This window comes from Dasypus novemcinctus (assembly GCF_030445035.2).
Source record: "Dasypus novemcinctus isolate mDasNov1 chromosome 8 unlocalized genomic scaffold, mDasNov1.1.hap2 SUPER_8_unloc_2, whole genome shotgun sequence".
Lineage (NCBI taxonomy): Eukaryota > Metazoa > Chordata > Mammalia > Cingulata > Dasypodidae > Dasypus > Dasypus novemcinctus.
The window spans coordinates 619,722-691,810 of NW_026688124.1; the positions used below are offsets into that span (position 1 = coordinate 619,722).

At 41.8% G+C, this 72,089-nt stretch overlaps 1 long non-coding RNA gene across 1 annotated transcript; it reads right to left on the reverse strand.

Annotated features, from left to right (window-relative positions):
* Positions 1-14,311: 14,311 nt before the first annotated feature.
* Positions 14,312-58,973, reverse strand: LOC111763636 (uncharacterized). Its single transcript, XR_009184529.2, has 4 exons — positions 58,809-58,973; positions 57,823-58,029; positions 52,090-52,222; positions 14,312-14,430 (listed from the first exon to the last, which is right to left on the reverse strand). It is a non-coding gene; the product is annotated as an uncharacterized lncRNA (long non-coding RNA).
* Between the last annotated feature and the right edge of the window lie 13,116 nt (positions 58,974-72,089).

Sequence of the window (72,089 nt, forward strand, 5' to 3'; positions counted from 1 at the left end):
GCTGGTAGTCAATGATGGGTAAGACTCTCAGAGGAGAGCAATCTAAGACAGGCACAGTCACCTCGACTAAAACAAAAAGGGGGAGATGTTGGAAACTGAGGCACAGTGGCCTCTCAAGGAGAGATGTGCTGTCTCCAAGCTAGTGCTGTCTCCATGGCTATGCTTGCAACCTAAGGAATGTAGTAATTAAGAGTCCTGGCAAATGGGATGAAGCTGTTAAAGGTTGAAAGAAAAGATGAGCACATACATTTTGTAGTGAATGGAACATTTAGACTTTGTACCCTGAGATAAGATTTTTTAAAATTCCTTAGACTATGGGTAATGCTGATAGTTAATATGTGTTGCTCCTTAATGTCACATATGCTATGTTTGTGCTTATTGGCATGTAGGCTACCTTTGCCTGCTTCTTGGCACATACACTGGGGTATATAAAGAGCCCCTTGTAGCTAAAGAGACCCATGGGAGTTATGGTCATGGCCGATGGGGTTAACTACCAGGTCAGATGGCCCCTCTTTGGAAATGGTGTTTATGTGTGATGAATCTGGACTCAGATGGGATCTCTCTTCATAAGACTTTCATGCTAATGTGCTGGAGGTGCAGTTAGTGTTGGGGTTTAAGATATATTTGGGGATTTGAATCTCTGGACTGACAATGTGATAGCCAGGTCCTGAGCCTCAACAGACTCCAGCACCTATAGTCTGATTTACTGGACTTACCACACTCAGCTAAGATGGAGTTGAAGAAGGACAACCACCACACCATGGAGCCTAGAGTGATTACAACTGAAAGTGGGAGGATTGCATCCAGCATCCATGTGGAATCTGAGCTTCCTCTTGACAGAGAGGTGCAATGGACACAACCAATCCAATATCCACATAGAAGAGGTGGCATTGGATTGGGAAAAGTGGACATGGTAGCTGATGGGTATGGGGAAAGGCAGGAAGAGATGAGAGGTGAGGTGTCTTTGGGACATGGAGCTACCCTGGATGGTGCTTCAGGGGCAATCACCAGACATTGTAAATCCTCACAGGGCCCACTGGATGGAATGGGGGAGAGTATGGGCCATGATGTGGACCATTGACCATGAGGTGCAGAGGTGCCCAAAGATGTACTTACCAAATGCAATGGATGTGTCATGATGATGGGAACGAGTGTTGCTGGGGGGGGGGAGAGGTGGGGTGGGGGGGTGGGGTTGAATGGGACCTCATATATATATTTTTAATGTAATATTATTACAAAGTCAATAAAAAAAGTTAACTAAAAAAAAAAAGAGCCCCTTGTAAACAATAAAGTTGTCTGATGAGCTTGCGGTTTCAATGCTCTCAGATCCCCTGATCCCAATCTCTCTTTGTCTTTCATTCCTAGTAGTCTTCGGGTCAGCAACTCTGACAATTTAGATTATGAAGTCCCCAGGTTCAAGTAAAGGTAACAAAAATGAAAATTGTATAGAGGCCTGTATTAGTCAGATTCTCTAGGGAAACAAAACCAACAGAGGATATCTGTAAATAGTTTGAGGTTTTATAAAATTGCCTCATGCAACCATGGCAATGCATAAGTCCAAATTCTTCAGGGCAGGCAGCAAACCAGGGGTTCCAGTGAAGGTCTTTGATGAACTCCCAGGAGATGTTAAAATAGAGATAGGACATGTCTTAAACCAGTAACACTTCCTTATATTTTCTAAAGAGTTTTCTCAACATAGTTTCAACCACATACCCGACAATCTCCTGTGTTCACATGATACCCCTTAATCCTTCCCGCAATTCCATGGATCATCTGACCCATCTTCCCAACCCTAGCCCCCCTGAAGCCTGCAAAGCCCAACTCAGTAGTATCCCTATGCCCCTGTCTTATTCCTTCATTGCACAACTATGTACCTCCACTTTATCATAGATTTTGCCTGTGTGGGCATTGGCTCACAACCTTTCTCTTCCCCCATATTTTCTGTAAGCCTATCTTCCAGTCTCTAGCTCTCTGAGACAGCTTGATTTGCTTAATTCTTATCAGGGACATCATGTAGTATTTGTCCTTCAGTGCCTGGCTTGCTTCACTTAACATAAGGTCCTCAGGGTTCATCCATGTTATCCCATGTGTTAGTACTGTATTCCTCCTTACAGCTAAGTAGTATTCCATTGTATGTATATACCACATTTTGTTTATCCATTCATGTGTTAATGGGCATTTGGGTTGATTCAAACTTTTTGCAAATAGTGAATAATGCCACTATGAACACTGGTGTGCATGCATCAGTTCGTGTCCTTGTTTTCAGTTCTAGGTATATACCCAGCAGTGGAATTACTGGGTCATATGGCAAATCTATAGCTGGTTTTTTGAGTAACTACCAAACTGTCCTCCAGAATGGCTGGATCCTTCTACATTCCTACCAGCAGTGGATGAGGATTTCCATTCCTCCACATCCTCTCCAACACTTATAGTCTTCTGTTTTTTAACAGCTGCCGGTCTAATGAGTGCAAGATGGTATCTCATTGTACTTTTGATTTGCATTTCCCTAACAGCTAGTGATGTTGAGCACCTTTTCATTTGCTTTTTAGCCATTTGTATTTCTTCTTTGGAGAAGTGTCTGTTCAAATCTCTTGCCCATTTTTAAAATGGGTTGTCTTTTTATTTTCAAGATACAGGATTTCTTTTTATATGCTTGATAGGGGCAACTGGCACAGGGTTCACCTGGGGCAGGCTTCTAGGGAGTATGTGAGTGCTTATTTTGCCATACTGTGTTATATCAGTGGGTGGAGACCAGTACAATGAGTGAGAAGGTGTTATACCCCCATCCTGGGTAGGCCTGACATTCTCAAACAGAGGGGAGGGTATCTCTTGAGAGCATGGGTGGCTCCCAATGGGGGAGGACAGACTAGTGTGTCAAGCTCTCAGCATTGGTGCAAGTATCTATGAATCTTGTCTTTCAAGCAGTGAAGCTTGGTTGTCACTGTGGGCCCCAGTGGAAAGGGAGAGAGAAATAGAATGGATGGAAGAGGGGTTAACTGGTGGCTATGGATGTGTTCTGCATGATCCTGCAATGATGGATACAGGCCATGTTAAATTTCACCAAAAATTTATAAAAATGTGTAGTTTAAAATGTAAACCATAATGAAGCCATGGTTAGCAGCTATGTATCAATATTTGTACATCAGTTGCAGCAAATGTGAAATCCATGTGTAAAAAGATCAGTGCTAAGGAAGGAGAAAAAGGGGTTTGATATTGTGTATATGGGAGTCCTATATATTCTAAATGTGACTTTATTGTGATCTAAAACTTTTTTGAAAACATCATTTTTAAAAAGGATGCAGGGAAACGGACTTTGGCCCAGTGGTTAGGGTGTCCGTCTACCATATGGGAGGTCCGCGGTTCAAACCCGGGGCCTCCTCGGCCCGTGTGGAGCTGGCCATGCGCAGTGCTGATGCACACAAGGAGTGCCGTGCCACGCAAGGGTGTACCCCGCGTGGGGGAGCCCCCACGCGCAAGGAGTGCGCCCGTGAGGAAAGCCGCCCAGCGTGAAAAGAAAGCACAGCCTGCCCAGGAATGGCACCGCCCACACTTCCTGTGCTGCTGACGACAACAGAAGCGGACAAAGAAACAAAGGCAGACAAAGAAACAAGACGCAACAAATAGACACCAAGAACAGACAACCAGGGGAGGGGGGGAAATTAAATAAATAAATAAATCTTTAAAAAAAAAAAAAGGATGCAGACACAGGAATAAATGGAAAAGACTGCCTTGCCACTGTACATACAGGGCAACACCTAATATAGTGATGAAAGGTAAAAAGTAAAAAAAAGTTTTGAATCACAGAGGAGTTCAACTATGGCAGAGGAGGAGCACTGATGTAGGATGCCATTTAAGGAGGATGCATGGGTGGGAGGGAGTTTTCCAGGGCATGCATATAAGTTATAAAGATACGTTTGGATGTTTGTTGGGTATTGACATAGTGGGTAGAGTTTCACATGATATCTGAGGGAGTGCTGCCCATTTTAATTGTTCTAAAGTGACCCTGCTGCTGCATACTACTGGTATACAAGATATCAAAAAGTACAAGAATGAAATGAAACCACTGTCTATGATCTGAGCTTCCTGCCACTCTGAAGTAGGTCCATATAGTTTTCTTTTTTATTTCTGTAGGTTAAAATAATATAATTTGCATGATTTCAATCACTTATAATTTTTGAAATTTGTCTTATGACTCAGAATATACTCTTTTCAAATATTTCATACACACATGCAGACATTTTATTCTGCAGTTCTTTGGTAGAGTGTTTTATAAATATCTTTTGGTTCTGCTGTTGATTAGGTAGGTTGAGTCTTCTCTATATTTTTAATGACTTTCTGCTTACATTCTATTATTTTGTAGAGTGGGTTTTGAAATAGCCAAATAAAATTGTTGACTTTTCTGTTTTTCCATTCATTAGTAGCAACAGTTTTTGTCGTTTGAATTAAACAATATATAGTCTTGATGAACTGAACTTTTATATTGAAATGTTGCTCTTTATCCCTTGTAATTTTCTTTGCTCCAAAATATGATTTTTCTAATGTTAACACAGTCATTCCAAATTTCTGCTTTTAGATCTTTACATGATAACCTGTGTTTATAAATATAAAGTGGGTTTCTTATGGAAATAATATAATTGGTTCTGCTCTTGAAAATAAAATCAACCTCTTCCTTTTACCTGAATTTTACCACAAACCAATAAATTCCTCTAACAAAGTCCATAATAATTGTGCTGTCCCATTATACTTTGAAGGGACCACCTGCAATTTCCCCTTTCAGAGTCCTGGATGAAGTTCTACCCTCCCCCACTTCAAGCCCACCTGCCCTCTGCCCCTCCCCCCTGTAGAATGTCTGAGTGCTCCATTCTAGTCCTGTTGAGATTCAAACTTCTCTACCCTTTCCGTGGATTCCTGAGAATCTGTTGACAGCGGTTCACTCTAAGGGCGTAGAATTGAATCTTTGCTAGAGGTTGTCAGATAGCGGTGGTCAGTGTCCAAGTGTACCGAGGTGACTTCAAAAGGTAAGCACTTAGGATAAGGTGGTGTGTTATCAGGGTCCCTGATATCCTTCAAATCCATAGAAATTCAAATTTGGCCCATCTTCTTGGAACAAGATTTGAGATGAATCTTGAGGAAGGAGAAATCACTGGACTCCACCAAGAACCTCTCACCTGGAAACTGGTGGGGTAGGTTGGAAAGCCAAGACTTAGAGTTGAGGAAGGGGTCTCCTTAGATATGTGAGAGGGCTACAATAGGTATGAGAAAGTTTGGATGCAGAAAGAGTTTCTAGAAAAAAGCCACATAACAAGTGTATTAAATGGTAGCAGGTTTACATTGTGTGGTAGTGTAGAGAGGCTTGTCTCCACCCTTTGTCATTACTTCAGGCACCTGGGAACTTATGATTTTACTGGAAGATTATGACCTGGAGTAAATGAGATCCTATGGGGACAGTTAGAATCAATGGTCTAACGTAAAAAAACTTTTTGGTAGAGTTTATCGTGGCGAAGTCAGCAGGGAAATATCCTGTCTGTGAGGCAGCCTGGAAGTTACTCTAACGGTCCCAGCCCAGAGCCTCTAAGCTCCTACCAGCCCAGAGGCCTTTTGCTTTCACTCCTGGTGAATGTTTTCTTTCATTCAGTGTTTCCAGGGCACTTGTGGTAACTTCAGTTAGTTTTAGAGATTGGGTTTACCTGGATTTTATGACTTTTTCTTCAACTGTGTAAACTCAGGTGTTCAACCAATTCATCTTCTCTAATTCCTCATGGTGAAACCTCAGCTCTTCATTTTAAAGTTGAGATGAAGATGTTGCTCATAGTCCATGAATACGTCACATTCATGGAATAGATCCTGGCTGCTATTTGTTTTCAGTAAAACCCTCAATGACGGGTGGTTTCTTTCTGAAGAGGGGAAGAAGAGATACAATTAGGTATATGTTACTCTATCACTAATAGTACTAGAAGTAATAGTAGTATTGGTAACAGTCTGAAGAGACTATGCAGAACATAATCTTAAGAATTTTCCACCTTTATAACTCCCTTGTGCTGCCTAGAACTTACCCAAAAGAACATCCCTTATCTGCTCGTAAGCATGCTGAGGGGTATTTTTTCCAAAGAATTCCTTGACACCAGCTCTTTGGTCAAGAGACTGACTGAATGCCTTCACCAAATATTGAGTTTGGCTGAATTTCTGGTAGCAATTTCCTCAGAGAGGGGCTGTCCTGATAGCACGTGCTTCTTTCTCCTTAGCACTCAGAGGTCTGGGAGCCTCACTGAATGGTAGCAAGTTCTCTTATGGGAAAATCCTGATCTGGAGTTCTAGAAACTAAAATCACTAGAGGGACAGGAGCTATTTCCTCCACCTATGTCCCTGCTCATGTTTTGAAATTCATAGCTCTGATTCTCTTGATGTATGCATGGCCATTCCAACAGAACGGCATGCCTGTTCCAGCACCACAAAGGAGAAACACGTCTCTCAGTGAGAAGGTGATTTATTGCAAATGCACAAGCAAGGAACTGGGAGAATCTTCCCCAAACCAGTTCAAAGTGAGAATGGGAACTTGAATTTGTATAGGGAAAAAACTAGGGGAGAGATGAAAAGAAAAGCAAGTCAAAAACAAGAAACAAGTGATGACTTTAGACCTTCCAGGGGTCTTGTGAGGAGGGTACCTGCAATTTTCCAGTCCTGTGTCATCTCAAGCATGTTAAACTCATAATCACTCAGTTTTAGTGATTTATCAGTGACAGTTTAGATTCAGATATTGGTGCTTTTGATGCTATTCTCTGGTTTTGCCTTCAGTTGATATTTCATTCTTCTTGTTCCTGTAACCAGAACTGGGAAGGTCTAGTTGATGTCCTCTTGGGAGCTAAGAAGAAAGAGTAACTATTAAGATTGGATTAAGAGAAAACTATCTTAGTTATGCCTGGGCAGATCCAGAGCTGTGTAGGTGAAGAAATTTTTAATAAGCACTTTTTCGAGCTCTCAATTTTCTAATGAGTAAAGGACAGCTCCTAAGAGCCTCAAGAGTGTTGCCTTTGTGACCTCTAAATTCACCCATTTCCTTATCTCTACAGCATCTCCACTGCTGGGACCAGACAAGACCATGAACTCTTGAGTCTCCCTGTATCCTGGCACTGCCCTGCCAATCCCTTCCCCCATTCCTGGCCCACCACCCCCACCTCCCTGGGGGCAGCACCTACCCCCATCTTTCCTTCCTGGCAGCTCTCTGCTGCTGCCTGCTTTCCCCAGACCACAGCTGGTGACAGGAAAGGGGGGCCTTGTCCCCACTGGGACTAGAGGTGAGAAGATCATTGTTCAAATCAGAAAACTAGAGGGACCAGCAGAGCCCCCTCCTATTCAGCCCTTTGTCCTTCCTCTGATGCCCCACATTTCAAGTGACCCAAGGATCCTCTGTGGGGGTGCTCAGCATGCCCCTCCTGGGATCTTGAGGGCCACTGCTCTGGAGCCCTTGATCCCAGCCTCAGCTATGAGGTGCACCCAGTCTGCTGAGGGAGGCTGGATCCCAGGCTTTCCTCCTCAAGCTCCACCACGAGCTGCCCAGTTGGCCCCCAGTATTCCTCCAGGGAATGCTTCCTTCAGGCCACAGGGGGCCTCCATGGACAGAGGTCCTCCCTCCACCCAGTCCAAGGATGACTCCTGTAAGCCCAAGAGAGTTTACCAGAACTTTTGATGTTGGCAGTGCTTCAAGTCCCTGGCCTGGAGGCACATTCGCCTAAGCCCTGATGCTGAAGCTCTTTCCTGCTTTCTCCTGTGAGTGGCTTCCTCTTGGAGACACATTTGACTGTTTTGCACCATTCAGATACAGAGGACTAGGGGATGAATACCCCAGGTTAATGCCTCCAGAATTTCTTGACAGTAGGTCATGAGGACAGAAGATCTATTTTTGGCTTATGACTGAGTTTCAGGTGTCTTATCTCAATTGATACCTCCCTCTATTGGGGGTCCAGCTATTCTCTACTTTGGTATCATTATCCTAGTAACCATTTATATAAAAACTAACAATCCGAGATCTGTTCTGTGATCGAGTGAGGAGCCATGATTTGAATTGAGGTGTGACTACAAACACCACACTCTTCCCCTTGCACTCTACCTTCCAGCACAAGATTTGAGCGTGTGTTGTCCCGAGAAAGCAAAATCCACAGAGATCAGGCAAATAACTCTAGTTTTGCCCCCATACACATTGTTCTGGAGAATTCCAGTTAGAACTGGGAGGTGGTAAAAACTGTAGAGTTGTGAAGTACTTGGCTCCAACTCGATTTGTAATTCTGGAGGTTACCTCACTTGGTAACCTTACCTGTAAGGGTTTATTCCATTTATTTCAGAGTATTGCTGAGACGCTTACATGAGCTAATCGACAAAGTACTTCATAGACACAATTTCTCATGCTTTCCTACATTACATGATAACTAATTTTTTCCTTTTTATTGTAATTCTTACTTCTTAAAATTTTTATATTATCATTTTAAGATTGTGAAAGGACAAGAAGAGCAAAAGAGCTCACAAAAGGCAAAATTATCCTAACTAAAGAGTGTGAATGATTAGCAATGTGACCCAAGACCATGGGCTGTTGTGACTGAGACAGAAATGGTGATGATAATATTTTCCTCTTTTCACACCCTGAACTGCCATCTATCTCTGCTCTGCACTGCCCCCAGTAAAATTATGTGTCAACCGCAATAGAGCCTATATCAAATAACAAGACACTTAATTTTTATTTACACAATGCTTTTCAATTTTTGACCTCCCAAAAATATCTCCTGCCCCAGGGAAGAATTCAAGGAAGTCCCCCAAATTTCCAACTTAAGAGTCTTAATGATTCTCCCACATTCTTGAACACTCTTGGAGCAAACTCTCAAATGCAGGCAGCAGCATGATCTTTTGTATCTTGAGGCAGCCCGTGGCTGTCCATGGGCATGGGCTTTAGCAACCCTTGGCTTTGCATATTAACTCCTCTTCATATTCTGATGCTCTGTTTTCCAAAGCACTAATCACCTAATAGTCCCCTGGGAAGTTATTTACTTAGCTTTGGACCCCTGGGAATAGGCCCGGAATTTCCTTGTAAAAGTGCTCTCCCAGTTCATTCACTACACAGTGCCATTGAAGATAAAAAGGGAAGTCAGAGATTCCAAAACAATCATTTCATTGAGCTGGACTTTCAGAAATGAATCCTTGTATTGATATTCACTATTCAGTCAGGGATCGTACAAGGCAGATGCACTTAAAATCACAGGGTACACATAGAAAGGAGATCATGAAGGGGCAGATGGTGGATAGATGGGATGGGGTTCAGGTGATGTTGACTGGGGTAATATCAGGAAGGGGTAGAAGGTGCATGTAGAATATTACTGACACGGGGAATTTTAGACCAGTGCTTCGATCACTGGCCCATCAGAAGCCTACCATGACCCTGGACGAGGGACCGCAGAGGGCCATGCAGGAGTGGCGGCACACAAGCAACTTTGATCAGATGATCTACTACGAGATGGCAGCAAAGTGAGTCCAAGGATCCTTATTAATTTGCGAGTTTTTGTGCCTGCATGTGATTGGGGAGGATGAAGCCAGGCAGGAGTCTTGCTTTGCTGCTGGTCAATAGAAGGGATACTTAGAGAGGGGGTGTCAACTAGGTCACTATTCCCTGGATATTGAAGGACCAACTCCTCTGTGCAGTCACTTTCACCTTTAGTAGTGGACAGTTTTTCACCTTTCTTTCATAGGATGCTCAACCCTTCTCTGACACTGGGTCTGCAGATGTCATGAAATTGAAGGTCTTGGGATGGGGTTGAGGATAATTCCTACAGATCCTGATGGCATTAAACCTCTAGGTTGTAGGTACTTTGCAGGGGTGACATGCTTTACAAGGCATGTTTCTGCCGGTCTGGGTGTCTGGGCAGCTGGAGCCTATTGGCATAGAACTTTGGGCCCACCTCTCCTCATGAGATAATGTCCAAATGGCTCCCTGTCATTCCAGATGAGTTAGAGTTGGATGAGGTTGGTTAGGGGAAGCCAGGATCTCAGATATCCTGTGAACAATTTGTTCAACTGCATGTTAAACTCTTGACGAAAACACAAAGCAATGAAAAAATAAAATAAAATAAAAAATACAGCATTGGAAATTGAATCACCCCCATAATGTTTCCTTCTACTTTTTTTCCAAGCATTTCTTCACCCCATGTCTTCATTCAGTTTACTGCTCCAAGGCTCTCGCATTCTTAGATATGGTCACTGATCCCTCCTTTATTTATAATATTAACATCCCAGATCCCAGCATGTGATTACTGTCAGCTCATTGGCATAGTTTTTGCTATGATATCCTTGACTTGGGGATGATGGCCACCTTTGTGATCCTGTCATGTACCATACTGACAAATTTAACTCAAGAACCTATATCAAGATTGTTGAAGCCCACTCAATCCTAGTTAAAAGAGTATATAGTCAAGCAATTACAACTTGTAGACCCAATTTTGAAAATCTGCCAAGTATCAAATTGATTAATTTTTTAAATATTCCCCTTAAGTGATGATGAGTTTTGCAGTAGGTGAATGGATGATGTGGGGACCTCATGAAGTACCCCCAAACCGTGGTTGTACTGCAAGGAGTAAAATCCCTCTTGGAAAAGCACTTATCCAAGACCCTGATATCCCTCCCAAGACACTTAGTTTCCCCTATTGTTGGTGCTGATCTCTTTTTGTAGGCATCACAGTGGGCCAGGCCATCTTGTCAACACTGCCTGTGCCTTCCTCCCATGCTAGGTTCAAGGAGTTTGAAATTGAAGAAGAGAGGCGGATTCAGATGTTGGAGGAGAGGAATGGTTTCCAGTGCCCTCCACCTCCAGCCCCTCCAAATCTTCATCCACAGGTGCCCCCAGGCACTATGGAAGGCCAGAAGCCAGGTATGGCTCATCACATTCCAACAGAAGACTAGGTGCAAAGGGGACTGAGAGAAGGCAATAGTACTCATGAACTACATTCCTTTCAAGATTTGCCTTCTGTATTTCCAAAGGAGAAACCCATCGAGAACCTAGTTTCTCAGTTACCCTTTGTCATGGGCTAGGTCAATTTTGTCAGCTGTCATAACTGCACTCCCATCTTGATTGTCAAAAGGGACATATTTATATAATATTCCTGATGATGAGGGGATGGATGAAGGGATAGCTTTGAATATCACAAGTTCCTCTTTTTCTTGAAGAGAAACTTTCTCTAAGACCATTCATCTTTAAAATTTTTTTTTAAAGATTTATTATTTATTTATTTAATTCCCCTCCCCTCCCCGGGTTGTCTGTTTTCTGTGTCTTTTTGCTGCGTCTTGTTTCTTTGTCCGCTTCTGTTGTCCTCAGTGGCACGGGAAGTGTGGGCGGCGCCATTCCTCGGCAGGCTGCTCCCTCCTTCGTGCTGGGCGGCTCTCCTTATGGGTGCACTCCTTGTGCGTGGGGCTCCCCTATGCGGGGGACACCCCTGTGTGGCACGGCACTCCTTGCGCGAATCAGCACTGTGCATGGGCCAGCTCCACGCGGGTCAAGGAGGCCTGGGGCTTGAACTGCAGGCCTCCCATGTGGTAGACGGATGCCCTAACCACTGGGCCAAAGTCCGTTTCCCTCATCTTTTAAATTTTATCCTATAAATGTTCACGTAGTTTCAGATTAGCCTGAACCAAGTGGAAGCATTTACTATCCCTCAAATATTACTCTAACTGATATATGGTTGGAAAGTAAAAGCTGGAGATTCATTCCACTTTTACTTCTTGACCTCTGTCCCTAAATTTAGTGTCCAATCCAAAAAAGTCAGGGCCCAAAGCCAAGGTTTCCAGCCAGAGGGAACACAGACAGCATTGGGCTCTGAAGACAAAGGCCCCCAAGGAGATCCCACCCAAAGCCATAAAAGAGTACATTGACCTCATGGATGGGCTGGTAGGGCCTTTGCACTCAGCCTCTGAGGGGGAACATGGAGAATGGGAAGAGGAAGAACATGGACAGCAGGAATGTGATGGAATCTGGAATCTATGCAGACCCGGATCTCCTCAACTACATCCACCAGCTGTGTGCAGAGGAAGACTTCAACACCAAGGTGGGTGGATTATAGGTGAGGTGTCTAGCAGAGTCCTTACTTTTACCACTGTCAGCATGTTCAGGTCTGTGCTTCTTTCCCAGTCTGTTGAAACTTGGGTCTATTCCTTATCTCCTGAGCAGTGTGCAGTGGGTACATGTATGTGTTTTTGATTCTTTGTGTGTGTGTTCATGTGTGATTGTCTCTATGTGTACCTGGTGGAGGTCATGATCCCAAACATCCACAGACTGCAGATTGCGGTGCAGTATAAATGCTTTCCCTCCCTCTTCCATAACTGACAGGTGGCGCTTCTCACGTGTGCTCAGTCCCCTTTTATTACTGTTCCCAGGTGGAGGCTGTCATTCACCCTCGATTCCTAGCAGAGTTCCTTTCCCCAGGAGCACATGTAGACTTCTTGTCCTTAACAGAGGAGCTGCAGTAAGAGGAAGGACTCACGCCCACCGAGGTAAACTGAGGGTGGGAGGGCCTCACAACATGTAATCACATGACTTTTTCTAACCTACTTTGTCTTGGGGGGCATGGCTTCTGGAGAAAAATAGCAGAAGGTGTGCAGGCAAATGGACAACCAGTAGGGAGGAAATTATGGAGAGGTACAGGCTGGGTGTGGTTAGGACTGAAAGTTTGGGAACAATGCATAGGAAGATGGGCAGAATAAGCTATAATATATGTATACAAAACCTACCTGCCTTCTGCTTGAGTGCAGTCATCTTCACCACACACTCAGCCACCTCATGTGAGAAACATCTGCAGTCATTAATTGTCTATTTCCTTGACAACAGCTGGTTGAGAAGCATCTGCTGTCCTTGAAAGATGTAGAGGGTATGGAAGCACCTCCAAATTATGATATACCTGAATTGGACACAGTTCCTTCCACATGCAAGTCCAGCAATGGTGCAGAGAGTAAAGCTGATCATGGCCAACTTCTGGGGATTCAAGTCAGTACTGATTCCCTACATTGGGATGGCAGAGCAGACAACAGCCTGGACCTCCCTAAAGACATTGCTGTCTCTCCAAAGAGTCAAGACGATCCAGAAATCATAAAGAAACAAATGTCTTATCATCACAAACACCAAAGACACTCTTCCCTTAGATTCGGAAGCAGAGGTGAGGTGGCTCTGCAAGAAATCTTTCCTATAAATACCAAATCCAAGCCCGCAGATGGGTTCATTGAAGAGGAGGATGAGGAGCTCCCCAACCTTGCATTCTTCTTGAAACTGCCATATCAACTGCTGCCATGGGGACTTGTCAAGAGTCTCCTTGCTCACTCAGGCCATCACACCTCTGGAATCAAGAGAGCATGTGGAGAATCCCTGTCTATATCGTCTCTGAAAAGAGGTCACAATCTAACTCCTCATCCTGATGCCAAGTCTCCAGACACAGCTTTAGTTGAAGGTCCATCTTCTGCTGGAAGAAAATCCCACCTCAAAGCTGACGTTGGGGCTTCTGGGAGGCAAATGTTGGTGCTGGGTGCCAGTCAATCCTCTCACTCTCAAAAAAGAAGGTGTGACCAACTTTTGGATCCTAGAAAGAAGAAGCCCCAATATGGAGAGTAGGGAGCAGGGGGCCAAACTCTCCACATAACAGACCTTCCATTGTGGACCCCCACAGTAGATTTCCTCTTGCTTTAACCAAATGACTCTACATGCTGCTTCCTGGTCCTACTGTTATTCCTTGACATTTCTAGAGACTGTGGGGAGGACAGTGAGAGCCTTCAAAGACTTTCCATATGACTATGATACCCTTGGTAGGGGAGGAGGAGTGGGAATTTTGGGAGTTTTATAGAAATTTTATATAAAGTTAGTTTTTATTTAAAATGCTCTCAGTTCAGCATTATTGTATATGTCCAACATTGCTGTTTCAGGGATGGTGGATTGTTGAAGGTGGAGGAATACGGATGGCTGCAGTCTCGGTGGATCCACAGGTGACTGACCTAGTTCTGCCCTCCTGCTTCAGTCTGTATTCTTTGAGCCTGCTCCTGGGAAAAGAGAAATTTCATGGTCTTCCTGTTTAGTGACAAGTCCCCATTGGTCTTTCCTTATGCCTTCTCATAAGCCCTGGCTCCATTGTAGGTGTTCATCAGTGGCCGGCCATCAGCATATTATCTGTATCTCCTAATACTTTCCTCAAGGAAAGTTGCTCTTCTACCTTTTCAGTTTCTGGAATATCAGCTAATTTTTTATAATCGATATGTGAGTCAACACCTTCCCCAAGCGTTCTTGTGCTTTCCTTACCTAAAGGATGTAGACATTGGCACTTCAAGGGTCCTCAGCACATGCAGGCCATGTGTTGTGTGGTTGGTTTGAGTAGATATCCCCAAGTCTTCTTCCCAGGGGCATGAATCTGTGTATATCCACCTCTATGGAGGAGAGAGCACATTAAGATTCAGGATTACTGAATGTATTATTTGAGTTGGCCTATTTCTTAATGCTAATAAGGACAGAAAAAGAATGTGGGGTAAAAGAAGATTCACAAGTCCCTCAAAATGTATTTGTATGCAATATGATATAGGGACAGAGGATATGAAGTCGCTTTGTGTATTTTGGTGCAAGAATGAGTCTTGTCCAAGTAGCTGGGGAGAGATTCATTTTGTGGCCAAGAGGACTGACATCAGGAACCTTTGGGCTCTTCCAAGGATCACTCCACAAGCACTGCTCCCTCTCCTCCCCAAATAATGACTGAAATTTTTATATGGAACACAGAAAAATAGTCATGTCTAAAATTGTTTCATTCCAATGAAAGTCAAACCAACTTCATTGTAAAAAAACAAACAGAAAAATAAATGGTTTGATTTGTTTAGCATGCCTTGGGCTGCCCTGCATGTCCTGGGTATATTTAAGCTGGGAGGAAGGTGGAGAAGGTCTGAGGCACTCAATCACCCCCCTACCTGGGCTCTTGTCCAGGCCCATGGTTAGAGCAGTTAGACAGCCTGGGGATGTGGGATTTAGTGGCTAGGATTTGATTCTGGGGGGTGTGGAGAGTTTAGTTGAACACTGGGTGGACATGTTCTGGACCTGAATTAAGTGGTAAGTGTCCTATGAGGATACAATCAGGAAAAAAAACCTGAGATCAAGAAGATACGGTGCACACCTCTCTGTACTGAAAGTTTTTTTGTCACCCTCCAATCTCTAATTAACCTCTCAAATTGAGGTGTCCATGGTCCAGTCTCTCGACTCATCCTGTCAGCCCTGACAGACTCTGAAATTCCCTGACACACACCCTTGTTCTTAGCCAGTGCTGCCTTCTCTAAGTTCTAGTTCTGATTCCTTCCCCATTGACTTTGTGGTTTCAGGCAATCCATGACTCCCAGAGTGTGTCCTCTGGGACAGCTCAGCACACACAGCTGGGGTTACATTGCAGGGTGGTGTCCCATCACATAGGCAAAATGGTGATAAGGCTGCCCTTTTGCCAAGGGTTCCTGGCACCCATGCTTGCTGCTGGCAAAGAGCTTGGGATAGAAACAGTCACATATCAGGACCCTCTCCTCTTGTCATCTTCACATATTACCCACAACTCTGCCCACAATTTCTCCTTCACCTCTACTTCTTTTTCCAAAGAGAGCAGCATCCAGGGGCTGTCTGCCCTCTACTGTCCCTTCTGTAATAGAATTTTATACTTGGCCATGCTTTCCCCAGCTGATGCCCTCTCTCTGTTCCAAGCTGGACCTCACTAAAGTGACGTGGGACTCATAGGCTGTATGTCACAGAGGCAGTATGATAAGGGCTGGGCACCAAGCAACAAAAGTCTAAAAGATTCCTAAGCACCATGTCATGCAGGTTCCACTAGGGTAGAGCATCCTCATCATGTGTTCCCATACTGCTTCTACCTGGTGTTTAAATCAGTGACCACATCGGTCATTAATTGATAATATATTGAGGGAATAAAAGAGCCCTTGCTCCACCATTCACTGCTGTATGACTTTGGGAAAGTCACCAAGTCCTTTCCACTCCAAGTTCTTTATTGGAAAATGGATGTAACATAGTTCAGCTCAGGATGTTTGACCTAGTAAATGAATCCTGCTTGAAAGAAACTCTCCTGTGGTCTCTCTTCTCAGTCAGGGACAGAATTCATCATCACATTTAGTCCAGGGCTTTTTGGCTTTGCTCTCATGTTTTCACATACCTGGGTGTCATCTCCAACTCCCATCCTTGTTTTGGTTGAACAGTTGACAGCAGGTGGGAAATTCTGGTGTTGTCCAAACACTGTTCCGTGCCCAATCCCTAAAATGTGTCCCTGAGCCTGCAGAGTGAGAACTGCCTGAAGGGCCATCCTGCCTGAACTTCCTCATTGACCACCATCTGACAACCATGTGCCAAAGTCCACCAGAAGAGTTGGCACATACTAGGCTTTCATTCCACTGAATTGTTACTTCTCCTGGTTTCTATCTCTTCTTTCGGAACATACGGAAGGACAGAGTTTGTGACTTGAAGTGTTGAATATTCTCCCAAGATGGCCAGCAATGGAGGAAGCCTTTGGAGGTGATGTCCAATTTGCTGCCCTCATGTCTGCTTGACGTTTACAAATTCACACACACATTCCACTGTCCACAGCCACCTCACTGTACACTATCAATGTCCTCCCCAGGGTTTATATTTCATAGTAAACAATGCTTGCAATTGTTTACTCCAGAGTTGTATGTAAATATATAGGTATAGAACTCAATTTTTTTTCACTCAGGATAAAGCCCTTAAGTTACATCCAAACCATTGCATACATCAATAGTGTACTCCTTTTTTTTTTTTTTTTTAAGAACCCAATTACATATGTTGAAAGATAGGCACCAGCCATGGTTCCATTATGGTTTACATTATGGTTTACATTTTAGGCTATAAACCCTTTATAAATTTTTGGTGATATCTAACATGGCCTGTATCCATCATTTCAGGATCATGCAGAACACTTCCCTTGCCCCCAAGTGATCCCCTTTCCCAATTACTCTATTCCTCACTCCCCCTGCCCTCAGGGTCCACACTGACACCCAAGCTTCACTTCTTGAAGGACAATATTTGTAGATACTTGCAAGGATGCTGAGGGCTTGACACACTGGTCAGTCCTCCCCCACTGGGAGCCACCTATGCTCTTGAGAGACACCCTCCCCTCTGTGGGAGAATATCAGGTCTCCCCAGTATGCGGTCATAACACCTTCCCACTCATTGTATGGGTCTACACTCACTTATATAACACACTATGACATGATGAGCACTTACACACTCCCTAGAAGCCTGACCCAGGTGCGCCCTGTGCCAGAAGATGCATCAAACACCTTAAACCAGTAACCCTTCCTTATTATATTTTCCAAAGAGGTTTCTCATGGTTGCAGTTTCAACCACTACCTGACAATCTCTTCTGTTCTCCTGCTCCGCCCAACCCTCCCCCCAGTTCCTTGGACCATCTGACCCAGCCTCACCTCAAGCATCCAAAGCCAGACCCAGTAGTGTCCCTATGCCCCTGTTGTATCCCTTCATGCACAATTACTTACCTCTAATTTATCATAGGTTTCCCCCATGTGGGTGTCAACTCACAAACTTTCTCTCACCAACTATTTTCTGTAAGCCTGTCTTCCAGTCTCTAACTCTGTGAGACAGTTTGATTTGCTTAATTCATAACAGAGAGGTATTCTACTATATTCTACTACAGAATTATTGTGACTCTAGCAATGGAAATTATATCATTGATGTGGAGACAGTGGCCATGGGAGTTGCTGAAGGCAGGGAGAGGGAAAAAGAGATGTGATACTGGGGCATTTTGGGGACTTGGAGCTGTCCTTGATGATTTTGCAGGGACAGATGCAGGAAATTATATATCCTGTCAAAACCCAATGAATGGACTGGGAGAGAGTGTAAACTACAACATACACTATAATCCATGCTGTGTAGCAGTGCTCCAAAATGTACTCATCAACTGCAATGAGTGTACCACATTAATGAAAGATGTTGTCAATGTGGGACGAGTGGGGGTTGTGGGGAATGAGGTATATGGGAACCTATTTTTTAATGTAACATTTTGTGTGATCTATGTATCTTCAAAAAAACTTTAAAAAAAGAAACCATATTTGTTGAGCACATGCAGAATGATGAAGTAGGGAACGTTTAAACTTAAGATAAATGAGCAAGTTCAAATATTTTGAAGGCTGTCATACAAAAAAGTGCGAGTTTGGCTATTCAGTATTTTTTTAAAAGGCAGAATTTAAACTAAGGAATAAATATTAGCAAACAACAGGAGGCAGGATAGTTGTACAAGCATATCACTGATCTAATAGTTTCTTTTCCAATATCATGCACTTTGCACTTACTTTTCCCTTCTGCTGAAGGAAGGAGTAACTTAACACTTCTCCTAGACATCTGCATGCTGGCCCATGCAGAGTGTTTATGCCCTCAAGGAGTGCCTTGCCACACAGAGTTGTCCCCTACGTAGGGGAGCCCCACGCACAAGGAGTGTGTCCCATTAGTAGAGCGGCCAAGTGTGAAGGCAAGTCCAGCCTGCCCAAGAATGGTGCCGCAGACACAGAGAGCTGATGCAGCAAGATGACACAACAACAACAACAAATAAGAAACACAGATTCCTGTGCTGCTGACAACAACGAAAGGGGAGATAAAGAAGAACACGCAGCAAATGGACACAGAAAACAGAGAACAGACACCTGGGGTAGGGGGCAAGGGGAGAGAAATAAATAAAATAAATCTTAAAATTTTTTTTCTTTTACATCCAAGTCATCTATTGCCAATGGAGATGCATTCACAGCATCAGAAAAAAAGTCTAAAGCTAACAAACTGTTTGTGGTCAATTGAGACGGCATGTACCCCAGAAAATCATGTTCTTAAAGCTGTCCATTCCTGTGGGTGTGAACTTACAGAGGGTGGGCCCTTTTGATTAGGTTACTTCAGTTAAGGTGTGACCCAGGCTGTTTCTTAATCCTCTTAATGGAGTCCTTTATAAATGGGGTGAATACACTGAGAGAAATAAAGAGAAAGACCAAGAAGCTAAGAGAGAAAGACAGAAGCAAGAAGCTGAAGCAATGAAAACTAGAGAAGAAGGAAAGCCCAGCACATACCACCATTGCCTTACTATGTGAAAAAGGAAGCAAAGATCATTGGCAGCTGGTCTTTAGGGACATTCTCTCAGCTGATGGCACATTGATTTGGACATTTTTCTCAGTCTCAAATCTCTAAGCTTGTAAGATAATAAATTTTCATTGTAAGATCTAGTCCATTTCTGGTATGTTGCATTGCGGTAGCTTAGCAGACTAAAACACTGTTTCCTCAGCTATGTTTTAGTATTTCACATCAACAATTCTCAGGAGGTGTGAAGACATAGAGAGCATATTCTCCAAAGAGGATGAGTCAAATACCCAGCAATTGTGCATTTCCTTCTATGGGACAGTGTCCTCAATTTCTAAATGAATCACTACAACTATCAATCAATGGTATAGATGGGATTGACATGTGTGTTTTGGGAAAAGAGCAAGGAAAACACAGCTGACCACCAATGCTCTACATTAAACAGGAGGGCTATATTTTAAGTCAAAAGTAAATACAAACTAACCACGTAACACCAATGTGGCCCATCCAAATGGTTAAATAATACAAAGTGAGAATTGTTTCAAAATATTCAGCATACTTTTTAAGGAATATATATATATTATATTATATATAATATATTATATATATAATATACTTCATGTTATATATGTACTTTATCACATACTTAGGAAGGAAGGCTGAAATGTATAATGCACCCAGTAAACTGAAAATAAAAGTTTTACATTTTTTTATTTGTTAGTATTCAGGACTCTGAAGGTGGATCTTGAAGTCAGAATGCCCCATCAGTTTTCAAGGAAAGCCATGGTGTTGGTCACTCTGATGACCTGCTGTGCATTGGGGATTGGTGGGCCTGGGGCAGCTCTGGTAAGAGAATAAACCTGTTAAAGGAAACATTCAAGGTCCCTGCCACTGGCTTTTTGAGTATAACTCTTTTGTGGTGGACTCAGCTTGCAATCAGTGTTACAATATCCCTTTCACAACCTCTTCACCATGAAGGCTGAAAAAGCTGCAAAGCCACTGGCAATTACAAAAGAATAGGCAGAGTCATTGGCAATGACACAAGTGTCCTCTTTGCATCTCTTCATATCTCCATGATTAGCTGAACCATCTCAGAACACAGGTAGGTATTGATGGTCATAGGATCCCAGGAAAATAGCTCCACAAGATTCTCTGTCCTACTGATCAAACTACCACAAGTTCAGAATGGGCAGATTTTAGAGCAGGTTGCATTCTACCAAAGAGTGCTTGCATTATGCATGCCATTATGGAGCAGATATAAAGCTACAAGCTGACTGCATTGGGGTGTAGCAATTCCTCCAGGAGCCTTGAGTCCCTGGTTCTTATCCTGATCTACTGCATATTCAAGGGAGTGAAGTTCATCTCATCCACAGAGTTTGGACTTATGCACACACTAGACACGAGAGGGTGGAAAGTCCTGGGGATATCTTAAAATTCTGCTTATCACAGGTTCCCATAGAATTCTTGTCCATATGGGGTGGACACTTCCTTCTCAAGGAGGTATTGGGGACTGAATCATGTGCCCCACAAATGGCAACTTCAGGGCCAAACCCCTGGTCCCATGGGTGTGGACCCTTTTGTAATTAAGATATTTGAAGATGGTATGAATAAAGGTATGCCCAAATGGAATACAAAGTGAATGTGGGTGGGACTTATTCCAAAATAGCTGAACTCCTTAAGAGCAAAGCAAAATGGACACAGAAGTAACCATGGCCAACAGCCAGAAGCTGCAAGTGAGTTGAACTCAGAAAACAAAAGGGAAGGTGATGTGCTTTGCATTGTCATGTGACAAATAAGCCAATGACCAAGGGTCCCTGGCAGCCTGCCTCAGAAGGCAAAAGTCTTTAAGGGAGAGCATCACCTTGCTAACATCTCAATTTTTGACTTCTAGCCTGAGATTCATGATCCAGTAAGTTTCCATTGTTGAAGCCATTCCATTGAATGATATTTTCTTAGTAGCTGGGAAACTAAAATTGCAGTATTTTTCAAATATGTGACCAAAACTTGGATCTCTTCCCAAAACTAGTTCAACCCTCTTCAAATATCTTCTCTTCCTTCAGATATTATACCACTGAAAATCTTCCAAACTATACTTACTATAATTATACTTAAGTTATACTTAGTATAATTTTACTTAGACCACACTCTTACATAATTTATTACATTTCACATCAATGCAATGTATTTGTGATACATAACTTATGGGAGTCCTTTGTCATGTTATGCATATTTGTTTTTTAAGTCCACAAATTTACTATACACTTATTGTTTATGTATGTTCATGTAGGAATGATATACTTCAATAAATTGTTTTAAAAATGGAAAAATAAAGAGAGTTCCACAGTCCCATTCTCTTCTTTGGAAGCTCTATAGAGAATCAGGATCAATCAGGGGTCATCAGTGACAGAAATATATATACAGGAAGAGATTCCTTTTAAGGAATTGATTCCTTTGATTGAAGGAAGGTGCAGAGCCTGGAAATTCCAGTATAAGGGTAGTTGAAAACTTCTGTCTGTACTCCTTATGCTGGAACTAGAGGAGGCAGTGGAAGGTGTAGTCTTGTGGAAGTACTCCTTATGATACATGGAATACCACTTCTCCCTTCTGAGGCCTCTCACTGTTTGCATTAGTCCAAATCACGTCGTTCATTGTAACTTTCTTTGCTTAGAGTCAAATCATTTTAGGCACTAATCCCATCTATGAAGTAACTTTGCAGGGACAACTAGGGCAGCTTTTGACAAACAACTGAACACATAAATTAGACATGTTGACACATAAAACTAATCGTAACAGTCTATCCATTGTCAATTGGACATCCACTGACATCTCAGATAAACTATACTTTATCTCCAAATAAAGACAATAACAAAACCACATTTCCATCTGACATGATACAGCTATCCTGTGTACTACTGAAAGTTCACTAATGTTTCCTCAAAATAGGATGCAAGCACTTGGGTGACCAATATTCACTCTTATCCTTGCTATCCTGTAACATAAATACTATGATGCAAAGTTAATACAACTTATCTTATACAGGGTTAGGAGAGGGATGAAAAGAAAGACGTTTGCTTTATACACAAACATATTCATATGCAAAAATGCTTCTAACAAAATAAATATTAATAGCAATTATAGTCCTTGTTGTGGCAAATGGTCACATGATCATAACTGGTAATTGCAACCGCCTACTTCTATTACACATGCATAATTAATTTCCCCTCAACAAACGAAGTCGCTGGTTATGGTTCTTTCCCTAATGCAGTAACCCATACCTTTTTAATGAATGGTATGGGCTATTAGTAGTCCTGTCCAAATTGATTGTTAGAGTTCTCCTTTGACTTTAATCACAGGGAATGGAAATACAAGTAGATACCCTAAGGAATATCCTGTATTCTGGAATTCTCTTCCTTACTTCCATTTTGAAGTAGCAGTCTAATTTCCCCTAGGTAATCGGGATCAATAACCTCAGCTAGTACATTCAATCCTGTCTTTGCTTGTTGATTCAGAGGCATGAGGAAACCAAAGTGGTCCACAGCAATTTTGACTTCCAGTTCAATGAAATCATTTTTTCTCTTTTCTGGAGGAAAAGCATACGTTTTGGTGATAAGAAGCAAAACACTTGGTAGAGGATCACTAGTGAGTTATCTCTATTGCCATCCCTTGATTTCTGGACTCACAAATCACAGCTTTGGGAGAAGCAGAACCATATATTAGACTGTAATTGAGTGTATATACAGCTTCCTGGAGGACATTTATCTAGACCTGCAAGGTATGGCCACCTAGCTAACCCCATAATTGAATCTTCCAAAGGTCATTCCACTGATGTGTCAATTCAGCTGCTCCAGTATGAAAATGGAAGATGAGGGAATTCCATTAGCATATGCCCAGTACTGCATTTCATTAACCATGAAGCGGGTTCCATGAACAGAAGCAAAGCTGTGTGGAATATCAAGATGAAGGATAAGATGCTCTTTAAGTCCACAGATGGTAGTTGTGTCACGGTTGATGTTTTCAGGGAAGAAAAATTCATATTCAGAATAAATGGAGAGCTGTGTCTATTTGAATAGGCATTGGTCTGATTGATTGATTCGATAAAGTGGCCAGATCCTTAAAAGTGTAATCTGCAAAGGCATGCCTTAGATTCAAAGCAAGGACTAGGTGGAAAGTAAAAGGATGAAAAAGGATTATCATGTGAGAGCAATCATAAAAGAGGTGGAGTGTCTCTTGCTTTCTGACATACTAAGTTCAAATGTTTAAATACTGTGAAGGCTAGGAAAGGTTATGTTCTTGAACTCATCCATTCCCAAGAGTGTGGGGCCATTTGATTGGGCTACATCAGTGCAGCATGACCCAGGTTGGGTCTCAACCCGTTTGTTGGGTTTTATTTAAACTGAGAACTGAAAGAAGAGCTACTCAGAAAGAGAGCCTCCACTTTGACCATGCCATCTGAGAGAAAAGACTTTAGGCATGGCAGTGATTAGCTGCCACCTTGCCTTGCCACGTGGCAAGACTCCAGGATCTGCCAGCAGATGACATTTGTTGAGGAAACATCTCTGCTGGTGCCTTGATTTGGACATTTCAAGTCCCTCTGTAAAAACTAACCCATTCCTGGTAACTTTGCATTGGCAGATTTAGCAAACTAAGGCGGTATGCTTTAAGGCAATAAATGTTATAAAGACAAAGAGAAATATTTCATAATGATTAAAATGTTATTACATCTTAAGGACATGACAATTGTAAAATATGTTCATGCCTAACAATGGACACTTCAAATGCCTGAAGAAATAACCTGAGAGATTTGAAAGGAGAAAGAAATCATTGAACAGTCATAGTCTAAGTTTTCCATACCCACTCCCAATAATTGATAGAACTACTAGACATGAATTCAGCAAGGTATAGAAGATTTGTGCAACATTATCAACTAACTCTACCTAATTGACGTGAACAAAACATTCCATCCATTGGCAGCAGTGTACACACTCTTTTCAAGTTCACAGGAAATGTTCTCCAGAATAGAAACTCTGCTGTTCAAATGGAAAAAACAACAAAGCAAAAACCTAAAGTCTGTATAACTTTAAAATTATGCAAAGTATTTTCTCCAATTGCAATGAAATGAAATTAGAATCAACAATTGAAAGGAGTCCGGAAAACTTCCTGATATTTGGAAGTTAGTTAATGACCATTGGAATAATCCATGGGTCACTGAAGACATTACAGGGAAATTGCTAAATACCTTAATCTGATCTAAAAAATAACACACCATACACTATATCACAACCTATGGGATGCATCAAAGAGCAAAGCTTACAGACTATGGGGAAGATGGCATCAGAGCACACAAGCAGGGCTCAACACTCACAAAAGCAAAGGAGAAGTGCAAGGAGATGTCAGAGAGACTTGTGTTGGGGGATAACTAACCCGGACAGTACTGCCCAAGGCCCAGGAGGGCAAGGGACAGAGAGCCAAAGAGCCTGAAATGTCAACTGTGAGGTTCTAAACACCCCTGGCAGGAGGAAAGGGCTCCCAATGCCCATTTTCAAGGCATGAAGCATGATAAAACCCATGGCTAAGTGCAGCTGACTGAGAGGGAAGAGGGAGGATGTGGCACATGACAGAGTGGTTTCTCTTCTGTGAATCTGACCAGCAGCGCCAGACCAGAAGCAAGGGTAGCCTGGGGATTGTGGCACTTCCTTGGAAGTGTTTGCCAATGAATGCCATCTGCTAGCGAGTTGGATAACAGCAATGAGAAAAACTGCTTTTAGGTCACTTTTTTCCCAAAACCCTGGCGGAAAAAAATCTGTACCCCATTAGTGTATCCCTGGCCTGGTTTTGGTTACATAACGTTGGCAATTTAAAAGCCTCAGAATGAGGTGAACCAAAACTCAAAGAGGCATTGTGATAGAACAAGCAATCATTCAAAGATCTAACACCAATCTTCCTCAAGATGTTCCAAAAAATCAAACAGGAGAGAACACGAACACATTCTATGAAGCCAACGTCACGCTAATATCAGAATCAGATAAAGATGTTACAAAAAATAAAATTACAGACCAATACTTATAATGAATATATATGTAGCAAAGTTCCAAAAATACTTCCAAACAGAATCCAAAAGCATATTAAAAATTATACACACACAAAAAAAGTTATACACAGGCAGCCTATTCAATGGGAGAAAATATTGAAGAATATTGAAAATCCCATATCCAACAAGGTTTTGATTTCCATGTCATATAAAGAGATCATACAATTCGTCGATGTAAGGAAAAGCAACTCAATTTTAAAAAGGGCCCAATTAGGAGGACACCCAGGACCTGCAGTCATGACAGATGACTTGGGACTTCAGTGCCTTGTCAGTGGGCCCTACTGTGGAACTTACAATCCTGAGTGTGATGGAGTTGGACTCAGATGTGACTTCTCTGTGCATACCTCTTATGTCACTTTTCCTGAACCTGAGGATTGTGCTGGGGTTAGTGTATTCTCAGGAGACTTGAATCTCAGGACTGTGCATGTGCCAGCTGGGACCTGAGCTTCAGCAGAGTTTCAACACCTACTCTCCAGTTTGTTGGACTTATGCCGGTCAGCTGACAGGGAGGTGAGGATCGTCAACCACCACACCATGGAAACGAGTCTACAATGGCAAGTGGGAGAATCCCATCTACCAGTCATGTGGGATTGAAACACTTCTCGATTTTGAGGTGGAGTGGACATCACCATCCCAGGAACTTCAGGATGGAGGAATAAATTATGGATTACAGTGGACTTACCGGTATTCTAGTATACAATTGTTGTGACCCTAGCTATGGAAGAAACTGTATCACTGATGTGGAGACAGTGGCCACAAGAGTTGCTGAGGGAAGGGAGACGGCAAAAAAGGAGTGATATGGGGGTATATTTTGAACTTGAAGTTGTCCTGAATGATATTGCAAGGGCATGCAGGACATTAAATATCCTGCCAAAATGCACTGAATGGACTGGGAGAGAGTGTACTCTACAATGTAAACTATAATCCATGCTGTGTAGCAGTGCTACAAAATGTATGCATCTGGGGGGAGGAGACAAGATGGTCGCTGAGTGAACTTGCCTTTGTGGTCTGTCCCGGGAAGAGACGGCTGGGCGCGGCGGCAGGTTCTCCAAGGCGAGGCTTTTTCGGGATTTTTTTTTTTTTTTTGATTTTGTAAAAATATTACATTAAAAAATATTTCAGGATTTTTGCAGGGCAGAAGTGCCGGGACATCGATTGGGTGGAAAGGTAACGGAGAGGATTGGTCTAGTAGATATAATTTGGGTTCTATTGCCCGCAGGTGAGACCCGTGCACGGGCTCCTCCCTGTTGGGGGTGGGGGGAACCGCGGTCCTGTCCTGGGGTTCCGCTTTTGGATGGCTCTGAAGGGCTAAGGAGTTCGCGAGCTCTGGGCAAACTGTTGACAGATTGATGTGACAGATCGCCTTTGTAGATCGATTTGGGAAGATAGACGGTGTTTTGTTGTGAAGCGGGAGAAACTTTTGAGTGAGAATATAAACAATAGCCCTTCCGCCTGAAACCCCACCCCCAAAAGCCCGGCAACCGTTCTCCAACCCAAATAGGCTGTAGGCAATAAAGAGAAGTAATTGGAAAATTGTTCTAGGCTGCAGCAAGGGGGGGGGGGGACACGTCTGGAAGCCGAATAGGGAATATTGTGCGAAGCTTGAGAATTCCGGTTTTCGAATCTGTTTTCGGCGTCACAGGCCGGGCTTTGGAGCTGTACTAGTAAAGTGGCTGCGGTGTAGAGGCGCCCTCTAGTGGTAGTGGTTTGGAATCACAGGACGGGAGCTGTCCAAAAGCTGAAGTGAAAGATAACGTACTAATGAGTCCAGCAAAGTAAGTGAATTGCAGGGTTCAGTCACAATATAGAATTTGCGGATCTGACTTCCCCCATAGTGTTGGCACCCAGCTGGGGGGATCCCTGAGGGCTGTGTTACACTGCGGGGCTCCCAGGCTTCCTGTTGACCAGACTGGAGGCTGCCAGGTCTGAATTCCCTAAATTCTGGTGGCCCACACTACAGAGACTCACACCTCTTGAGTCCTCATTATCTCAGACTTTCCATCCCTGAATCCATCACGCACTGAGGTCCATCTGAGGTCCTTAAATGCCCTAGCCTTCAACGTTGGCATTTTTTCTTTATTGTTTCATTTTGTTTTGTTTTTATTTTCATTGTGACTTATTCTTTACTTTTTTCAATTTCCTGATTGCTAACACCGCATTATCCCCTAGTCTTCTCTCACAGCATATCCCCCAAAGTCTTTTTTTACTCAGTTATTTAAGGGTTTTTTTTTGTGTGTGGTAGGTGCTGTGTAGTGGGTGTTTTAATTCTGGTTTGTGTATATCTGTTTTTTTTTTTTTTTCTTTCCCCTACCTGTTCCCCACCCCTTGCCCACCCTCTTTTCCTTTCTTCCTCTCGTCCCTTCCTCCCCCCCTTTTTTTTCCTCCCTTTTTTTCTGTTGTCTCTCTCCCTCTTGTCCCTCATATTCTACTTAGTTTATTTTAACTCAATTATACAATAGGTGTGGCAGGAAACACCTCACATTCGCTGGGTTTTCTCATCCTTCACTGCCTCATTTCTGTGTGAACTGATTTAGGCTATCTACACTATCCTCTTTCCCCTACATCTTGATATCCATCACCATCTACTGGCTCTCCTATATTCCACCTCCCACCTCCCTTTCTTCGATCTACGAAGGGTCTAAGTCTTAATTTCTAATACCTATGTTTTGTTTTCTGTCTGTTATCCACTCTTGAAACTATTACCTTTCTTTTCTCTTTCCCTCTCTCACAAAATCAATAGCTTTTTAGCTCATACCATATTCCTCCCATATTCAATCATCTACCTCATAATAGGTACTCTATCTACTGCTATAACTCTACACAATTTACATGAATCTAACCTCCATCCTCCCAGATCTCATATTCTTGCTTTGTTAACATATATCACCAATACTACTTTACACTTTTCCCTAGCTTACACAATTGCCTTTCCCCAACACTAATACTTTCCTTTAAAGTGAACTTAACCAACAAGAAACTAGAATAAGAAGAAAAAAGGGACAAAGAGAAGATATAACACCTATGCAAAAAAACAGCTAATTAACCTCCAAGAGCAGACAAAGAAGCTAAGGAACTGATTAAATCCATCAAGATAAAGAGATGACCAGAAAGCAACAAAAATCTACAAACCAAACCAATAATCAGGAAAACATGGCTGAATCCAATCAACAAACCAATAATCACGAAGGGGAGCAAAACTTGGCACAAGCACAAATGATCTCAGAACATTTATCACCGACAAATTTGACGAAGTAATGAAAGAGGTTAACAACATGAAGACATCACTTGGAGGGGAAATTGCAGACATATGCAAAAACATAACAGATATGATGGGAATGAACACCACAGTTCAAGAAATCAAAAATACACTTGCAGCAAATATCAGCAGACTAGAAGAGACAGAGCAGAGAATTAGTGATGTGGAAGACAGTACATCAGAAATCAAACAGATAATAGAAGGGGTCAATAAGAAGATAGAAAAAATCCAATTAGGACTTTCGGACCTGAATGATAATGCAAAATGCTCAAACATACGTATTATAGGCATTCCAGAAGGTGAAGAGAAGGGAAAGGGGTCAGAAAGAGTGTTGCAGGAAATAATGGCTGAAAACTTCCCAAATCTACTGAAAGAGACAGATGTACATATCCAAGAAGCACAGCACACTCCACTAGTCATAAACCCCAACAGGCCCACCGCAAGACATATACTTGTCAAATTATCCAATGCTCAAGACAAAGAGAAAATCCTAAAAGCAGCAAGAGAAAAGAAAACCATCACATACAAGGGAAGCTCAATTAGATTAAGTGCTGATTTCTCTTCTGAAACCATGGAGGCAAGAAGGCAGTGGTATGATATAGTCAAGGTACTAAAGGAAAAAAATTTCCAACCAAGAATACTCTATCCAGCTAAACTAGCATTCAAACATGATGGAGAGTTCAAAATATTCGCAGACAAACAGAAACTGAAAGAGTATACCAACAAGAAACCTCCCCTTCAAGAAATTCTAAAGGGAGTTCTGCAGGAAGAAAGGAAAAAACAGGAAAGGCAGAGTTGGAGGAGAGTATAAGACCAACAACAACAACAAAAAGACAAAAAAATATATACAAACAAAATATGACAAACACAAATCCAATCAAAATATGGCTAACACAAATAATTCCTTGATAGTAATAACACTAATGTCAACGGATTAAACTCACCTATCAAAAGATTCAGACTGGGACATTGGATAAGGAAATATGACCCATCCATATGCTGTCTACAAGAGACACATCTTAGACCCAGAGACGCATGGAGATTGAAAGTGAATGGCTGGAAAACAATCATACAAGCTAACAATAACCAAAAAAAGGCAGGAGTAGCTATTTTAATATCAGACAAAATAGACTTTAAATGTGAAACAATTGTGAGAGACAAAGAAGGATACTACATTTTAGTGAAAGGGAAAATCTGTCAAGAAGATCAAACAATCATAAATATTTATGCCCCTAACAAGGGTGCCTCTAAATACATCAGGCAAACGCAGGAAAAACTAAGTGAAACAATAGATACATCTACAATTATAGTGGGGGATTTTAATACACCACTATCAACTCTGGACAGAACATCTCAAAAGAGAATCACCAAAGAAACAAAACATCTGGATAGTATATTAGAGGAGCTGGATCTAATAGACATATATAGATCACTACACCCAAACACAGCAGGATATACATTTTTCTCAAGCGCACATGGATCATTCTCCAAGATAGATCTTATGCTGGGCCACAAAGAAAGGCTGAACGAATTCAGAAAGATTGAAATCATACAAAACATTATCTCTGACCACAGTGGAGTCAAGCTGGAGTTTCGCAAGGGACAGAAGCCCAGATTTCACACCACGATTTGGAAATTAAACAGCACACTCTTAGAAAAAGAGTGGGTCAAAGAGGAAATCTCAAAAGAAATCAATGACTACCTTGAAACAAATGATAATGATAACACAACATACCAAAATTTATGGGATGCAGCAAAAGCAGTACTGAGAGGGAAGTTTATAGCCATAAATTCATATATCAAAAAAGAAGAAAGAGCAAAAATTGAAGAACTAACTGCACATTTGAAGGAATTAGAAAAACAACAACAAAGTAACCCAACAGGAAGAAGAAGAAAAGAAATAACAAAGATAAGAGCAGAACTAAATGAAATAGAAAATAAGAAAGCACTTGAACAGATAAACAAGACCAAGAGCTGGTTTTTTGAGAAGATTAACAAAATTGACAAACCTTTAGCAACACTAACAAAGAAAAAAAGAGAGAAGACGCAAATACACAAAATAAGAAATGAGAAAGGCGATATCACCACTGACCCCACAGAAATAAAGACTATCATAAGAGGATATTTTGAAAAACTATATTCCAACAAAAATGACAATCTAGAGGAAATGGACAAATTCCTAGAAACACATAAGCAGCCCATATTGACGAAAGAAGAAATTGATGATCTTAACAAACCAATCACAAGCAGAGAGATAGAATCAGTTATTAAAAATCTCCCAACTAAGAAGAGCCCAGGGCCAGATGGCTTCACAGGTGAATTCTACAAAACATTCCGGAAAGAACTGACACCAATCCTGCTGAAACTATTCCAAAAAATTGAAACAGAAAGAACATTACCCAACTCCTTCTATGATGCCAACATTACCCTAGTACCAAAGCCAAACAAAGACATCACAAGAAAGGAAAATTACAGACCAATTTCTCTAATGAACCTAGACGCAAAAATACTTAACAAAATACTTGCTAATCGTATTCAACAACACATTAAACGTATTATACACCACGACCAAGTGGGATTCATCCCAGGTATGCAAGGATGGTTCAACATAAGAAAATCAATCAACGTAATACACCATATAAACAGATTGAAGGAAAAAAATCACATGATTATATCTATTGATGCAGAAAAAGCATTTGACAAAATACAGCACCCTTTCTTGATAAAAACACTCCAAAAGATTGGAATACAAGGGAATTTTTTGAACATGATAAAGAGTATATATGAAAAACCTAAAGCCAATATTGTTTACAATGGAGAAATCCTAGACTCCTTCCCTCTAAACTCAGGAACAAGACAAGGATGCCCACTGTCTCCGCTCCTATTTAACATTGTCTTAGAAATACTTGCTCGAGCACTGAGGCAAGAACCAGAAATAAAAGGCATTCAAATTGGAAAGGAAGAAGTCAAAATTTCATTATTTGCAGATGACATGATCCTATACATAGAAAACCCTGAGAGATCTACAATGAAGATTCTAGAACTCATAAATGAGTTTAGTAAAGTCACAGGTTATAAGATCAATGCACAAAAATCAGTAGCATTTCTGTACACCAATAATGAGCAAGATCAGGAGGAAATCAAAAAACAAATACCATTCACAATAGTAAATAAAAAAATCAAATACTTAGGAATAAATTTAACTAAAGAGGTAAAGAACTTATACAATGAGAACTATACAAGATTGTTCAAGGAAATCAAAGAAGACCTGAATAAATGGAAGACTATTCCTTGTTCATGGATAGGAAGACTGAACATTATTAAGATGTCTATCCTACCAAAACTGATCTACACATTCAATGCAATCCCAATAAAAATCAATGCAGCCTTCTTTAAGGAACTAGAAAAACTAACTATGAAATTTATTTGGAAAGGAAAGAGACCCCGAATAGCCAAAGACATACTGAAAAAGAAAAACGAAATTGGAGGAATCACACTACCTGACTTCAAAACATACTACAAAGCTACGGTGGTGAAAACAGCATGGTATTGGCATAAAGAGAGACACATAGACCAATGGAATCAAATTGAAAGCTCTGATATAGAACCTCACATATACAGCCACATAATATTCGATAAAGCCACCAAACCCTCTCAACTGGGAGAGAGTGGCCTATTCAACAAATGGTGTCTGGAGAACTGGATAGCCATATGTAGAAGAATGAAAGAGGATTACCATCTCACACCTTATACAAAGATCAACTCAAGATGGATCAAAGACCTAAATATAAGACCCAAGACCATAAAAACCTTAGAAAGCAGTGTAGGGAAACATCTACAGGACCTTGTAATAGGAAATGGATTTATGAATATCTCACCAAAAGCATGAGCAGCAAAAGAACTAATAGATAAATGGGACTTCCTCAAAATTAAAGCCTTCTGCACCTCAAAGGAGTTTGTCAAGAAAGTAAAAAGGGAGCCCACACAGTGGGAGAAAATATTTGGCAGCCATATATCTGATAAGAAACTTATAACTTGCATATATAAAGAACTCCTATATCTTGAAAATAAAAAGATAAGCAACCCATTTAAAAAATGGGAAAAAGACTTAAATAGACACTTCTCTGAAGAAGAAGTACAAATGGCAAAAAAGCACATGAAAAAATGTTCCAAATCTCTAGCTATCAGGGAAATGCAAATCAAAACTACAATGAGATACCACCTTACACCCATAAGATTGGCAGCTATGAAAAAAAGAGAAGAATACATACAAGTGCTGGAGAGGATGTGAAGGAAAGGGAACACTTATCCACTGCTGGTGGGAATGCAGAAGGATCCAACCATTCTGGAGGACAGTATGGCGGTTTCTCAAAAAACTAGCCATAGATTTGCCATATGACCCAGCAATACCACTGCTGGGTATATACCCAGCAGAACTGAAAACAAGGACACAAACCGATATATGTACACCAATGTTCATAGCAGCATTGTTCACTATTGCCAAAAGTTGGAATCAACCCAAATGCCCATCAACAGATGAGTGGATCAATAAAATGTGGTATATATACACACAATGGAATACTACTCGGCTGTAAGAACAAACACACTACAAACACATGTGATAACATGGATGAATCTTGAGAACCTTATGTTGAGTGAAGCAACCCAGACATTGAAGGACAAATACTACATGACCTCAATGATATGAAATAAACAAGCTGCCCTAGATAGCAAGAGACTGAATGATAGGCTTACAGGAAATTGGAGGGTGGAGGAAGGATGTGAGCTGATGTCTGCAGGTGTGGAATTTAAGACGAGATGGTGGTAAGTATGAACACAAAGAAGAGATAAAAGGGGGGCAAGGGGTTGCCTTTGGTTGGGGCTTTGCGGGTTTGAGGGTGGCTGGGGAGGGACGGATGGGTAACATTGCCCAAAAGTGGGGGGAGGGAGGGGTAGCATACGAACACAGGAGAGGGTCAGGTGTTGGTGGAGAGTAAAATGCCGAGAAAATCATATCAAAATATAATAAAGAGGGTTACCTGTTTAGAATGCTCGGAGGGGAGGGTCTGATGCAGGACGGGCTCCTGGGGAATGTCTAAATGCTCATTCTGCCAGAGTGGGTGACACCATGGGGTAGAAACCCAAGTAGTGAGAGTGGGGGTGAACCCACATCCTGGGGAGGACTAATGCCATCAAATAGAGGGAACTGTATCCCTCGAGAGAAAGGGTGGCTCCCAGGGCATTGGGGCAGTTGAGCAAGTTAGGCCCTGAACACTATTCCATCTATATCTGGAAGTGGCTCCTCAGGAAACGGAGGTTGGCTGTCACTGTGGGCACCAAGGTGGAAGGGAAAATGGATGTTAAATGTGTGGAAACAAGGTAAATGGGGGTTAAGAGAGGAGTTTCTTGAGAGTACACAAGGATGGATATAAAACATGTAATATTACACCATAACATATAGGAGATAACAGACTGATAATGTAAACCATAATGTAAAACATAGGATAACTAAGAATGTAAAAAATTGTGTATCCTAAAGTATGCACCATAATGTAAGCACAGATGTCACCTTGTTAGAAAGCTAGTCTCTCAGACTCTATACATCACGTTAAGTAAATATGATGTGAATAGGGTGTAAGAGTAGCACTGTGGAAGGGAAAAGGTTTTGTGGTGGATGTATGGGAGTGCTGTACATTATATATATGCATTGCTGTGGTCTAGGGCTCCTGTGAAGAGAAGCTGAATAATTAAGGGGGAAAAAAAAAAAGAAAAAGATAGGATGTAGAATTTTTCCAAGTAAACACGTGTTCTTTATCTAACCTTTAAACCCATCGCTATATGCCATTCCCTAGTAAGGGACCCTGACATTATATTGGGCTTCAAATTTCGGGGAGTTCTGGATCACAGAGTGTTTCAACAATGGCAATGGAGGGATACTGGTATGGGATGCCATTGACAGGTGATATATGGCTGACAGGGAGCTGTACAGAACATATGTCCAGGGTGCATGGTAATGTTTGGATATACTCATAGTGGTAACAATTAAAAACCACAGCAGGGGGGGTACTGGGTTCCTGGCCAGTGGTGCTCTGTCGTGGTCCCTAGGGGAGCAGCAACAGTCTCCCAGGTGCAGCGGCGGGGACCGGGAGGGAGTGAGGGTTCAACAGTGAGCCCCTGATGCTAATGACTATGCTTGTGAGCTGATAAGCCTAAAATAAGAACAAGGCCTAGAGCAACATTGTGCCTGGGAATTTCCTCCTGTCAGCCTTCATGTTACTCAAATGTGGCCAGTCTCGAAGCCAAACTCAGCATGTAAATGCAATGCCTTCCCCCAGCGTGGGACATGACACCCGGGGATGAGCCTCCCTGGCACTGAGGGACCACTATCAACTACCAACTGATGATGCAACTGGAAAAGGACCTTATACGGAAGGTTCAATGCGGATCAGCAGAATATCCCTGTCTACATAAAATAACATGACTTTAAAATGCTGTTTGACCTAAAGTAAGGCGGAAATGGAAAGGAGAAATGAGTTTATATGGCTACGAGTTTCTAAAAAAGAGTATGGAGGCTGGCAGAAGGATTGCCCTTATGCACAACTGAGCAGAGTCAGAGAGACAGATAAAGCAGATACAACCCCCAGATATTGGTTCCTTTGAGGGCTAAAGAGACCCATGGGAGTTATGGTCATGGCCGATGGGGTTAACTACCAGGCCAGATGGCCCCTCTTTGGAAATGGTGTTTATGTGTGATGAATCTGGACTCAGATGGGATCTCCCTTCATAAGACTTTCATGCTAATGTGCTGGAGGTGCAGTTAATGTTGGGGTTTAAGATATATTTAGGGGATTTGAATCTCTGGACTGACAATGTGATAGCCAGGTCCTGAGCCTCAACAGAGTCCAGCACCTACAATCTGTTTTATTGGACTTACCACACTCAGCTAAGATGGAGTTGAAGAAGGACAATCACCACACCATGGAGCCTAGAGTGATTACAACTGAAAGTGGGAGGATTGCATCCAGCATCCATGTGGAATCTAAGCCTCTTCTTGACATAGAGGTGCAATGGACACAACCAATCCAATGTCCACATAGAAGAGGTGGCATTGGATTGGGAAAAGTGGACATGGTGGCTGATGGGTATGGGGAAAGGCAGGAAGAGATGAGAGGTGGAGGCGTCTTTGGGACATGGAGCTGCCCTGGATGGTGCTTCAGAGGCAATCACTGGACATTGTATATCCTCACAGGGCCCACTGGATGGAATGGGGGAGAGTATGGGCCATGATGTGGACCATTGACTATGAGGTGCAGAGGTGCCCAAAGATGTACTTACCAAATCCAATGGATGTGTCATGATGATGGGAGGGAGTGTTGCTGGGGGAGGGGGGGAGAGGTGGGGTGGGGGGGTGGGGTTGAATGGGACCTCACATATATATTTTTAATGTAATATTATTACAAAGTCAATAAAAAAAAATGAAAAAAAAATGTATTCATCTAATGCAATGAATGTGCCACACTGATGAAAAAGGTTTTTGATGCAGGAGGAGTGGGAGGGGGGTGTGGTTACTGGGGTAAATGGAAACCTCTTATATTTATTAATGTAACATTTTGTGTAATCTATGTTTCTTTAAAAAAGATAATAATGAAAACAAACAAACAACATTGTACAATGCATGAGACTATAAATCACAATGAATCCTATGGTGGAAGGTGGACTGTGGGTAACAGAACACATAGAAGAACATTCTCTCATGATCTATGACAAGTATATAATGCTAATACAGGTTGCAATTTACCAGATAGGTTGGAGGAAAATACACCAAATGTAAGATATAGGCTATAGTTACTAGCAATATTTTGATGATGCTCTTTCATAGTTTGTAATGATTCTTTTACAAAAATGCAAGGTGTTGGTAATGTATGGGAGCCCTCTATGATGGCATGCATATTTTTTGTAGTTCACAACTTATACTATACACTTTTTGTATATGGATGTTCATGTATGAATGATGAACTTCAATACAAAAAGTGAAAAAAAAAAAGAATAATACACCACAATCAAGTGGGTTTTATTCCAGGGATTAAAGGGCATTTTAACACAAGAAAATCAATTCCCTTTATATACCACAAAACAATTTGAGGAAGAAAATTCTTACGATCCTCCTGATTGCTGTAAAAAAGCATTTGACATAGAACAGCACCCTTTCTTGATTAAAAAAAAAATCTTCAAAACATAGGAATAGAAGAAATCTTTCTCAATATGGTAAAGTTCCAACATGAGAACCTCAAAACCAGCACTGTACTGAACAGTGAAATACTGAGACATTCCTTGCTGAGATCGGGAGCAAGACAAGAATGCTCCTTGTCACCACTGTTATTCAATATTGTGCTAGAACATCTAGCTAATTTGGAAGGGTAAGAGGGCATGAATAGACCAAAAAAAAAAAAATTTAAAAAGAAGAACAAGAGGATGATATGAACATGGCCAATGAGCTAGGCAGATAAAACTTAGCTCTCACTGTAACAACCGAGAGGGAGTCAAGGCTGCCTTGCTGACCTGCATTGGGGTACAGCAGACCAGGACAGTGTTTCACAAAGTAATCTCTCTGACCACAATGAAATGAAGCTGGAAATCAGTAGGGACCAGAGAACCAGATTAGGCACAAAGATATGGAAGTTAAACAATGTACTCTTAGACATACAGTGGATTAGGCAGGGAATCTCAAAAGAAATCAGTAACTACCTTGGAATGAATGAAAATGACAACACTACATATTAAAACCTATGGGATGCAGCAATAGCTGTGTTGAGAGGGAAATTCAGAGCCATAAATGCATATTTCAAAAAAGAAGAAAGGGCTAAAATTAAAGAGCTACCTGAACACCAGAAGGAATTAGGAAAAGAACAACAAACTAACTCCAAAGGAAATATAAAGAAGGAAATAACAAAGATTAGAACAGCTCTAAATAAAATCAAAATTTAAAAAGCAGTAGAAAAAAACAAATCAAAACAAAACAAAATCTGGTTCTTCAAGAAGACCAAGCCCTTAAATAGACCAAGAAAAATAAAAGGGAAGATGCAAATATGCAAAACAAGAAATAAGGAAGGGGATATCAACACTGATCCCACAGACAAAGAGTACCATAAGAAGAAAATTTGAAAAATTGTATGCCAAAAAGATGGATAATTTGAGGAAATGGACAAATTCTTAGAAACACACAAGCAGCTTACATTGATAAATAAAGAAATTGATGAACTCAATGGACAAATCACAAGCAATGAGATAGCATCAGTCAACAAACACTTACCAATTAAGAAGAGCCCAGAAATAGATGGCTTCATAGGTAGATTCTACCAAACATGCTGGAAAGAACACTAATTCTGCTTTGGAAAAAGAGAAGCAAAAGGAATATTGCCTAACTTATTCAGTGATGCCAACATCACCCGAATACCAAAGCCAAACAAAGATGCCACAAGAAAGGAAAACTACACACCAATCTCTGTAATGAACCTACATGCTAAATTCCTTTAAATACATGCTAATCATATTCAACAACACATCAAATGAATTAGACCCCATAACCACGTGAGCTTCATCCATGGAATGCAAGGATGGCTCAATGTAAGAAAATCAACCAATGTTTTACACCATGTAAACAGATCAAAAGGAAAAAAATCACATCATCATCTCTACAGATGCAGAAAAAGCATTTGACAAGATACAGAACCCTTTCCTCATAAAAACTCTATAAAGGATAGAAATAGAAAGAAACTATCTCAACATGATAAAGGGTGTATACGAAAAACCCACAACTATCCTAATATAAAGCGCTGAAATTCTAAAAGTTTTTCCTCTAAGATCAGGAACAAGACTAGGACCCCCACTATCACTGTTCCTATTTAACACTGTTTCACAAGTACCTGTTCAAAAAACATGATCCTATATAGAGAAGGCCCTGAGAAATTGACAACAAAGCCTCTAGAGCTTATAAATGAGTTCAGTAATGCCACAGGTTAGAAGATTAATGTGCAAAACTCAGTAACATTTCTGCACACCAAAATGAGCAATCTGAGGAGAAAATCAAGAAAAAGTACCATTTAAAATAGCAAGTAAAAGAATCAAACACCCAGGAATAAATTTAACTAAAGATGTAAATGACTTTTATGCAGAAAACTACACAACACCGTAAAGGAAATCAAAGTATGCTTAAATTAATGGGAGAATATTCCCTGTTCATGGATAGGAAGAGTAAACATCATTAAGATGTCTATTCTACCCACACTGATCTACAGAATTACCACAATCCCAATAAACATCACCACAGCATTTTTTTGCTGAACTGGAAAAACTACAAAAATTTATTTCAAAGTGCAAGAGGCCCTGAATAACCAGCAACGTATGGAAAAGAGAACTGAAATCCGAATTCTCACCCTACCTGGCTTTAAAATATACTACGAATCTACAGTGGCCAAAACCGCATGGTATTGGCACAAAGACGCACTGATCAATGTAACCAAATTGAGAGTTCTAATATATATCCTTTCATATACACTCATCTGATCTTCAACAAGGTCACCAAGCCCACTCAACTGGGAGAGAATAGCCTCTTCCACAAATGGTACTTGGAGAACTGGGTTTCCATATTCAAAAGAATGAGACTGGAACACCGTCTCACATATTATACAAAAATCAAGACAAGATCGATCAAAGATCCAAATATAAGAGCCACCATCATAAAGACCTTGGAAGATAATGTAGGGAAGCCTCTAAAGGAGCTTGTATTAGGAAATGGTTTTATGACCTTCACACCCAAAGTACAAGCAAGGAAGAAAAAAATAGATAAATGGGCCCTCTTCAAAATTAAAATTTTGTACTTCAAAGGAGTTTGTCAAGAAAGTGAAAAGGTAACCTACCTTTGGGAGAATAAAATTCAGAAACCACCTATCTGATAGGACCATAATATCCAGCATAGATCAAGAAATCCTACACTTTGAAAATGAAAAGGCAAAAAACCCACTCCAAAAATGGGCAAGTGCTTTGGATAGATACTTCTCCAAAAAAACAAATACAAATGACTGGAAAGCACATGAAAAGATGCTCAACATCACTAGTTATTAGGGAAATGAATATCAAAACTACCACAAAATATCATCTTATACCCATGAGACTTGCAACCATATAAAAAAACAGAAGACTACAAGTATTGGGGAGGATGTGGGGGAATAGGAACCCTCATCCACTACTGGTGGGAATGTAGAATGGTGCAGTCATTTGGATGATAGTTCAACAGTTTCTCAAAAAACTAACTAGAGGTCTGCCACATGATACAGCAAATCCACTGCTGAATACATACCCAGAAGAATTGAAAGCAAGGACACATCGGATACATAAACAGCAATGTTCATTGTGGCATTATTTACTATTGCCAAAAGTTGAAATCAACCCAAATGCCCATCAAGAGATAAATGGATAATAACAATGTGGAACATACATACATTGGAATATTGCTCAGCTGGAAGAAAGAATATAGCACTAACACAACGGATAATACAACATGGGTGAATCTTGAGGATCTTATGTTGAGTGAAGCAAGTCAGGGTTTGAAGGACAAATATTTCATGACTTTACTGATATAAATGAAGCAATTTGACCAGACTCACAGAGCAAGCATCTGGAGGTAGGTGTACAGGAAATAGAAATGGATAAGAAGATTGTCAGCCAAAACCTATATGGGTGAAATCTCTGATGAGGTGGAAATGTGTAGCTGTGCAGTGAAACGACATGGCAGGGGTGTAGTGATACTATTGGGTTTGGTGCAGATCTGATAGGGGGTAGAATGGGGAGGGAGAGGTAGACAGTCCTTGGAACTGGGGGATGGCTGAAGAAGGGAGGAGGTAAACAATGGGGACTGGCAGGGATGTGATTAAAAGTACAATGTTGGGAAAGCTCTTTTGTCAATTTTACAAGGAAGAGTTGCTAATTTAGTGTGTTGGATGGAAGGGTATTTGGGGCAAGGCATACCTGGGGCAGGCTTTTTGGGAGTGTTCAGGAGATCATTTTGCCATAGTGTGTTCTATCAATGGGTAAAGATCCACAGGATGTTGTTGGATTCCCATCGCGGGGAGGTCTGCTATGTTTTCAAACAGATGGGTGGGAGTCCCTTGAGAGTATGGGTGGTGCCTTATAGGGAAGGACAGACCAGTGTGTCAAGCCCTCAGTGTTATTGCAAGTAACTGAATCTTGTCCTTCAAGAAGTAAAGCCTGGTGTTCACCATGGGCCCCAAGGGGAGGGGGAGGGAAGAAGAGAAGAAACAGGCGGCATTTGGGGAGCAATGGAAGTGTTCTACATGATATTGCAATGAGGGATACAGGCCATGTTTAATTTCATCAAATATTTATAAAATGTATGGTCCAAAATGTAAACCATAATGTAAAGCATGGACCACCCTTAGTAGCTACATTTCAATATTGGTACATCAGGTGTAAAAAATATACCATCCACATATAAAAAAGTTATTAATATGGGAAGGGGGAAAGGGGGAAAGATGATGGTTATATGGGAGTACCCTCTTGTAGTAGTTTGATATAGTTGATGGATTCCAAAAAGAAATATTGGATTATGCTTGGAATCTGATCTGTACATGGGCATGATTGAATGATGTTTAGGGCATTGAGTCCCCACCACTTGGTGGGTGGGGGCTCACAGATAAAAGGCATGGTGAAGAACAGAGTTTGGGATTTCTGATGCTAGAGTTTGATGCTGAAGACCTGGAAAGTCAGTACCCAGAGGAAAGGGAAGCCAGCACCAGGAGGGAACCTTGAACCCAGAGAAAAGCAAGCCCCAGGAACATAGGAAACCCTGAAGCCAAAACCCTCGCAGACATTGTGAGACATCTTCCTCCAATAAGCTTTAGTGAGGGAAGTAATTTCTGCTTTATGGTCTGGTATCTGTAAGCGCCTACCCCAAATAAATACCCGCTATAATTCCCAGCAGATTTCCGGTATTTTGCATCAGCACCCCTTTCGCTAATACACCTGTATTCTGTATGTGACTTTACTGTTACCTAAAACTTCTTTGAAGACAAAATAAAAAAAGAAAGACACTGGAGGGATGGAAGAAAATAAGACCACTGTACATGCAGGACGATATATATTACAGTGATGAAAGGAAAAACATACAAAAGTTTTTAAAAAATAGTTTTCATTGTATTTTTAATATCCCAATTTTAAAATTTTAATTTCTCTAAATTATTATGTGTTTTATTTCTTATATTTAAACCTATCATTATTTCATTTTCCTGTTAATTATACTTGGTGATATCCTTGGCTTCATTTTTAAGGAAGTTTGGGTCACAGAAGGGTTTCAACTATGGTAGGGGAGGAGCATTGGTGTGGGGTGTCAGTGTGGGGGATATATGGGAGGAAGCTCACCTGGGCATACATATAAGGCATAAAATGTATTTTAGTGTTTGTGGGGCATTTTTACAGTGAGTGGAGATTCACACAATAACTAAAGAATATCACATTCCCATTGTGGGGAGCTCTGCCACTTTCTCTGATGGAACAGCAAGAATCCCCCAAGTACAGAGGCAATGACTAGTGAAGGAGGATGGTCCATTGAGGGGCCCTTGATATTGATGACTATGTTTGTGAGCCTTCACTCTTGAAATTGAAACTTAGCCTACTATTGTAGGGTGCCTAAGAGTTAGCTAGTGGGAACCACCCTGTGCTCAAAGGTGGCCTCTCTCTAAGCCAAACTCAGCATATAAATGCAATAACTTCCCTCCAGCATGCTTTATGACTCCCAGGGATGAGTAAACTCATGGAAATAAACTCTGGAGTATGGATTACTAAGAAATGGAATGAGGGTTGAGAATGGGAGCTGATGACTGATGTATGTAGCGATATAATAGGTTAATTGTAATAGAGTGGAAATGAACAGGGTTGAGAGTAACACGTGTAACACATTATAGTAATGCTCAGAGTGAACATTATTGCTTGAATGCTCAAATCAGAAAATAAGCACCTCAAATCAGTAAGTTAAACTTCATCTTAAGATAGTAGAGAAAATGAAATTAAGTCCAAAGCAAAGAAAAGAAAGGAAATAATAAACATCAGAAAGGAAATCAATGAAATACCAGAAAACCAATAAAAAGCAATATTATGTTGAAAAGATCAATAAAATAGACAAATCTTGAGATCAAATGAAGTAAAAGAGGACTAAATTACCAAAACCAGGAGAAAGGATGGGAACATCACTACTAAGACTATGGAAGCAAAACGATTATAAGCAAAAATTGTCCTAGTGGGTCACTAGGGGTAAGAGCGAGCAGTGCCACTCCCATTTTCACCCCTTGACTCCTGGACCCATGGATTCTGGTTGTGGGAGAAACAGCACCATAAAGTGGATGCTGATTTAAAGCATACACAGCCTCCTGGAGAACATTGTCCCAGCCGTGCAAGGTATTGCCAGCTAGTTGGCACTGATAATGAGTCTTTCACAGGCCATTCCACCATTCTATCAATCCAGCTGCTTCGGCTGCTGGGGAACATGGTAGACCAGGGAATTCCATAGGCATGTGCCCATTCCCACACATCATTTGCTGGAAAATTAATTCCTTGAGCAGAAGCAATACTGTGTGGAATGCCATGGCGGTAGATAAGACATTCGGTAAGTCCACAGATGCTAGTTTGGGAAGAGCCATTGCATGTAGGATGTGCAAACTCATATACAGAGTATGTGTCTATTCAAGTTAAAACAAATTGCTGCCCCTTCCATGGTGGAAGTAGTCCAATATAGTCAACCTGCCACCAGGTGTCAGGCTGGTCACCTCAAGGAATGTTGCCATATTGGGGGCTGAGTGTGGGTCTCTGTTGCTGGCAGATTGGACACTGAGCAGTGGATGTAGCCAAGTCAGCCTTGGTAAGAGGAAGTGCATGTTGCTGAGCCCATGCATAACCTCCATCCCTACCTCCATGGCCACTTTGTTTGTGAGCCCACTGGGCAATGACAGGAGTGGCTGGGGAAAGAAGCTGAGCATTAGCCACAGACTGGGTCATCTTTTCCACTTGATTATTAAAATCTTCCTCTTCTGAAGTTACTCTCTGGTGGGCATTCACATGGGACAAAAAATTTTCAGGTATTTTTCTGACTGATAAAGGTCAATTCACATAACTCTTCCCCAGACCTCCTTCTCACCAATTTTCCAATTGTGCTTCTTCAAAGTCCCTGACCATCCAGCCAAACCATTGGCAACAGATCATGAATCAGTGTACAAATGCACTTCTGGCCATTTCTCCTTCCAAGCACAATGAACAACCAGGTGCACTGCTCCAAGATCTGCCCACTGTGAGGATTTGCCTCACCTCTGTCCTTCAGCGATGTCCCAGAAAGGGGCTGCAATGCTGTAGCTGTCCACTTTTGGGTGATACCTGCATATTGTGCAGAACCATCTGTAAGCCAGGCCTGAGTTTTCTCTTCCTCAGTCAAATGATTGTAAGGGACTCCCCAAGAGGCCAAAGCTGTGGGCTGGGAAGGAGAAAATCACATGGCAGCGGTGGTGATCATGGGCATTTGGGCTACTTCCCCATGTAACTTTCTCATGCATTCACGACCCACTCAAGCCCTTCTCATATATACCACTTCCACTTTGTTATGGAGTGCTACTATGCCCTCCCGACTTAATAGTTTGGTGGGTCATGATAGGCAACTCAGGTCTCACGGTAACTTGATGGCCCATAGTTAAGCATTTGGTCTCTACTAAGGCCCAGCAGCAGGCTAAAAGCTGTTTCTCAAAAGGGGAGTCATTATCTGCAGAGGATGGCAAGGTTTCGCTCCAAAATCCTAAGCTCAGTGTTCTGATTCACCTATAGGGGTCTGTCAAAGACACCGGACAAAATGATGATGAAGGACAACTGTCATCTGAAACAGAGTATTTACAACTGCAAGCAAAATAGCCCTTTCCATCTGCCCCATAAGATCTAAACCGCCTCTGAATCTGAGACAGAGTGGGCATCAAAACACCAAAAAATGTACGGTTCAGGAAAGAACCAATTAAGGTGGTCAGCAACCATGGAAAAAGTAAACATTAATATTGTAACAATGGAAGAACATGTAACATTGATGCAAAGATAGTGCCTAGCAGAGGTTCTGAGAGGAGGGGCTGGGAATACTACATAGAAAATAGGGCCTTTTTAAGGCATTGGAATTAAGTGTAAACTGCAGTGTAAACTATTGACCTTGGTTAGTAGTAATGCTTTAATGTTTTATTTATCAATTGTAATAAATGTACCACACAGTTGTAAGATGCTACTCAGAGGGAAACTTGTGGGAGGGAGAGGGGTGGGTTATAAGCAAATCTCTTATACTTTTCATGAAGTTTTAAAAATATTATCCTTACAGAACACTTATCAAAAACAAAATGTTTATGAAAACATAAACAGATGAAAATAGCCTGTGGTAACAGTTTCCACTTATTACCAATAGACCTTCCACAACCTAAAAGAAATACATCCAACAGAAATTAGAGCAAACATTACAAGTACCAGCGGCATGCTAGTACCATATCCCTAACATTAGGAAAAAGACAAAGAAGAGCAGTCATTACCATTTCTATTCAACAGTGCAATACAGGTCTTTAGAAGTGCAATTAAAAAGTTAAAAAAAGAAATGTGCTTTAAAGCTTGGAAATCATGTGCACAATCATCATATAGCCAAAGAAACCCTCCGGAATCTCCCACTGAATTATGAGAATCAATGAGGGGGTAAGTCTGTCTGTTAAAACATCAATCAACCAAAATCCTTTGCATGCATAAAAAGTAATTTAATATGAGGATATTTCAGTGTACAGGATATTTCTGTGATTTAGCCTCTGGGTTCTGGCATATTTTGACCAAAACGTACTCAAATTCATTCAATGTTCTTCATATCGTGAATCAAAATTCAAAACACAATAATAAATATTTTTCTGTTTTCTAAAGTCTTCTACTATGTAGTACCCTAAATTTCCAGAGTCTCCCCTTATGAAAGATCAGGCAGAACAATTCTAATGCCCTAAAACTGTCCTGTGTTCCCCCACCCCCAGCACCTATGGTACCCACTGTTTCACTTTCTGAGGAGTATGACTCATAATTACTTGCAATAATATTGAATACTTGACATAATTGTCTCTTTTCTGTTATTAGACACTGCCTATGTCCTTGAGAGACTCTTGCCCCTCTATTTGAGAAGATAGCATGACTCCCCCGATTGGGATTTAATATTTTCTTGCTTATTGTGTGGGTCTCCACCCACTGAGATAACACATAATGACAAGATGAGCACTTACATATTCCAGAGAAACCTGCCCCAGGTACAACCTCTCCTGTATGCCACTCCCATCCAATACCTACACCAGTAATCTTCCCCTGCCATATTTGCTAAAAGAATATTCCCAACATTGTGTTTTAAGCACAGATCTGCAAATCCCCAGAGTTCATCTGTTCCTTCCCTCGACCCTCCTCCCAACCCATGGACAGTCCAAACCCCCACTCTACCCGACTCACAGACCAGCACTGCTGATCTCAATATCATCCCCACACCACTGTCATCCTCATCCCCTGTACAACTACACCCTTCCACCTTATCCTAGTTACTGCCCATATGGGCATAGGCTCACAACCCCTATTCCCTCTGTGTCCCCTGGAGACACTAGCTCCATGAGACTGCTCAAACTGCCTAATTCAAATCAGTGAGGTTATGCAATATTTGCCCTTCAGTGCCTGGCCTACTTCACTTAACATGAGGTCTTCAAGATTCATCCAGGTTATCCTGTGTGTTAATGCTGCATTGCTTCTTATACCTCAGTAATGATCCATGGTATGTATACACCATTGTTTGCTAATCCATCCTTCTATTCATGTGCACTTGGGTTGCTTCCATCTTTTGACAATAGCGAATAACGCTGCTATGAACATTGGTGTTCATAGATCCGTTTGTGTCCCTGCTTTTAATTCTTCCTGTTATATACCCAGAAGTGGGATTGCTGGAGCACATGGCAGTTCTGTAGTTAGCTTGCTGAGGAAATGCCAAACTGTCCTCCACAAGGGCTCCACCATTCTCCACTCACACCATCAGCTAATGATGGATCCCTTTCCTCCACATTAAAGCAGGTTTCAGAAAAATGCATTTCACTTCTATTTATATAGCAGGGAATCCTACATTTATAATACTTATTTTTAAAATGAGTCAATTGTATTAATACATATTAACAAATCATTCAATTAATCCAAAACATACAATCAGTGGTATTTGGTACAATCTCAGAGTTGTACATTCATCACTTCGATCATTATTAGAGAATTTCCATTATTTCAGTAGTAATAATATTAAACAAAAAAGACACCCTGTGCCAGCAACTACATAGCAACCATCTACCCACAATCTGCAGACACACAAACCACAGTCCCACAACAACCAGACACATGCAAGACATCCCCTTGCCTAATGGATATACATGGTAACAATCTCACAAATGCACGGAAGCCTGAAGAACCTCTGACACTAATTATATATTTGCCAGACCTTCCAATGTACACTCAGAGCCCCTTGTACAAAAAATATGAGTTTATATGGTTATGAGTCTCCAAAACAGAGTCAGGAGACCATCAGAGGGGTCACTCTTATGCATGCCTCAGCAGGGTCCCAGAGACAGCCAAAGTAGATACAACCCCAGGTTTTGGTTCTTCTGAGGGCTCCAGAGACATCAAGGTTCTATGGTCGTGGCAGATGGAGTTCAATGCCAGGTCTCTTGGCCCTACTTTGGAGTTGGTGTTCCTGAGTGGGATGGAGTTGAACTCAGATGTGATCTTTTTTCAGAAGCCAATCCTGTTTTTACCGGGCCGGTGGTTGACACTGGGGTTTGGAGTATGCTCAGGGGACCTGAATCTCTGGATTGTCCATGTGATACCCAGGCCCTTAGCCTCAACAGACCTGCAGCTCCTACCCTCTATTTTAATGAACTTACACCAGCCAGCAAACAGGGAGGTGAAGAAGGTCAACCACCACACCAGGGAGCCAAGAGGGCCTACAACTGCAAGCAGGAGAATTGCATCCATCATCCATGTGGAATCTAAGCCCCATCTCGGTATAGAGATGGAGTGGACATAACCATCCCAGGGTCCACAGGATGGAGGAATAGAGTATGCATTAGAGTGGACTTACTGGACTATTCTGGAACTGTTGTGATCAGTAATGGAGTAAAATGTAGCATTAATGTGGAGGAAGGGAAACGGACTTTGGCCCACTGGTTAGGGCATCCGTCTACCATATGGGAGGTCTGCGGTTCAAACCCCGGGCCTCCTTGATCCGTGTGGGGCTGGCCATGCGCAGTGCTGATGCACGCAAGGAGTGCCGTGCCACGCAAGGGTGTCCCCCGCGTGGGGGAGCCCCACACGCAAGGAGTGCACCCGTGAGGAAAGCCGTCCAGCGTGAAAAGAAAGAGCAGCCTGCCGAGGAATGGCGCCGCCCACACTTCCTGTGCAGCTGACGACAACAGAAGCGGACAAAGAAACAAGACGCAGCAAATAGACACCAAGAACAGACAACCAGGGGAGGGGGGGAAATTAAATAAATAAATAAATAAATCTAAAAAAAAAAATGTGGAGGAAGTGGCCGTGGTAGCTGCTGAGGGTAGGGAGAGGGAAGAAGAGATATTATGTGGGGGCAGTTTCACAACTTGGAGTTGTGCTGGGTGGGTGGGAGTGTGTAGGGACAGTTGCCGGACATTGTAGGTCCTGCCATGGCCCACTGGGTGGACTGGGTTACAGTGTAAACTACTATGTAAACCACTGTCCATGTGGTACAGGAGTGCTCCAAAATGTATTCACCAAGTGCAGTGAATGTGCCATGACGATGAAATAGGTTGTTGATGTGGGAGGAGGGGGTGAGGGAGTGGGCACTATATGGTGACCCCCTATTTTTTTAATGTAACTTTAAAAATATATTTACATAAATCCCACAATTCCCAGTAAAAATTAATCTTTAGTACAAAAACACAATCTCTAAACATCCATGGACAAACAAGTATTTAGTAGTAAACATATCCTCGTATCCCATAAAAAATACACCAAAACTCACAAAACCCCCAAATCAATCCTGTAGACTCTGACAACAACCAAATGCATTCAAGATAAACTCAGATATTACCAAGTACTTAAGGAACAGTCAATCCTCCAACCCCTGTGAACACTCACCTAGGTACGATGCAGCAGAACCTGAAGATGAAGAGCAACTTTTCCACGTTCTCCTAAATCTCACACACGACAGCCCCTCTTTCATCCAAATGGACACAATAACCTCACACCCCAAATGCAAACTCACACAAGCCTCCATCTTGAGAAACGATGAACAGAATGTGCCCACACACCCAGATAATATGTTCACCTTCACAAACCCAGCCCCCCACAAAATCCAGTCACTCCTCTCCAAATTTGGTCCACACCAAAAACAAATGCCCTGAACTCCCACCCAGTCAGTGTGAGCATGTATTTAATGCCTATGCTCTGAATAGACACACACCCAATTCACACCTCACAAAGAGACACATATATGATAAGTCACTTTACCCTCAAAATAAACAGAGCCACCCCAAAACACACATATGCAAAAGTTTCCAAAGTGGTCCACTGTGTTGCTAGGCAGAATATTTGCTGTTCCTTTCTGCAGTATCTTTGATGAGAAAATACTACAATCTCCTCCCTGTTGAACCCAGAGGTGGCCATTTGACTTGCTTTGTTCCATGAATACCCACAAATTACTAATGGCCAATCCTCCAATGCATGCATTAGAAGGGAAACCTAGCTTTGTAAATTAACACACCCTCCAGAGTTCACCTGAGCTCCCTACACTCTCCAAACATGTAGAATCTACCTACAAACTCCCTGAATTTTCACATAAATTGTCCACAGCCCTAGGACACCCACCCCACAAGTCTTCATGTATATATAGAAACCTCCAACACCACCCTACACATGTATTTACCATCTAAACTTCACTCTGACACACCCATGGTCCCCACCTTTTGAATTCACATACACTACTGCAGCTTATATACACAGAAACTCCCATCTCCATAAACACACCAACATTCACACAACCTGGAGAACACACACACACACTCAGAATGCGTGGAGGGGTGGGCTGGTGTAAGTGAGAACCTCTTATATTTTTAAATGTAATATTATTCATAATATATGTATCTTCAAGAAAATACATTAAAAAATAATGCCTATAAAGCAATGGCTCTGAGCCTAAAAAGGGATGCATTTTGTGGGCCACAGATCTCTCTGCATCTGCACAGAAGGCCTCCACTCTCTGGTAGATGGGAATGTAGGTGGGAGACAGCCTAGATGGCAGCACCTGCAGAGATTGTCAGGACAGGGAGCCACTTTCTGCAGGCTTTGTCCTTTCCCAGGAGGCTCAAAATCCATTGCCTGATGAAAGCATGTAAGAAACGTCTGGATAACTCAGTTCAACTGAGAAAATGGCAGGCTTTCTAGAGCCACAGTCTACCTGGCCAGCTGAGACAGTTTTGGGGTCTATGTCACAATTTGACTACTCCCTCTGCCCATAACCATTTATGTATCTTTTTATAGAGATTCTTTACTAACCATCTTCTTCAATAACCTCTGAATCCCAGATTGCATTTTAGAGATTCAAACAGATACATCCCATTTCTTCACTCAACAATTATTTGTGGAGCATCAATGTCATGGTAAAGATGCCTCATGCAGGTCTTGCATAATAGTGCAGGAAACCAGATATAAACAAATATCTCTAGCCTGGACTCACATGCAAACTGATTTTCTGAAATGTACATTCAGCGATGAGATTTAGTGCTATAATCCTAGTGGACTCTGCAGATAGAAACTGGGGAATGAAAATAAGGTTGAGTGTTAACAAAAAACCTGTGATTGAAAATGTAAGAGAAGAATGGAATGCTCAAGGAGAGAGTCAATTTCCTCACATAAAAATAGTTACCCTACACTGGAAATCCTCTTCCTGGGGTATCTGCACCTGGGCACTGAGGTTCAAGATATTTTCCAGGTATACTACTTATCCGTTGCCACAATAGTGCAGATAAACTACTGCAAAGCTCAAGTGATTACAGCCATAGGTGTAGATTTCCCTCAGGTGTCTGAGGGTGGGGGTTTGCAGCTTGGCTCTTCTGGAAGTTCTCCTCTGATCTAGGCTCCTTCACATCTCAGGGTTGACTAAAGAAAAGCAGTCTGGTCCACATCTCACCCTCATGAGGGGAGCATGAGCACATGCACCTGTCACTGGCTGACGTGCAAGGGGAAGGCCCAGAACCAGGTCCCAGAGGCAGAGCAGGATGCACTGCAGTGTGACAAGGGGAAGGGCAAGGAGGCCTGGAGGGAAGCACTCTGTCATTTGCCTTCTGCCATAGGTAGCTGTGACTTCTAACTCACCAAGTTTGGAAGAGACTGTTACTGCATGTTACTGCACTCTGACCCTGGGAGGCAGCTAAAAACATATTCTTGGGTCATCTAATCCTTATTCAGCGAACACTTCTTTGTGGCGTCCTTTGTGCAAACACTGTGAAGGTTGCTGTGCAGAATTCAGAGCTGAATGGGTCAGGTCCCAGTGCTAGAGGACTGAAATCACATAGAGGGTTTTGTAATTAATTTTGTTTGGAATCAGAGTGGACTGCATAAGGGCACTGGGCAGTTGTGTTCTACCTAGTAAAAGTAAGAAGGAACTTTTTTATGAGAACTCACAATATGCCAATAACAGCTCCTATAAATCGAATGTACTAACTATAATTTTTACAGCTCTACAGAGCTAGCAGTGTTATCCTCATTTCACAAATAATTGAGACCTGGCTCAGAGGGGGAAGACTATTGAAACAGTCATAAAGGGCATGGAATCAACATGGGGGAACCAAATTTGAGCCAGGCTTTCTGGAAGCAGAGGCTCTGCTCTAGCCCTGACCCCAGGCTCCTTCTTGATCATGTTCCCTGAAGCTGGGGAATGGTAGAATGCAGAGAAGGCACCCACTACATGAAGGTCAGCTCAGGTTCCTCCCTGAGATGGAGCTACCTCCAACAATGCTGGCCGTCCAATGTCAGGACCTCTCCATCAAGGCCTTTTCCAGGTGACCCCTCTCAACAGGGGCAGCAGTTTCCTCACCTGGAGGATACTCTGACCTCCCACTGCTGCTTCCCCTGCTGCCATGGCTAGTTCATGTTAGGCTGCCTCCAGCCACATCTGTCCCAATGTTTCAGCAGGCTTCTGAACTTTATGGTTTCTAGATGCCCAATGATGAGATACTGGGTTTGCTTTAATACCCATTTCTCATCTGGGGCCATCATATTAAGATATATTTGCTGATGGAAGGATGGGTAAGCAGGGAACTTGGCCTGCAGCCAGAACCTAGACTGGTAAGCTCTGGGCTGATGATACCACAGGGTTTCCTGCTTGAGGAAGCAGCAGCCAGAAGGTGAGTCTGGGAAAAGGGGAGGTGTGGGTGTTAGGGTTAGGGTTGGGGTTGGGGGTCTTCTCATCCCTCACATGCTCTCTCCACCTGCTACTGCAGAGCCAAACCTTGTTCTGACCTCACCCCTGATGCCTGGCCTCTGTCAGGCCTTGTCTGGGCTCCATCCAGCATGCTCTGCTTTCCACATCTGCAGGTCCTCGGCCTCCTTCCTTGGCTCTTGGAACACACCCTCCACCTTCAGTCCCACGTTCCTGCAGCAGAAATCAGAAAGAATTTCTTTTAGGAGCAGTTTCCCAGTGGTGGCAAAATAACCTTCAGAGTCTCCTCAGACCTTACTAGTGCATTACGGCAGGGCCCGTGTGACCCCATGCCCTGGTGTAGAATTTGAAGGGAACAGGGCCTGTCACCAGCCTTTGGAGAGTAGAAGAGTCTGGGGCATCAGGGAGCCTGGCCATAAGGGCCACTCAGTGAAGACCTGAGATGGGAAGAGGAGGGAAGACATGTCCTGCCCCCAGGTTGAGGGCTATCGCCTCCGGGCCTCAATCTTCACATACGACATGGGGGCAGCAATGCCAGGCTGGGGTCTGCAGCCCTCAGACCACGCTCCATCCTCCCAGGTCAAGGCACACCGTCTGTCTCTCCCCACATTGTGTCTTTGTGGTTTTCATGTGAGGGTTTTAGATACCCCCACTCTTACAACTCAAAAATTTAGACGTACTTCCAATACATACAATCATCCCACTGTGGTAGATTGAATTAGGCACTGCAAGTTAGACCTGTGTTTAACCTTAATCCACTTTCCTGTGGCTGTCAACCCAGTGTTAACAGGATTTCCTCTGGTTTTCATTTTCAGGTCATGCGTGGCCCATCTAAAATTGTGGGTGGGTCCTGCTCCACATGGCTGTCAGCCTTAGGAAGAGAAGCAAAAAGTCACAGAAGCTAGGAAGAAAAGGATATCACCAACTGACCAGAGGCTGAGAAACAATCCAAGGAACTGCAAGGATTCCCAGAAGATGCACCAGAATGTTACAGGCTTTCAGAGGAAGCAAGCTTTCCCCACACTTTGACCTGGACTCCAGTCTCAAATGAGACACCAACAAATGCTGTTTAAGCAAAACCATGGTGTGGGATTTGTGAGATCAGCTCAAGCACACGAAGATGTTCACTTCCACGTATAAACACGCAACCCCACCATTCAATGAGCTATATATACACATACCAAGTGCCCACAAGACATACTAACTCTCTACTGAAAGCTTCAATAACATACTACTGGGAAATACACATCCAAATCACTGTGACCCAGAGTACACATGCATTAAACATAAAATGTACCACATGCCTCAATTTTATCCACAATTCCCCTATCCATACAAATATGAAAAAATACCACCCTGTATCACCAAATACACATACAGCTCTGGCATTTACTCAGTCCCTACACTTGCTAATGATCATCAACATATCTCCAGCATCTTCCAGAATAGGCACATGAAACCCAACAATCCTTCCATCTGAACATATACATCTGCCAGCTTCATACACTATTATACAGTTTCCCTTCAACACCAAAATATCTATGCACAACTCCTGAAAGTCACTCAAACATACATCACTACTCAACGTACCCTGAGTACATTTCAATGATCCCACACATCCAACCAATATACAGAATATTAGTCCTACCAACTAATATACTGACATGTTCCCTAGCATTGCCCATATGCATATGCAGAGGAAATTCCAAACTTAAACACACAAAATTCCCAAAGAATCATGGGGAAAGCACACACAGCATATAATGTTTCCATAGCCTCAAACTGCAAATACATAACACCAATTCCTTGATATACATGCACTGCATCTCACAGGATCCAAGAACCCAAAGCCTCAGGCTCACTGAAAAAATAGTCAGGTCCTCCACTTAACCCCAAATATCCACACAGACACCACTGATTCACAGATTTCAAGGTATCTGTCACATTCCAACCAACCTATGAAATGCAAATACGAGTGTCAAACTTTCAATTCATGTGAACACACTTCCAAAAGACATGCACAATAGAGCTCACACTCCCTGAATTTCTACAGTCCAAAAGAGGCCCAGCAATACATGTATAGAATATCACATTTTCAGATACACAATCAACCTCTTCTCTGCATACCCACAATCAGGTACAAAACATCCTTCTATCCTCAAATACACTAACTGACCTGCTAACAACCCCACAAAACACACTTCCACCTGGAGGAACTCAGTTCCTGGATACAATCATAAAAGTAGTTAAAACCCCAGTTATGAATGTAGTGGTATATAGCCAGGTTTAACACTGTGAACCAACTCTCTCTAAAATAATTCTGTGTGTGTATATATATAAATACAGAGAATACATTTCAATCACTTAATAGCATATGGCACGTGCAGCACAAATTTTACAATTAGTTAGAAAACACACATTATCTTTTGTAAATTGCATTTAGTCAATTGACTCTCACATACTTTTGTCCATTTTTGCCCAAATCTTGTATATATTATATATAACCTGTGCTTGAAAATCCATCACAATTGACACCAGACCTTGAAAAACTGTTTATTATTCCATGAAGCAAAGACTCTTACATTCATGATAAAATAATGGTTTCCTCAGGAACACTGGTTAATATTTCTACCTTAAAAATAATATAGTGAAATATCCAAGATATGCTGGATTTGCACTTAATGTTTAGTGTTCCCTCTTTCCTCAATAGAAGGTATTTTATATACTGAAATATTTTCCCTCATTTTTTGTATTATCACAATGTAACAGATACAGGTCACATTAACAATTTAAAGTTAATTTAACTCTATACCATCTAGTTGAACAAATGCAGCCAGTCTGGTCTGCAGTGCTCCTCCCTCCCATGGTACAGATGCTCCCCCCACAGTGGAAGGGACAAGTGAGGGCAGAGCCACAGCCTTAGGGAGCAGCTCCTGATTCACAGGAGCACACACAGTCCTGAGCCCAGAGACACCACTAGGAAGCCATGAGTTGGCGCACTCTTCACTTTTATTTTTTATACAACTGACATAGAAAAGCAGGTGGAAGTGGTGGGACTAGGGTGATGGGACAACCCCTCCCCACCAGACCCTGGGGTTCACTGTTATGGACTCGCCCTCCTCCCTGTGCACATGTGTTTCCCTTCTGGAAATGGTTCCCAACTGACATCAGAGGCGGTTGGAGGACCAGAGAACACGTGACAGAGCCCCACCCCCACAGCCATGTCCCCAAGCACCAAGCTGCCAGGTCCTGCAGGGACCAGGTCCTGGGAGGGGCATGGAGGAGAGGCAGGAGGTGGAGCCTCAAGGCTCTGTGAGGGTTGTTCAGGCCATGCATCCTCTCCAGGAACCTGAGCAGCCATCCCTGGCTCTGGGAGAAAGCATGTGGGAAAGGACCACTCACGATTTTTAGACTCACAGATGTGGAGGACAGTCCCGTGCACTGAGATACGATCCTCCGTGAAGTGTTGTAGAAGAGGTCTAGCCTAGGGCCATGTCCTCAGATTGGAAGGATTGCTTATGCAAGCCTTGGCTGCATTTGTTTTCTTCTGGCTCATGCCCTTTCAAAGAATATGCCCTTTTTCCTATTCAGAGGCAGAGTTCCTTATAGAACAATCCTGGCAAAGTATTTGGGATCTGGAAACTCCTTCAAAGCTATGCTTTCTCTGAACTCCATTGCTGGTTGTAATCTAGGACTTTTCCCATATTAGAATATTTTTTAGTGAGTTTATTTAATATGTACAGTAAATGTGGACTCAGTAAGATTTTGTCTGAAGGTTATTTTTTTTATAGCTTTCATAGGACATTTGGTAATCTGAGTCCAGAAACTAGTTCATGGCTTTCTTGAGTCCTTAAACTTGAGGCAAAATTCTTAGGAGGCTTCTTAGCAATGAATTGGAATAAAAATCCAGACTTTGTAATACTTCCTGTGACTGTTTTTTGATTCAGTAGAAATGTAAAAATCACGGGTTTTGGGGAGCACAGATACAAATTCAGTTGTCTTTACTGTAGGTTCAGTGGTTTCTTCTTTATGGGGTAACCATTAAAAACATAATGGGTTACACTTCTTATGTAGCATTGCCAGATGAAATAGAGGACACCTAGTTAAACTTAAATCTCATAAAAACAATGTGTATTAGCATATATGTCATATACAATTTGAGACATGCTTATGCTAGAATATAATTCATTGTTTACTGAATTTCAAAATTTACTGGGGTTTATTTATTTAATTTGCTAAAACTGGGAACATTATTCTTAGGGATATTTTAAAGCTTTTATTAATTGAAGAACTTCTCCTTGTAGCATATGCTAAGGAAAGAAGAGCTGAAAACAAGCTACCAGCTGAAAGACAGTAATTGCAGTAAAACTGACACTAGATAACAAATATATACTCTTGTATAAACTGTTTAAAATCAGAAATAAACATAAAATGTTTATAACAAATTTACATCGTGTTTGCTTTTAGTTGCATGACATTTTCCTGGAAAGATGCAAAAGGAGCAAAAACATTAGTGTCCACTGCTGATGTGGACTGGGATGCCAGGGGAAGTGGGTGGGTGGAAGACTTCTCACTACATTTTCCATTGTGCAAAATTTGACTTTCACACCATGCAATGTTTACCTGTTAAAAGCAATCAAAATCATTGAAATGTAAATTTTAAACATGTAACAACCAATTAATGAGAAAAAAGAATCGATTTTTCCTGTAAGCATACAAGACTGGAGTTCTTTGATGTGGAGGGGCTTTTCAGTACAAACCAATGTTTATTTATAAATAATTTAAGTATAGAACCTAGGAAGAAGTCTTTGTGCTATGAATTAGGAAGAATCAATAAATTGCTCTAACAAAGTCCCTAATAATTTTGCTGTCTCAGTATACTTTGAAGGGACCACCTGCAATTTCCCCTGTCAGAGTCCTGGATGAAGTTCTACCCTCCCCCACTTCAAGCCCACCTGTCCTCTGCCCCTCCCCCCTGTAGAATGTCTGAGTGCTCCATTCTAGTCCAGTTGAGATTCAAACTTCTCCACCCTTTCTGTGGATTCCTGAGAATCTGTTGGCAGTGGTTCACTCTCAGGGCATAGTATTGAATCTTTGCTAGAGGTTGTCAGATAGCGGTGGTCAGTGTCCAAGTGTACCAAGGTGACTTCAAAAGGTAAGCACTTAGGATAAGGTGGTGTGTTATCAGGGTCCCTGATATCCTTTAAATCCCTAGAAATTCAAATTTGATCCATCTTCATAGAACAAGATTTGAGATGAATCTCGAGGAAGGAGAAATCAGTGGACTCCACCAAGAACCTCTCACCTGGAAATTGGTGGGGTAGGTTGGAAAGCCAAGACTTAGAGTTGAGGAAGGGGTCTCCTTAGATATGTGAGAGGGCTACAATAGGTATGAGAAAGCTTGGTTGCAGGAAGAGTTTCTCTCTAGAAAAAAGCCACATAACAAGTGTATTAAATGGTAGCTGGTTTATGTTGTGTGGTAGTGTAGAGAGGCTTGTCTCCACCCTTTGTCATTACTTCAGGCACCGGGGAACTTATGATTTTACTGGAAGAATATGACCTGGAGTAAATGAGATCGTATGGGGACAGTTAGACTCAATGGTCTAACGTAAAAAATCTTTTCGGTAGTTTATCATGGCGAAGTCAGCAGAGAAATATCCTGTCTGTGAGGCAGCCTGGAAGTTACTCTAATGGTCCCAGCCCAGAGCCTCTAAGCTCCTACCAGCCCAGAGGCCTTGTGCTTTCACTCCTTGATTCAATGTTTCCAGGGTACTTGTGGTAAAACTTCAGCTAGTTTTAGAGATTGGGTTTACCTGGATTTTATGACTCTTTCTTAAACTGTGTAAACTCAGATGCTCAACCAATTCATCTTCTCTAATTCCTCATGGTGAACCCTCAGCTCTTCATTTTAAAGTTGAGGTGAAGATGTTGCTCAGAGCCCATGAATACTTCATGGTCATGGAATGGATAGTGACTGCTATTTGTTTTCAGTAAAACACTCAATGAAGGGTGGTTTCTTTCTGAAGAGGGGAAGGAGAAGAGACACAATTAGGTATATATTACTCTATCACTAATAGTACTAGTAGTAATAGTAGTATGGGTAACAGTCTGAAGAGAAGATGCAGAACATAATCTTAAGAATTTACCACCTTCATGATGCCTTTGTGATGCCTAGAACTTACCCAAAAGAACATCCCTTATCTGCTCGTGAGCATGCTGAGGGGTATTTTTTCCAAAGAATTCCTTGACACCAGTTCTTTGCTCAAGAGGCTGACTGAATGCCTTCACCAAATATTGAGTCTGGCTGAATTTCTGGTAGCGATTTCCTCAAAGAGGGGCTGTCCTGATAGCATGTGCTTCTTTCTCCTTAGCACTCAAAGGTCTGGGAGGCTTACTGAATGGGAGCAAGTTCGCTTATGGGAAAACCCTGATCTGGAGTTCTAGAACCTAAAATCACTAGAGGGACAGGTGCTATTTTGAAATTCCTCCACCTAGGTGCCTGCTCACTTTTTGAAATTCAAAGCTCTGATTCTCTTGACGTATGCATGGCCATTCCAACAGAATGGCATGCCTGTTCCAGCACCACAAAGGAGAAACACGTCTCTCAGTGAGAAGGTGATTTATTGCAAATGCACAAGCAAGAAACTGGGAGAATCTTCCCAAAACCAGTTCAAACTGGGAATGGGAACTTGAATTTGTGTAGGGAAAAAACCAGGGGGAGAGATGAAAAGAAAAGCAAGTCCAAAACAAGAAACAAGTGATGACTTTAGACCTTCCAGGGGTCTTGTGAGGAGGGTACCTGCAATTTTCCAGTCCTGTGTCATCTCAAGCACGTTAAACTCATAACTGTTGTTCCAGTGTCAGTGATTTATCAGTGACAGTTTAGATTCAGATATTGATGCTTTTGATGCTATTCTCTGGTTTTGCCTTCAGTTGATATTTTAAACTGGGAAGGTCTGGTTGATATCCTTTTGGGAGCTAAGAAAAAAGAGTAACTATTAAGATTGGATTAAGATAAAACTATCTTAGTTATGTCTGGGTAGATCCAGAGCTGTGTAGGTGAAGAAATTTTTAATAAGCACTTTTTCCAGCTCTCAATTTCCCAATGAGTAAAGGACAGCTCCTGATAGCCTGAAGAGTGTTGCCTTTGTGGCCTCTAAATTCACCCATTTCCCTGTCTCTACAGCATCTCCACTGCTGGGACCAGACAAGACCATGAACTCTTGAGTCTCCCTGTATCCTGGCACTGCCCTGCCAATCCCTTCACCCATTCCTGGCCCACCACACCCACCTCCCTTGGGGCAGCACCTACCCCCATGTTTCCTTCCTGGCAGCTCTCTGCTGCTGCCTGCATTGCCCAGGCCACAGTTGGTGACAGGAAAGGGGGACCTTGTCCCCACTGGGACTGGAGGTGAGAAGATCATTAGTCAAATCAGAAAACTAGGGGGACCAGCAGAGCCCCCTCCTACTCAGCCCTTTATCCTTCCTCAGATGCCCCACATTTCAAGTGACCCAAGGATCCTCTGTGGGGGTGCTCAGCTTGCCCCTCCTGGGATCTTGAGGGTCTCTGCTCTGGCACCCTTGATCCCAGCCTCAGCTGTGGGGTGCACCCAGTCTGCTGAGGGAGGCTAGATCCCAGGCCTTCCTCCTCAGGCTCCACCACCAGTTGCCCAGTTGGCCCCCAGTATTCCTCCAGGGAATATTTCTTCAGGCCACAGGGGGCCTCCATGGACAGAGGTCCTCCCTCAACCCAGTCCAAGGATGACTCCTGTAAGCCCAAGAGTGTTTACCAGAACTTCTGGTGTTGGCAGTGCTTCAAGTCCCTGGCCCAGAGGCACATTCACCTAAGTGCTGATGCTGAAGCTCTTCCCTGCTTTCTCGAGTGAGTGGCTTCCTCTTGGAGACACATTTGACTGTTTTGCACCATTCAGATACAGAGGACTACGGGATGGATACCCCAGGTTAATGTCTCCAGAATTTCTTGACAGTAGGTCATGAGGAGAGATGATATATTTCTGGTTTATGAGTGATTTTCAGGTGTCTTATCTCAATTAATACCTCCCTAACTTGCATATATAAAGAACTCCTATATCTTGAAAATAAAAAGATAAACAACACATTTAAAAAATGGGAAAAAGATTTAAATAGACACTTTTCCAAAGAAGAAAAATAAATGGCTGAAAAGCACAAGAAAAAATGCTCCAAATGTCTAGTTATCAGGGAAATGCAAATCAAAACTACAATGAGATACCATCTTACTCCCATAAGATTGGCAGCTATGAAAAAAACAGAAGACTACAAATGCTAGAGAGGATGTGGAGGAATGGGAACACTCATCCACTGCTGGTGGGAATGCAGAAGGATCCAACCATTCTGGAGGACAGTTTGGTGGTTTCTCAAAAAACTAACCATGATTTGCCATATGACCCAGCAATTCCACTGCTGGGTATATATCCAGTAGAAATGAAAACAAGGACACAAACCGATATATGCACACCAATGTTCATAGCAGCATTGTTCACTATCGCCACAGTTGGAATCAACCCAAATGCACATCAATAGATGAATGGATAAATTCTGGTACATAGATACAATGGAACAGTACTCAGCCTTAAGAACAAATACACTACAAACACACATGATAACATGGATGAATCTTGAGAAACTTATGTTGAGTGAAGCAACCCAGGCATTGAAGGACAAATACTACATGACCTCAATGACATGAAACAAGTAAACCAAGCTGCATCAGAGAGCTTGAGACTGGATGATAGGCTTACAGGAAATTGGGGGGTGGGGTAGAGGAAGGATGTAAGCTGACACCTACATGGGTGAACTCTATGATAAGCTGGAGGTAAGTATTTCTACAAGGAAGGGATAAAATGGGGGCATAGGGTTACCTTTGGGTGGGGCTTTGCAGGCTTAAGGGGGGCTAGGGATGGGAGGATGGGTAATATTGCCCAAGAAATTGGGGGGAGGGTAGGGAAACATACAAACATAGGAGATAGGTATCTGGTTGAGAGGATAATGATGAGAAAACCTTTTCAAAAATATAATAAGGAAAGTTACCTGTTTAAGTTGCTTAAAGGGGATAATCTGATGAAGGACAGGCTCCTAGGGAATATGTGAATGCTCATTTTGCTATAGTGGGTTATATCATTGGATAGAGACCCAAATAATGAGAGTAAAAGCATACCCACATCCTGGGGAGGACTGATGCCATCAAATAGAGGGAACTGTATCTCTCCAGAGAAATGGTGGCTCCCAGGGCTTAGGGCAGTTGAGCATGTCAAGCCCTCAACAGTGTTGCAAGTATCTCTAAACATGGCCCTTCAAGCAATGAAGATTGCCTGTCACTGTGGGCCTTAAGAGGAGGGGGAAAGAGGTATTGAATAGATGGAACCAATGTAACTGTGTGGGCAATAGAAGTGTTTCACAAGAGTACGCAAGGACGGATATAAGACATGTAAAATTACACCAAAAATGTATAGGGGCTGATAGGCTAAAGTGTAAATGATAATGTAAAAAATAAAATACCTAAAAATTTAGAGAATTGTATAGAATAAAATATAAACCACAATGTAAACATAAATGTTCCCTTGTTTGAAAGCTATTGTCTCAAAATCTGTACATCAGTTTCACTATATATTGTATGAATATGTAAAGAGATTATTGCTGTGGAAGGGAAAAGGTTTTATGTTGGATATGTGGTATATATGAATTACTGCGATCTAAAACTCTTGTGAAGATAAGCTTAATAATTAGAAAACAGAAAAGAAAAAGATAGGACATAGACACCGAGGAAAAGACGGAAGTAGTTGCCTTGTCAAGTTGCATACAGGGCAACACTTATTGCAGTGATGGTAGGCAAAACATCAAAAACAAAGCTTTTGCATTTTTTAATTTTTTGATACCCCAATTTGTTTTTACCTTAATTTTTCCAAGTTAATATGTATTCTATATCTAACCTTTAAACTCATCACTATATTCCATTTTACTTATAAGGGAACCTGACATTATATTGGGCTTCACTTTTCAAGAAGTTTTAGATCACAGAGATGTTCAACAATGGCAGTGGAAGAATACTGGTGTGGGATGTTATTGACAGGGGACACATGGTTGGCAGGGAATTCTAGAGGGCATATATCCAGGGTACACAAAAATGTCTGGATATTTTCATAGTGGATACAATTAAAAACAACTGAGGGAGTCCTGGGTTCCTAGCCAGGGGAGCTCTATCACAGTCCATAAAGGAACAGCAACAATCCCCCAAGTGAACGGCAAAGACCAAAAAAGAAGGAAGGTCCAACAATTAGCCCTTGATACTAATGAATATGCTTGTATGTGCACCTGAAATAAGAGCAAGGCCTAGAGCTGCAGGGTGCCTAAGGGTTACCTCCTGAGAGCCTCCATGTTGTTCAAAGGTGGTCAGTCTTGAAGCCAAACTCAGCATGTAAATACATTGCCTTCACCTCAGCATGGGACATGACTCCCAGGGATGAGCTTCCCTGGTACTGAGGGATTACTATCAAGTACCAGCTGATGATGTAACTAGAAAATGACCCTGAATACAAGGGTCAACTTGGACCAGCAGAATATCTCAGCCTATATATAATACCAGGAGTTAAAAATGCTTTTTGACCTGAATCAATGGGGAAATGGAAAGGACAAATGAGTTTATATGGCTATGAGTCTCCAAAAAAGAGCTGGGAGGTTACCAAGGAGGTCACCCTTATGCACACCTCAGCAGAGTCCCAGAGACTGATAAAGTAGATACAACCCCAGGTATTGGTTCTTCTGAGGGCTACAGAGACCCACAGGTTCTATGGTCATGGCAGATGGAGTTCAGTGCCATGTCAGTTGGCCCTTCTTTGGAGTTGGTGTTTCTGTGTGATGGAGCTGGACTCAGATGTGATCTTTTTTCACAAGTATTTCCTGTTATGTTTACCAGAACTGTAGTTGGTGCTGGGGTTTAATATATACCCAGAAGATCTGAATCTCTGGACTGACCATATGATAGCCAGGCCCTGAGCCTCAACAGATTTCAGCTTCTACACTCTGGTTTATTGGACTTACCCCACTTAGCCAAAATGGAGTTGAAGAAGGTCAACCACCACACCATGGAGCCAAGAGTGCCTACAACTGAAAGCAGGAGGATTGCATCCAGCATCCATGTGGAATCTAAGCCCCCTCTTGATATAGATGTGGAATGGACACAACCAATCCAAGGTCCACAGAATGGAGGAATAGAATATGGATTAAAGTGGACTTACTGATATTATTTTCATGAACTATTGTGATTAGGAATCGAAGAAAATGTGGCATTGGTGTGGAGAAAGTGGCATGGTGGCTGCTAGGTGTGGGGAATGGAGGAAGAGATGAGATGTAGAGGTTTTTTGGGACTTGAAGTTGTCCTGGGTGGTGCTCCAGGGAAAATTACCAGACATTGTATGTCCTCCCATGGCCCACTGGATGAAATGTGGGAGACTGTGGGCTATGATGTGGCCCATTGACCATGAGGTGCAGCCATGCTCAGAGATGTACTCACCAAATGCAATGAATATCTCATGATGATGGAGAAGATTGTTGCTGTGGGGGGAGGAGTGGGGTGAGGGGGTGGGATGTATATGTGGACCTCATATTTTCTGAATGTAATTAAAAAATAAATTTTAAAAATAGGGGAAAAAAGAAAAAGGACATAGACACTGAGGAAAAGATGGAAGAAGTTGCGTTGCCAATTTGCATACAGTGCAACACTTACTGCAGTGATGGAAGGCAAAACATCAAAAACAAAGCTTTTGCATTTTTAAATTTTTTGATACCCCAATTTATTTTTACTTTAATATTTCTAAATTAATATATATTCTATATCTAAACTTTAAACTCATCATTATATTCCATTTTACTATTAATGGAATGTGGCAATATATTAGCCTTCATTTTTTAAGAAGTTTTGGATCACAAAGTGGTTCAACCATGGCAGGGCAGGAATACTGGTGTGGGATGTTATTGCCAGGGGATACATGGTTGGCAAGGAGTTCTAGAGGGCATATATCCAGGGTACATAAAAATGGATATTTTCATAGTGGTTACAGTTACAAATGACAATTGAGAGAGTGCTGAGTTCCTAGACAGGGGAGCTCTATCACATTCCCCAATGGAACAGCAACAATCCCCCAAATGCAACCTCAAAGACCAAAAAAGAAGGATGGTCCAATAATGAGTCCTTAATACTACTGACTATGCTTGTGAGCCTGTGCACCTGAAATAAGAAATAGACCTAGAGCTGCAGGGTGCCCAAGAGTTACCTCCTGAGAGCCTCTGTGTTGCTCAAATATGGCCAGTCTCGAAGCCAAACTCAGCATGTAAATGCATTTCCTTCCCCCCAGTGTGGGACATGACTCCCAGGGATGAGCCTCCCTGGCACTGAGGGATTACTACCAAGTACTGGCTGATGATTTGACTAGAAAATGACCTTGAATAAATGGGTCAACTCAGACCAGCAGAATATCTCAGCCTACATATAATACCAGCAGTTAAAAATGCTTTTTGACCTTGAATAAAAGGGGAAATGGAAAGGATGAATGAGCTTATATGGCTATGGGTCTCCAAAAAAGAGCTGGGTGGTTATCAGAGGGGTCACACTTATGCACATCTCAGCATAGTCCCAGAGACAGATAAAGTAGATACAACCCCAGGTATTGGTTCTTCTGAGGGCTACAGAGACCCACAGGTTCTATGGTCATGGCAGATGGAGTTCAGTGCCATGTCAGTTGGCCCTACTTTGGAATTTGTGTTCCTGTGTGATGGAGCTGGACTGAGATGTGATCTTGGTTCACAAGCCTCTCCTGTTACCTTTACTGGACCTGTGGTTGGCACTGGGGTTTAGTTGTACTCAGGGGACCTGAATCTCTGAACTGCCCATGTAACAGCCAGGACCTGAGCCTCAACAGACTTACAATTCCTACACTCTGGTTTATTGGACTTACCCCACTCAGCTAACATGGAGGTGAAGAAGGTCAACCACCACACCAGGGAGCCAAGAGTGCCTACAACTACATGAAGCAGAATTACATCCATCATTCATGTGGAATTTAAGCCCTTTCCCAATATAGAGGGGGAGAGGACATAACCATTCCAGGGCCCACAGGATGGAGGAATAGAGTATGGATTAGAGTGGACTTACTGATATTCTACTCATGAACTATTGTGATTAATAATCGAAGAAAATGTGGTATTGGTGTGGAGAAAGTGGCCATGGTGGCTGCTGGGGGTAGGGAGTATGAGGAAGAGATGTGATATGGGGTATTTTGGAGACTTGGAGTTGTCCTGGGTGGTGCTGCTGGGACAGTTACTGGACATTATATGGCCTCCCGTGGCCCACTGGGTGGACTGTGGGAGGGCGTGGGCTATGGTGTGGACCACTGACCATGAGGTGCAGCAGTGCTCAGAGATGTATTCACCAAGGGCAATGAATGTCTCATGATGATGGAGGAGGTTGTTGTTATGAGGTGAGGAGTGGGATGAGGGGGATGGGGGTATATGGGGACCTCATAGTTTTTTAATGTAACATTTAAAAAAAGACAGAAAAAATTAAGTAAATATAAAAAAATAAACTAAAGTCAACCATACGCTTCAACAACAACAAAAAAGAGATGAGAGGCGGAGGCAAGATGGTGGCTGCGTGAGCATGTCTGGTAATGTCTCTGCAGGGGGCGGCTGGGCAGCGTTGAAGGCTCTTTGGGACCGCGCTGTTTCGGGGATTTTTGCTGGTTGGAAGGTGTCTGGACGTCAATTCGGTGGGAAGGTAACAGAGAGGATACGTCTATAATATATAAACAGAGGTCCCAGTGGGCACGGGAAGTTCCCTCCTTGGGTGGGCGGAGCCGCGGTAGCGGGCGCTCCTGCAGCTCCGGAGCCGTGGCGGCCAGGGTTTTTGGTTTTTTTTTCCTTTTTCTGGAGGCTTTGCGGTGCTGAGAAATTCGCGGATACTGGGCTGGCTGGTGAGGGGTTGTTGGAACAAGACTCCTTTGCAGATCGATTTGGGGAGACAGACGGTGTTTTGTTGTGAAGCGGGGGACGTTTTGGTCGCCGGACAGGGGGGGTTGCGCTTCCACCTGGAGCTCCATCCCCACAGGTCCGGCTGCCGATCTGCAATGGAATTGGATTTTGGGCAATAAGGGGACACAATTGGGAGACTGTTGTAGGGTGCAGTGAGGGAGGAGGACACGTCTGGATGCTGATTGGGGAATATTTTGTGAAGTTTGGGATTTCGGATCTTAGAGTCTGTTTTCGGCGATTCCAGCTGATGCCCACCCCACCCAGCGGGGCTTGGGATCTGGGTCATTGAACTGGCTGTGGTGTAGAGGCACCCTCAAGTGGCCGTTGTGTGGGAGCATAGGGAGGGAGCTGTCCAAAGGCTGAAACCCTGAGGAGTAGGTGAATTGCAGGGATCAGACATTCAATATAGAATTCGCGGACCTGGCTTCCCCCACGGGGCTGGCACCCAGCTACGGGGATCCCTGAGGGCTGTGTTGCACTGCGGGGCTCCTAAACTTTCTGTGGACCAGATTTGAGGTTGCCAGGTCTGGGTCCCCTGGACTCTGGTGGTCCACACCCCAGACTCACACCTCTTGAGTCTTCAGTGTCTCAGACTTTCCACCCCTGAATCCATCATGCCCTGGGGTCTACCTGGGGTCCTTGAGTGCCCTGGACCTTAATGTTTGCATTTTATCTCTATTGGTTCATATTGTTTTGTTTTTATTTTCACTTTATCTTATTTTTTACTCTTTTTGATGCCCTGATTGCTAATATTGCATTATCCCCTAGTCTTTTCTCCTAGCGTGTCCCCCAAAGTCCTTTTTTTTTATACAGTTATTTAGGGGGTTTTTTGGTTGTTGTTTTAGATAGTGTTGCAATTGTGACACGTGTATACCTGTATCTCTCTTCCCCCTATCTGTTCCCCACCGTTTGCCCATCCTCTTTTTCTTTCTTCCTTTCTTCTTGTCTTTCTTTTTTTCTTTATTATAATTAGGTTTTTTTTTCAGTTTTCTCTTTCCCTCTTGTCCCTCATTTTCCACTTATTTTATTTTAATTCAAGTACACAATAGGTGCTACAGGGAACACCTCACATTTGCTGGGTTTTCCCATCCTCCACTGCCTCATTTCTGTGTGAACTGATTTAGGCTACCTACACTATCCCCCTTCCCCTGCATCTTGATATCCACTATCATCTATTGTCTCTCCTATATTCCACCCCCCACCTCCCATTCTTTGATCCACAAAGTGTCTAACTCTTAATTTCTAATACCTTTGTTCTGTTTTCTGTCTGTTATCCACTCTTGAAACTATTACCTTTCTTTTCTTTTTCCCTCTCTCATGAAAACAATAGCCTTGTAGTTCATACCATATTCCTCCCATATTCAGTCATCTACTTCATAAAAGGTACTCTACCTACAGCTATAACTCTATACAATCTACATGAATCTAACCTCCATCCTCCCAGATCTCATATTCTTGCTTTGTTAACATATATCACCAATACAATGCTACACTTTTCCCTTGCTTACACAATTGCCTTTCCCCAACACTAATACTTTCCTTTAAAGTGAACTTAACCAACAACAAGTAACTAGAATAAGAAGAAAAAAGTGACAAAGAGAAGATATAACACCTATGCAAAAATAACAACTAATTAACCTCCAAGAGCAGACAAAGAAGCTAAGGAACTGATTAAATTCGTCAAAATAAAGAGATGACCAGAAAGCAACAAAAATCTACAAACCAAACCAATAATCAGGAAAACATGGCTGAATCCAATCAACAAACCAATAATCACGAAGGGGAGCAAAACTTGGCACAAGCAATGAAAGATCTCAGAACATTTATCACCGACAAATTTGAGGCAGTAATGAAAGAGGTTAACAACATGAAGACATCACTTGGAGGGGAAATTGCAGACATACGCAAAAACATAACAGATATGATGGGAATGAACACCACAGTTCAAGAAATCAAAAATACACTTGCAGCAAATATCAGCAGACTAGAAGAGACAGAGCAGAGAATTAGTGATGTGGAAGACAGTACATCAGAAATCAAACAGATAGTAGAAGGGGTCAATAAGAAGATAGAAAAAATCCAATTAGGATTTAGGGACCTGAATGATAATGCAAAACGCTCAAACATACGTATTATAGGCATTCCAAAAGGTGAAGAGAAGGGAAAGGGGTCAGAAGGAGTGTTGCAGGAAATAATGGCTGAAAACTTCCCAAATCTACTGAAAGAGACAGATGTACATATCGAAGAAGCACAGCGCACTCCACAAGTCATAAACCCCAACAGGCCCACCCTAAGACATATACTTATCAAATTATCCAATGCTCAAGACAAAGAGAAAATCCTAAAAGCAGCAAGAGAAAAGAAAACCATAACATACAAGGGAAGCTCAATTAGATTAAGTGCTGATTTCTCTTCTGAAACCATGGAGGCAAGAAGACAGTGGTATGATATAGTCAAGGTACTAAAGGAAAAAAATTTCCAACCAAGAATACTCTATCCAGGTAAACTAGCATTCAAACATGATGGAGAGTTCAAAATATTCGCAGACAAACAGAAACTGAAAGAGTATACCAACAAGAAACCTCCCTTTCAAGAAATTCTAAAGGGAGTTCTGCAGGAAGAAAGGAAAAAACAGGAAAGGCAGAGTTGGAGGAGAGTATAAGACCAACAACAACAACAAAAAAGACAAAAAAATATATATACAAACAAAATATGACAAACACAAATCCAATCAAAATATGGCTAACACAAATAATTCCTTGATAGTAATAACACTGAATGTCAACGGATTAAACTCACCTATCAAAAGATTCAGACTGGGACATTGGATAAGGAAATATGACCCATCCATATGCTGTCTACAAGAGACACATCTTAGACCCAGAGACGCATGGAGATTGAAAGTGAATGGCTGGAAAACAATCATACAAGCTAACAATAACCAAAAAAAGGTAGGAGTAGCTATATTAATATCAGACAATATAGACTTTAAATGTGAAACAATTGTGAGAGACAAAGAAGGATACTACATTTTAGTGAAAGGGAAAATCTGTCAAGAAGATCGAACAATCATAAATATCTATGCCCCTAACAAGGGTGCCTCTAAATACGTCAGGCAAACGCAGGAAAAACTAAGTGAAACAATAGATACATCTACAATTATAGTGGGGGATTTTAATACACCGCTATCAACTCTGGACAGAACATCTCAAAAGAGAATCACCCAAGAAACAAAACATCTGAATAGTATATTAGAGGAGCTCGATCTAATAGACATATATAGATCGCTACACCCAAACACAGCAGGATATACATTTTTCTCAAGCGCACATGGATCATTCTCCAAGATAGATCATATGCTAGGCCACAAAGAAAGGCTGAACGAATTCAGAAAGATTGAAATCATACAAAACATTATCTCTGACCACAGTGGAGTCAAGCTGGAGATTTGCAAGGGACAGAAGCCCAGATTTCACACCACGATTTGGAAATTAAACAGCACCCTCTTAGAAAAACAGTGGGTGAAAGAGGAAATCTCAAAAGAAATCAATGACTACCTTGAAACAAATGATAATGATAACACAACATACCAAAATTTATGGGATGCAGCAAAAGCAGTACTGAGAGGGAAGTTTATAGCCATAAATTCATATATCAAAAAAGAAGAAAGAGCAAAAATTGAAGAACTAACTGCACATTTGAAGGAATTAGAAAAACAACAACAAAGTAACCCAACAGGAAGAAGAAGGAAGGAAATAACAAAGATAAGAGCAGAACTAAATGAAATAGAAAATAAGAAAGCACTTGAACAGATAAACAAGACCTAGAGCTGGTTTTTTGAGAAGATTAACAAAATTGACAAACCTTTAGCAACACTAACAAAGAAAAAAAGAGAGAAGACGCAAATACACAAAATAAGAAATGAGAAAGGCGATATCACCACTGACCCCACAGAAATAAAGACTATCATAAGAGGATATTTTGAAAAACTATATTCCAACAAAAATGACAATCTAGAGGAAATGGACAAATTCCTAGAAACACATAAGCAGCCCATATTGACAAAAGAAGAAATTGATGATCTTAACAAACCAATCACAAGCAGAGAGATAGAATCAGTTATTAAAAATCTCCCAACTAAGAAGAGCCCAGGGCCAGATGGCTTCACAGGTGAATTCTACAAAACATTCCGGAAAGAACTGACACCAATCCTGCTGAAACTATTCCAAAACATCGAAACAGAAAGAACATTACCCAACTCCTTCTATGATGCCAACATTACCCTAGTACCAAAGCCAAACAAAGACATCACAAGAAAGGAAAATTACAGACCAATTTCTCTAATGAACCTAGACGCAAAAATACTTAACAAAATACGTGCTAATCGTATTCAACAACACATTAAACGTATTATACACCACGACCAAGTGGGATTCATCCCAGGTATGCAAGGATGGTTCAACATAAGAAAATCAATCAACGTAATACACCATATAAACAGATTGAAGGAAAAAAATCACATGATTATATCTATTGATGCAGAAAAAGCATTTGACAAAATACAGCACCCTTTCTTGATAAAAACACTCCAAAAGATTGGAATACAAGGGAATTTTTTGAACATGATAAAGAGTATATATGAAAAACCTAAAGCCAATATTGTTTACAATGGAGAAATCCTAGACTCCTTCCCTCTAAACTCAGGAACAAGACAAGGATGCCCACTGTCTCCGCTCCTATTTAACACTGTCTTAGAAGTACTTGCTCGAGCACTGAGGCAAGAACCAGAAATAAAAGGCATTCAAATTGGAAAGGAAGAAGTCAAAATTTCATTATTTGCAGATGACATGATCCTATACATAGAAAACCCTGAGAGATCTACAACGAAGATTCTAGAACTCATAAATGAGTTTAGTAAAGTCGCAGGTTATAAGATCAATGCGCAAAAATCAGTAGCATTTCTGTACACCAATAATGAGCAAGATCAGGAGGAAATCAAGAAACAAATACCATTCACAATAGTAAATAAAAAAATCAAATACTTAGGAATAAATTTAACTAAAGAGGTAAAGAACTTATACAACGAGAACTATACAAGATTGTTCAAGGAAATCAAAGAAGACCTAAATAAATGGAAGACTATTCCTTGTTCATGGATAGGAAGACTGAACATTATTAAGATGTCTATCCTACCAAAACTGATCTACACATTCAATGCAATCCCAATAAAAATCAACGCAGCCTTCTTTAAAGAACTAGAAAAACTAACTATGAAGTTTATTTGGAAAGGAAAGAGACCCCGAATAGCCAAAGACATACTGAAAAAGAAAAACGAAATTGGAGGAATCACACTACCTGACTTCAAAACATACTATAAAGCTACGGTGGTGAAAACAGCATGGTATTGGCATAAGGAGAGACACATAGACCAATGGAATCGAATTGAAAGCTCTGTTATAGAACCTCACATATACAGCCACATAATATTCGATAAAGCCACCAAACCCTCTCAATTGGGAGAGAGTGGCCTATTCAACAAATGGTGTCTGGAGAACTGGATAGCCATATGTAGAAGAATGAAAGAGGATTACCATCTCACACCTTATACAAAGATCAACTCAAGATGGATCAAAGACCTAAATATAAGACCCAAGACCATAAAAACCTTAGAAAGCAGTGTAGGGAAACATCTACAGGACCTTGTAATAGGAAATGGATTTATGAATATCTCACCAAAACCACGAGCAGCAAAAGAACTAATAGATAAATGGGACTTCCTCAAAATTAAAGCCTTCTGCACCTCAAAGGAGTTTGTCAAGAAAGTAAAAAGGGAGCCCACACAGTGGGAGAAAATATTTGGCAATCATATATCTGATAAGAAACTTATAACTTGCATATATAAAGAACTCCTATATCTTGAAAATAAAAAGATAAACAACCCATTTAAAAAATGGGAAAAAGACTTAAACAGACACTTCTCTGAAGAAGAAATACAAATGGCAAGAAAGCACATGAAAAA